This window comes from Lactuca serriola, chromosome 5, assembly GCF_051521515.1.
Source record: "Lactuca serriola cultivar US96UC23 chromosome 5, Lser_US96UC23_V15, whole genome shotgun sequence".
Classification (NCBI taxonomy): domain Eukaryota; kingdom Viridiplantae; phylum Streptophyta; class Magnoliopsida; order Asterales; family Asteraceae; genus Lactuca; species Lactuca serriola.
The window spans coordinates 236,164,392-236,236,480 of record NC_136412.1 but is presented as its reverse complement, the minus strand read 5'-3'; the positions used below and the strand labels follow the sequence as shown (position 1 = coordinate 236,236,480).

Below are 72,089 nucleotides of genomic sequence, written 5' to 3'. Positions count from 1 at the left end.
TCTAACAAAGCAGGTAACCCTTTTCGTTATTTTCTTTATCAATTTATGTAATACACGATGTACATTAAATTCAAAGAAGTGGAAAAAAGGTCAATACGAAGTCAAAGTTAATCACGTCCTTTTCAACCTCCTTCAAAATAGAATCAAATATCCAATTTCTTTGCATTTATTTTTAATTATTACTCCCAAATTTCTATAAATACCCAATCAACAACCTTCCTTTCCAATACCCCGCTTTCATCTCTCTCTCTCTCTCTCTCTCTCTCTCTCTCTCTCTCTCTCTCTCTCATGGCGCCGGTAGTAGGAGGAGGAGCCGCCGGAGAAACATTCCACAAAGTGAACTTCGCCGCCCCAAGAAGCTTCGCGGCGGCGTTCAAGTCTGATTTGAAGGAAACCCTATTCCCAGACGATCCATTCCATGACTTCAAAGGGAAGCCATTGCCGATAAAAGCCAAGAAAGCTTTACAGTATTTCGTTCCGATCTTCGAATGGCTCCCTAAATACACCCGTAAACTTTTCATGTATGATCTTTTAGCCGGAATCACCATTGCCAGCCTCGCCATTCCTCAAGGCATCAGTTACGCTAAACTCGCTAACATTCCCCCCATCATCGGCTTATGTTAGTTTCTTCCCCATTCTTCTTGCTTCTACTTTTTTTTGTAACGATTCATGCAACCATAATTTCATGGATTAATTTTGTATCCGTTTTCTTTTAACAGATTCGAGTTTCGTTCCTCCTCTAATCTACTCGGTGTTTGGAAGCTCGAAGCATCTTGCTGTTGGAACAGTAGCTGCTAGTTCATTGATCATAGCTGCAACCATTGAAGCAAAAGTGAACCCTATTGAAAACCCACAACTCTATCTTAATCTAGTCTTTACTGCTACACTCATCTCCGGTGTAACTCAGTTGATTCTTGGTGTTTTCCGGTGAGTTTATGGACTCATACAGATTCCAATTAATTTCTTGTTCTAAGTATAACTAATTCATCTAAATTATATATTAGTTAACTAATGTACTATGATGTAATTAATTAAATATAGGCTTGGAATTTTGGTCGATTTCTTGTCACATTCTACGATCACTGGCTTCATGGGAGGGACAGCAACCCTTATTTGCCTTCAACAATTGAAAGGCATTTTTGGTTTGAAGCATTTTACTACACATACTGATATGGTATCCGTTATTCGTGTCATCTTGAAGAATAGAAAAGAGGTATAGATATAGTAATATTAATATATATATACAAAACAGAATTATTTTAAGCGAAAGATTTATAAACAATATAATTATACGGGTCTTACGAAAGCCCCATATATTGTTGATTTTTTTGTCAACTGATATATACTTATGTGTCCCGCTTCTTTGGATTTACATGTTTGATTTGATAAGAATACGTGACTCGTTTTCTTACTATGTTTGTTGTTACAAACACATGTTATCTTGTGTTATAGATGTTTGTGGTTATTCTTGAGTAACACATGCATGTTATGTCAATTTAAGGCTCTTTATTAAAACGATGATAACAATTGAAGTGACAATATAACAATAATTGCAGTAATAATTCACATGTCGTGTTTCGAGTACAAACAATACTCTACGTAACTATCTGAAAACAATTTTCTACTTTTTTTGGAAGAGTTAACTCAAACACCTACTAATTCTATTCCTAAATATACATATATACACCTTTTCAACATATTTGATACTCCTACGTCATATGCCCTTTGGTATTTTTCTAATTTTCTGTAATTATTATGTTTTTCCAGATAAGATGGGAAAGCACTGTAGTGGGTGTAGTTTTCCTCGTCTTTCTTCAATTCACAAGATTCGTGGTAAGTAATTTTCTAATACCAACGATTTTAATTATAAATTTGAGCCTCCCTAAATTTTGGTTTGCATCATTTTGGTCATTAATCATGCGAATGGATGTATTGACAACATACATTCATAGTAAAGAAACAAAAGAGAAGTTATTGCTTCTCTTTTTAGTGCTACAATTTCTTATCACTAAATATGACGTACGCTTGTAATATTAATGACGTGGAATTTTTCTTAATAAAGTTGTTAATACACGATCGCAAAAATGGATTTTCAGAAGCAAAAGAAACCCAAGCTATTTTGGGTGTCAGCAATAGCTCCCATGGTGGTCGTGGTAACAGGATGCGTCTTTGCTTATGTAGCACATGTTGAGAAACATGGAATTGCAATTGTAAGTTTCTTACTCTTATAATCTCCAAAATTTAACAATATTTATATTGAATATATAATTTAATTACAATATAGTAATATCTTATTAGAAAGAAATTATTATTTTTTGACTTTTCTGGATGAAAGTAAATATCAAATTAAATTGAAGTTATGGAGTTTTTATGACGGAATTCACGTTTAATGTGGTTAACATATGTATTTTTCTATTAATTATCATCATGGTAAAGAGACTATTTACAATAGAATTTTCCTTTTATCAATGAATTTTAACTAAATAAATTGTTTTTTCTTAAAGCTGTATGATTAAAATATATTTAATGTTGTGATTTTGTCAATAAGTCGGATTTGGCAAGAGTTGTCCAATTTTGAAGCGTTACATTTAATTGCTTTACTGTGAACACTTTTACTAGGAAGTCCACATCCACTGATAATTGTTCCCACCAAATTATTATATATTTTCTTAATTTGTATGCCACCTTTTAGTTAGTTGTCAACCATAGAATTTATTGTGGTATTAATATTACCACTTTTTACACGGATGATATCCATATTTTTAGAAAAAAAAAAAACTTTAATTTATTCTGTTTGTATATTTGTGATGATGATTTTAAGTTATGGATATAATTAGTCAAATACTTGAATATATACCAGAATTTTAAAAAACATCTGTTATTAATCACTAAGATTCAAGATAATCTCATTATATATTTTAACTAGGTGTGAAACCCGTGTATTACACGGGTTTATAAAAAATCTTTAATATAAAACTATAAGCATTACATATTTTTTAAAGTAATAATTTTACATAAATATAAAGAATATAAAAAAATTAAGTAAGTAATAAAGGTTGTAGAGCATTTATTATGAAATTTAATAGAATGATCTACTTTACATATATAAATCTCATTAAAATGTGGATTTTAAATTTAAAAAAAATAAAAAATTTAAGAAAATGACAAGTGGAAATGAAATAATTCAAAAACTCTTAGCAAATGACATGTGTCAAATTCAATGAGAACATGACATTTGGCAAAATTGATTTTCATTTATTAGGTTAGATATTTTTCCAATGTCTTATTATTTTTATTTTTAATTAAGCAATAATCATTTATAAGAAAACTCTTTTAAACTAGTTGATTAGTGTATTAGATTCCCACTCTTTTAGCATATTAACTTTTGACAAATAGACCATCTGTCGACATTCTGATTTTGTATGTTAGATTTGGATATGCAACCTATAGGTATTATATAATCAAAAGCAATTTTTTAAATCCTACAAAAGGTATATTTTAATCTTGACATGCATCCTATTACAAGACCACAACATACCTTTCACTTCTTTATGTAAAACCTTTCTTTTTCAATACTTATAGACAACTAAGTTCCGATTTCCTACTAACGAAGTAACAAACCAAAAGTCTATTAGAAAATAAGAGTTCTTTATTAAACAAAAAAATCTGATATTTTTTTCATGATTCATGGGGATTAATTAAAAAGGTTTTATTTTTTTTAATGAAAAATAAAACGTATGATTGATTATATATGGTGAATTAAACAAATTTCGAAAATTGCAGGTGGGTGACTTGAAAAAGGGAATTAATCCTTCCTCCCTCAAAAATTTGGATTTTGATCCCAAATATCTATCAGCACCTATACAAGCAGGACTCGTAACAGCCATGATTGCTCTTGCTGTAAGCACACATATTTATTTTCATAAAAATAACATTAATTATCTAATATAAGTAAATATAATAACAAATTTATAACTGTTGTTTTTAGTTTACTAATTCCTCATGAACATTATTATACTTCTATTATTTAAAAGTTAAGAGAAAAATTATTTATTATTTATAATTTATAAATTATAATAAAATTTTGGGTGCATGTTGCAGGAAGGAATAGCAATCGGAAGAAGCTTTGCCATAATGGAAAATCAACAAATTGATGGAAACAAAGAGATGATAGCTTTTGGTCTCATGAACATTATTGGATCTTTCACTTCATGCTACTTAACTACAGGTTAATTTTTTCTTCTTCAATTCTTTTTTCCAATTATTTTAAAAAATAATTACTTTCTCTTAATTATCCTAAACAATACTTTAAAACATCTTTTCTTTACTGCAGGACCATTTTCAAAAACAGCAGTGAATTACAACGCAGGGTGTAAAACACAAATGGCAAATGTAGTTATGTCAATATGCATGATGCTTACATTATTCTTCTTAGCACCCCTCTTTAGTTACACTCCTCTTGTTGCCCTTTCTGCCATTATCATGTCTGCAATGCTTGGTCTTATTGAATATGATAAAGCTTATCATCTTTACAAAACCGATAAATTTGATTTCATCATTTGCATGGCTGCTTTCTTTGGTGTTGCCTTCATTAGCATGGACGTTGGCCTCATGTTATCGGTATATATATATATATATATTAATTTCTTCTAATAATTCTTGAAACATTTTCTTATTGTTATGTGTAATATGTAACTTATTACGTGAATGAAAAATGGTAATTATTTTTATATATGTTACAGGTGGGTTTAGCGTTATTGAGAGCACTTCTATATGTGGCTAGACCAGCAAGTTCAAAGCTTGGGAACATACCTGATACTAGTGTATATCGAGATATGGAACAATATCCAGGAGCCATTGACATTCCTAAGACTCTAATTTTGCAACTTGGTTCTCCAATTTACTTTGCGAATTCAGGTTACTTGAGGGAAAGGTATAAATTCTGTTTTCCATTTTGATAATGTGATTAATTAATATTATCAAAATCTGACCTTTTTTTGACATGATTTGGAATCGTTTGAAGGATTTTGAGATGGGTTAGAGATGAACAGGTCAAGAAAGCTTCTGAAGGAGATGATGTTGAGCATGTTATACTAGATTTTGGAGGTAAGATGCATAAGGTTTTGATCAATTTCTATGAACTTAAGTAAATGTTATAAAATATAGAATCGTCGATGACCAAAATATATATTAAGCAAGACTCTCAACCCGATGTTTAATACAATAATTAATACTTGTTATGCCAATTTATCCAGGTGTCACATCTATTGATATCACGGGAGTTGAAACTCTTGTTGAAATTCGTAGAAGTTTAGAAGTCAGAGATATTAAGGTAATTCGCATATATTAAGTTTATAATATTCTCCAGAATGAAACAAAAGTAATATTTGCTGGTAATAATTCTAAATATATGTTTATATTTGCAGGTTGTCATAGTGAATCCAAGACTCGAGGTCATGGAGAAGTTGATTGTTACGAATTTCATAGACAAAATTGGGAAAGAACGTGTGTTTCTATCTATCGAAGATGCAATTGAAGGGTGCAATTTTTCACTCACACCCCAAAAGGATTGTGGTAGTGAAGAAAGTTGACAATATAAGAAAGCATTTTACTCATTTGTATTGCGAGAATAGGTGAAAAGATGTATTGTATTTATCATCTATGTGGTTAATTGTAAATGCATGAACCGTTGTTGCGATACAAAGTTTGTATGGAAACAAATACTTAGTAAATAATGAGTGCAATGTGTAGTAAATAACAAACAAGAAGATAAACACTATAAAGCAACCAAATATTGGGTGGAAACCTTACAAGAAAAACCACAAGACACTAGACTTTTATTATTAAATAATCGATAGAAGGAAGAAAAGAGAACTGTACACAATTCTTGATGGAGAGGGAGAAGAATTTAAAATGGTTAGAATGATTAAAATAAGTCTATAATTTTAAGCTAAGAAACTAAAATCTTAAAATTATGCAAAAACTTCTAACAAATGGTAATATTCCAAATCCTAATGACTTGGAAACCAAGCAAACAAATAACTTCCAAAAAGCGATAATTCTACTCACAATTCAACAAACTCCACCTTCACATGCACAAATTCCATCTTCAACAAGAAAACTTCAATCCCCTAAAAAACATTATACAAGTCTCGTGCCATAATTAGTTAATCACCAAGGACTAATTAATCTTGAATATCAAACCTGGACACTACAAAATGGCATCGTCAATTATATTAACAGCACTATCAACTACACTATTAGAAAATAGTCCGTTAATAAAATACGAATTACGACATGAGAGGATTTATGATAGACAAAAGAGCATGTGATAAAATAAATGTCATCTTTTGTTAAAACTGAGATATTTATGACACACAAATATGAATGTCGTGACGTTATGTCATCTTTTGATTATATTTAGGACATAAAGCATGCCATGTTTTAAGGTTATAAAGAAAATTTAAAAATAAAGATACTCTTCTTTTTATATGTCACTCATTTTGAAACGTCGTCTTTTAATGTTCTCAAGTATATATTGCATTCATCAGAACCCTAACTAAATCCTTTTTTTGTTTCAAACTTCTCTCCATTTCTCTCTCACGATCGAAGGAACAAACCATAAAATATGTATTAGGGTTTTAATGGTGAAAAGATGTAACTCGATCCTCTCCATTGACCCGCTTCACCAACGTTGCTGAAACTAGTCTTCTTCATCTTTCAAGATCCATCAATTCTCATAAACCATCACTAGAGGATCTTCTCTCAAAAAGCATTTCTCGTCTCCTATGAGGCTTCCATGTTGACTTATCTTTCGATTTAACGACGTCATTAAAGTAACGTCCTCCCTCCTATGGATTACATATAGGTGGTGGCGCACTCAAGGTGTAAGTTTTCTCCTGATTTTACACCACCAACAAGGCTCAAGAATGTCAACATATTACTTTCTATCATGAAATGGATTACGTATGATGCATCCTTATCTTCTCTCGATTTTGATTTTTAATTTTGATTTTATGAAAGAACTTGACCTACTTAAACATGTTGCAGAGTTTCCTTCCAAATTATATATGTTTTGTTAAGTAGAACCCTGAGAAGCTCTTAGAAGGATGCATACTACAACTTCATCATGAATGAAAGTTTAGGAACCTTAATTGTTTGTTCTCTCTCCCATTTCTATCGAGGGAGAAGCACAAAAATTGTGTATGTATGTGTATATATATATATATATATATATATATATATATATATATATATAGACACACACATACACACACACACTTGCAATGTTCATAGATTTAACACATAGATATGGAGAATTAGTGGGAGGGAATTGAAAATTTTCTTTACTTATTAATTTAATTTGTGTAAATTATATTGTTGATCAGGACCTTAAGCAAGCTAAACGTCCTAATAATTTGTTCTAGGGCTAGGCTGAGTGTCTTGGTTTCGAGAAAAAGAAACACAAAAATGTATAAACTTGTAATTTTTTACAGGCTCGATTTATGTTGTAGTACACTATAGGTGAAAGAAGTGGAGGAGTTGAACAGGAGGAGGATAACGACGAGTCCAAATCTGCACAATGGCCAGTTTGTGGTGGCAAAGAAGTAATATTTGGTGGTGTTGATGGGTTTGTGAATAACGTTAAAAAGCTTCAGATGAGAGAGATTTTTTCAAAGCGGGATTGTTTTTTTATTATGTATGATGCACATGAGATGTTTAGAAATATCCTCTTACATGTTTTGGTTTATCCTTCTGTTATTTCGCATGGTTTCAACTTATTTGATTCTTGATTTAGTTATCGTACAACGCAGTTGAATTAATTGCAAAAGAAGATTTATTTGTGTTTTGACACTTTACACTAAATTGATTTCATGTTTCTTTCACAAACGATTGTAAATTTAGGTGTTTTTTTCCCTATGTCGTTTCTCTTTTTCAAGTTTTGTAACGACCCAATTTTCACGTCCAAAAATTTCGTTTTAAAACATTACTTTAGGAGACATTAATAATTAAAACATTGTTTGATCAGACCATGATACAACGTAAACCGTGTCTAAAAGTCAAATCATACAACCAATCAAAATATCAGAGTATAAATCCCAGAGAATATCGTAAATGCGGAAACCAGAGAGTGTGTGTGTGACATGCTGCTACCGCGCCGGCTCCTTTCCCCTAGCTGAGGAGGTACCTGAAACCAAAACTGAAAACTGTAAGCACAAAGCTTAGTGAGTTCCCCCACCGTACCACATACCAAATAATCTCATAACATACATATATCGTCAGGCATATCTGGGTGCCCGACCTTCCCCTTCGGTCCTACCGACCGGATACTTCGGGGACTATCTCCCCTCTACTGTCACTAGCACATAGCATCATAACATACTAGCACATAACACAACGCAGGCAATACCTAGATGAATATCACAGAGACAAACATCTACGAATAACTCCTACTGGTGGGCCGGCATTGTGGTCGTAGACCCACCGCTACTAGAAGGTAACTCACCTCGAAGTAGCTGCTGATCTGATCGGGAACTGACTGCCTACTGCTGCTACTGCTGCTCCGGAAATCCTCCAACTGCAATTCCCACAACATACTCAATCAAACACTGCTCACTGACCTTTGGGTAAAATGACCATTTTACCCCTGACCACGCCCTAAGTCAAAGTCAGAGTCAACTTTCAGTTGACCCGACTCGCCAAGTTGGCTTTCCAACTCGCCGAGTCCCTACCCAAACGACTGCCCTGAATCCCGATCCTACCCGTCGAGTTAGGCGACGACTCGACGAGTTCACCTTCTTAGCCAATATTCAAGTCCTTCATCCTACTTGCCGAGTTGTATGAACAACTCGTCGAGTTCATCTTCATCCGACGGACACTCATGCTAAGACTCGCCGAGTTGTATGAACAAATCGCTGAGTCCATCTTCATCCGAAGAACACTTATGCTGAGACTCGCCAAGTTGTATGAACAACTCGCCGAGTCTGTTCTTGATCTAAGGAGATTGCCTTGAACTCGCCGAGTCAGGGCATTGACTCGCCGAGTACCTCCATAGATGAGTTTAGCTTCCGACTCACTGAGTCACACCCCGTGACTCACTGCTCACTCGACACTACGAAAAGGGGACAAACTCGGAGACTCGCGAACAGACTCGCCGAGTCATATGAACGACTCGCCGAGTCGTTGCCATGCACCCACTAAATACACAGATTTGCTCGATTCCAGTCCATGCCATTCATAGATCTGGACTTCTAGGACACGAATCACACGTAAAGTTTCCAACTTTACGTGTGGATATTCACCAATATGGATTTTAGGGCTCAAAATGTCTCAAAAGGGTAGATCTAGGGTGAACAAGCAACATGGGGCTATAAAGCTAACAGATCTGAGCTCCTGGAGCTCAATCTTGCCTAGATCTAGAGGCCAAACATCTTATTACGACATATAATGCACATACAAGCTTGGGGATATGTCCAAGAAAGACCTAAATGAAGTACTAAGCAAAGAATCATGGGGAAAACGGGTTATACCTCAAAGGAACTGCTGGAAGAACACAATAATGCTTGGATGGCTTCCCTTCTTCTGGATCTACTTCCTTCCTCCTTCAAAACCTTCCAAAAGCACACAACAAAGCTTCAATACTTCAAAGAACAAGCATAAACGAGGGTTGGGAGCTCTGGGGAGAGAATGGGGGCTGGCCTGGGGCGAATAAGTCGCTTAAATAGGGTGCAAACCCCTGAAACTTAGGGTTTCATCCAACAGCTGTGACTCGCCGAGTCCAGGATATGGACTCGTCGAGTCGCCAACTTAAACGTGTCCCGGGTCCCGCATCCACTCGGCGAGTCGGACCTATGACTCGCCGAGTCCAAGGCTAAAAGAAAGGAAATACTCAAATAACATTTACGTACCAGGAACCGGGTGCTACAAATCTCCCCCACTTATTTTAGACTTCGCCCTCGAAGTCTGCTGCTCGATCCTGAAACAGCTCGGGATAATGCTCCATCATCTCGTCCACCGGCTCCCAAGTCCATTCCGAACCCTTGTGGTGCTGTCATTGCACCTTCACTAGCTCCACCCTCTTGTTCCTCAAATCCTTCGACTTCCTGTCGAGGATTGCGACTGGGCGCTCAATGTAATTCAGGCTGTCATCAACCTGAATATCCTCCAAAGGTACTACTGCAGGATCGTCCACTAAGCACTTCTGCAACTGAGAAACATGGAAAGTGTTGTGGATCTGGCTGAGCTCGGCTGGCAGATCCAACCTATACGCTACCTTGCCCACCCGGGCTACGACCCTGAATAATCCGATGAATCGCGGGCCCAACTTGCCCCGCTTCCTGAATCGAATGACGCCTTTCCAGGGCGACACCTTTAGGAGAACCATATCCCCGACTTGGAACTCCAAATCGGATCGACGCTTGTCGGCATAACTTTTCTGCCGACTCTGAGCAGTCTGAAGCCTGCTCCGGACCTGCTGGATCCTCTCGGTCGTCTTGAGCACCACTTCGGTGCTCCCCATGACCCTTTGGCCAACTTCACCCCAGCATATCGGGGTCCTACACCTCCGTCCGTACAACATCTCGAAGGGAGGGCGGTCGATACTCGCGTGATAGCTGTTGTTGTAGGAGAACTCGGCCAGGGGAAGATAGGTATCCCAGCTACCACCGAAGTCTAGCACGCACGCCCGCAGCATATCCTCTAGAGTCTGGATGGTCCGCTCGCTCTGCCCATCCGTCTGCGGGTGAAAGGCAGTGCTAAAATGCAGACGAGTGCCCAACTCGTCATGGAATCTCTTCCAAAATCTGGAAGTAAAACGCACATCCCTGTCCGAGATCACCGATACTGACACCCCATGCCGTGCCACAATCTCCCTGATATAGATGTCGGCCAATTTCTCGGCCGATATCCTCTCCTGAATCGGAATAAAGTGAGCACTCTTGGTCAATCTATCCACGATGACCCAAATCGAATCCACTCCACGTGCGGTCCTGGGAAGCTTCGTGATAAAATCCATCGTGATATCTTCCCATTTCCACAGTGGAATATCCAACGGCTGCATCTTGCCATGCGGCCTCTGATGTTCGGCCTTGACCTTCCTGCAGGTCAAACATCGCTCGACATACCATGCCACATCCCGCTTCATGCAGGGCCACCAATAGTCTAGACGAAGATCTCTATACATCTTCGTCGCCCCGGGATGAATAGAGAATCGGGACTTGTGTGCCTCCTCCATCAAAATCTGGCACACGCCTCCGTGATATGGCACCCACACCCTACGGTGTAGTGTCAATAGTCCTCGGCTATCATAATCAAAAGAGGAAACCTGACCCACCACACGCTCGCTCTTCCGATGCTCCTCCTTGATAGCCTCCTGTTGAGCCTCCCGAATCTGCTCCAACAGGGGAGTCACCACGGTCATCCTCATACAAACGTCCCTGATCGGCGTCGCCTTGCGGCTAAGCGCATCGGCCACCACATTGGCCTTCCCCGGGTGGTAAAGGATCTCACAATCATAATCCTTCACCACGTCCAACCATCGACGCTGCCTCATGTTCAGATTCGGCTGATCCATGAGGTACCTCAAACTCTTGTGGTCCGTGTAGATGGTACATCGAACCCCGTAGAGGTAATGCCGCCAAATCTTGAGGGCAAAGACCACCGCCCCCAACTCCAAATCGTGCGTCGGGTAGTTTGCCTCGTGAGGCTTGAGCTGCCTCGAAGCGTAGGCAATGACATGCCCCCTCTGCATCAGTACCGCGCCCAACCCAGAAATGGACACATCACAATAAACCACAAAATCCTCTATGCCCTCTGGCAAGGCTAAGATCGGCGCCTCACACAATCTCTGTCTCAGCGTCTCAAATGCAGCCTGCTGCTCGGGTCCCCACCGAAAGACCACGGCTTTCTTCGTCAGCCGCGTCAGGGGTACGACTATCTTGGAGAAATCCTGGATAAATCTCCGATAGTATCCTGCCAATCCCAGGAAACTCCGAATCTCAGATGGAGACTTCGGAACCTCCCATCTCATCACGGCCTCGACCTTGTCCGGATCGACCAGAATCTCGTTCTGGTTGACGAGGTGTCCAAGAAATTGCACCTCGCGCAACCAAAACTCACACTTGGAGAACTTGGCATACAAGCTCTCCCTCCTCAGGGTCTCTAACACCTCTCTCAGATGCTCCTCATGTTCCTCCCGAGTCTTGGAATAAACCAAGATATCATCGATAAAGACTATCACAGACCGATCCAGCATCGGTCTGCATACGCGGTTCATGAGGTCCATGAACGCGGCAGGAGCATTGGTGAGCCCAAACGGCATCACCACGAACTCATAATGGCCATAGCGCGTCCGAAACGCGGTCTTCTGCATATCGTCCTCCCTGACCCTCATCTGATGATAACCCGAACGCAAATCAATCTTGGAGAACCAAGATGCTCCCTGAAGCTGGTCAAAGAGGTCATCAATCCTCGGAAGCGGGTAATGGTTCTTCACCGTTACCTTGTTCAGCTCCCGATAATCTATACACATCCGATGCGACCCGTCCTTCTTCTTCACAAACAGAATCGGGGATCCCCATGGCGAACTGCTCGGACGAATAAATCCCTTGTCTAGCAGCTCCTGCAGCTGCGTAGACAATTCCTGCATCTCGGGAGGAGCCAACCGATACGGTGCCTTGGCTATCGGAGCCGCACCAGGAACAAGGTCAATCCTAAACTCAACCTGTCGCTCCGGAGGTATCCTAGGAAGCTCCTCTGGAAAAACATCTGCGAAATCTCGGACCACTGGAACCCCGCTCACTGTCGTCTTACCCGCCTCCTAGGTATCCATCACATACGCGACATATCCTGTGCATCCCTGCTGAAGGTAGCGCCTAGCCCTCGCTGCTGAACATACAGCGGGTCCATACTGGGGCCTCTCACCATGAATCACTAACTCTCCCCCGCCTGGGGTCCTGACCCGCACTAGCTGTTGCGCGCAATCTATCACCGCCCCATTAGGGCTCATCCAATCCATGCCTATAATCACCTTGTTCCCACGCAACGGTATGGGAACCAAATCTACCAAATAGCGCTCCTCGAACAAACGCAGCATGCAATCTCAAAATACCATCGATGCTCACACCGATCGATCATCAGCAATCTCCACCTCCAAAGGGAAATCTAACTCGCCTGATGGCTCATGAAACTTCTTGCTAAGCGCAAGGGAAACGAATGATCGGGATGCACCCGAATCAAATAACACCTGAACTGGGAGGCCGTTCACATGGAACGATCCTAATGCATACATATACATACAGAGCACATATCAATAACATAACATCATAAAAATAAGATAGAGGGAAAGAATCATACCCGTCACCACATCGGGTGCGGCGCGTGCTTCCTCGGTAGTCAGCTGAAATGCTCGGCTCCTCACCACTGGAGCCTCTGCCTTGCCCTGTTGGCCATCCGTGATCCGCAGGGTCGCTGGAGCTAGCGCCTTCACCGGCGCTGAGACTGACAACTGGGGGCAATTGGCCTTCTTGTGGCCCCTCTGGTTGCAGTGAAAACACAGGAACTCTGATGTCTGAATAACTGCTGTCGGAGCAGTGCAATCCCTGCTGATGTGCCCAGACTTGCCGCACTTGTAGCAGCCTGATGATCCCATCCTACATGCCCCCTCGTGCGCCTTGCCGCATTTCCTGCAGCGTCCCCGTCCCTGTTGGCCTTTCGGCCCCGCATCAAATCCCTTGGGCTTCTTCCCCGAAGCCCCTCCTGACTGACCCTCTTCTGCCTTCCGTTTCCGGATGTGCTCCAAATCTATCTCCCTTTCCCTCGCCCTGGCAATCATGGAGTCCAGGGTAGGGCAAGCCGAAAAGCTAACATGCTCCCGGATGTCAGCTCGTAGCATATCATGATAACGAGTCCTCCTCATGTCCTCATCACTAGCATACTGGGGCACCAACAAAGCCCTCTCCCGGAACTTGGCGGTGATCTCCGCCACAGTCTCCGTCGTCTGCCTCATGTCTAGAAACTCCCTGGCCAGCTGCTGAAGCTCGACAGCCGGCGCAAACTCTGCCCTGAACTTGGTCACAAAGTCCGACCAGGTCATAGCCTCGATAGCTGAGGCTCCCAACGAGTCACCCACTGACTCCCACCAATCCCGGGCTCGGTCCCGTAAACACCCTGCTGCATACCTCACCTTCGACCCCTCGGGGTAGAAGCTAGTCAACTGGGCAGACTCGATGTCTACAATCCATCGCCTGGCAGCAATGGGGTCTTTCACCCCATGGAAATCCGGCGCACCACTGCCCCTGAAGTCCTTGAAGGACAGCGTGCGAGATCCTGACTGGCTAGATGCCATATCACTCCTGAATGTCCGAAGGCGATCCTCCATCAACTCCATGATCCCTTCCTTGATCGACCCAAAGAGAATGGGGGTCGACTCAAGGATGCCTCTGGTAATCTCTGACGAGATGAACTCGCGTAGTCCCTCATCAACCGGCTCGGAACCTGATCCCGAACCTGACCCCTCTCCTGAACCGCCATCTACCGGCCTCGATCGAAGTACCACCATTCTGCAATACATCACAATAATCATTAGTGATACTGATACTTCCTGGGGGATCACAACTACTTACAAGTTCCCTGGTCTTATCTTGGCCTTCCTTGGTTCGGGTACAGATCCTCTGCTTTTAGTAGTACGGGCCCATACTACCTTCCACATCTATCCGTACCTTCTTCAAGGAATGCCTCGACTCCACCAGATCCCTTTCACTACTGCTGATCACTGCTATACTCATCCTAGGCTTGCCCTAGGGAAATCTCTAATTCCACTCTAACCAGTCCTCAGCTGCTGTAGGCCTCCTTGTAATGCCAATTAGCCATTACCCGAATACCATCACATGTGACGAGGCTCAGATAATCCTTCGAGTACCTGACTCGTCCCTACAACGGTTGGACTCAAACAAGAGTTGCGCAGTAGGATCACATCCGGCACTCTAAGATTATTCAACCCTGATCACATGTGACGTGACGCATTCGCCTAATGGCTAACACCCATTATTCAGAGTCCCACGTAGCACGAAGCAAGCAGCATTCAGATAAGGGTAACATTCTCAATTAACTCTATCTACTTTCAGGAACTGAGCTAGCATTTAGTGCTAAGCTCATACTACCAGGCATAACCTAATCAGGCTATCCTATTTACTGTCCACTCAATATCTAGCATGCAATTCTCACACAACTGAAACACATAAAGCAGGCACATAAGGCATCACTCCTAGATCCTTAGTCCTATTCTAGCATGATGTTCTACAAAAGCTGATAAACATAACATAAACTTGTATGGATACTTTGGGGAATACTTACTTGAGCTCGGCCGGTCGCGCACATCACACAATTCGTTCTTTCTCAAAACTCTTTTCTCAATTTTAGAAAACATTTTCTTTTAGAAAATCTTTTAATCCCTCGATTTGAGTTTAGACACTCCCGAGGGTGTGTCCGAATCCCTCAAACCAGGGCTCTGATACCAACTTGTAACGACCCAATTTTCACGTCCAAAAATTCCGTTTTAAAACATTACTTTAGGAGACATTAATAATTAAAACATTGTTTGATCAAACCATGATACAACGTAAACCGTGTCTAAAAGTCAAATCATACAACCAATCAAAATATCAGAGTATAAATCCCAGAGAATCTCGTAAATGTGGAAACCAGAGAGTGTGTGTGTGACATGCTGCTACCGCGCTGGCTCCTTTCCCCTAACTGAGGAGGTACCTGAAACCAAAACTGAAAACTGTAAGCACAAAGCTTAGTGAGTTCCCCCACCGTACCACATACCAAATAATCTCATAACATACATATATCGTCAGGCATATCTGGGTGCCCGACCTTCCCCTTCGGCCCTCTCAACCGGACATTGCCTAGCATATCTGGGTGCTGGCCTCCCCTTCGGTCCTTTCGACCGGATACTGCCTAGCATATCTGGGTGCTGGCCTCCCCTTCGGTCCTACCGACCGAATACTGCCTAGCATATATGGGTGCTGGTCTCCCCTTCGGTCCTACCGACCGGATACTGCCTAGCATATCTGGGTGCTGGCCTCCCCTTCGGTCCTACCGACCGGATACTTCGGGGACTATCTCCCCTCTACTGTCACTAACACATAGCATCATAACATACTAGCACATAACACAACGCAGGCAATACCTAGATGAATATCACAGAGACAAACATCTACGAATAACTCCTACTGGTGGGCCGGCATTGTGGTCGTAGACCCACCGCTACTAGAAGGTAACTCACCTCGAAGTAGCTGCTGATCTGATCGGGAACTGACTGCCTACTGCTGCTACTGCTGCTCCGGAAATCCTCCAGCTGCAATTCCAACAACATACTCAATCAAACACTGCTCACTGACCTTTGGGTAAAATGACCATTTTACCCCTGACCACGCCCTAAGTCAAAGTCAGAGTCAACTTTCAGTTGACCCGACTCGCCAAGTTGGCTTTCCAACTCGCCGAGTCCCTACCCAAACGACTGCCCTGAATCCCGATCCTACCCGTCGAGTTAGGCGACGACTCGACGAGTTCACCTTCTTAACCAATATTCAAGTCCTTCATCCTACTCGCCGAGTTGTATGAACAACTCGTCGAGTTCATCTTCATCCGACGGACACTCATGCTAAGACTCGCCGAGTTGTATGAACAACTCGCTGAGTCCATCTTCATCCGAAGAACACTTATGCTGAGACTCGCCGAGTTGTATGAACAACTCGCCGAGTCTGTTCTTGATCTAAGGAGATTGCCTTAAACTCGCCAAGTCAGGGCATTGACTCGCCGAGTACCTCCATAGATGAGTTTAGCTTCCGACTCACTGAGTCACACCCCGTGACTCATTGCTCACTCGACACTACGAAAAGGGGACAAACTCGGAGACTCGCGAACAGACTCGCCGAGTCGTTTCCATGCACCCACTAAATACACAGATTTGCTCGATTCCAGTCCATGCCATTCACAGATCTGGACTTCTAGGACACGAATCACACGTAAAGTTTCCAACTTTACGTGTGGATATTCACCAATATGGATTTTAGGGCTCAAAATGTCTCAAAAGGATTGATCTAGGGTGAACAAGCAACATGGGGCTATAAAGCTAACAGATCTGAGCTCCTGGAGCTCAGTCTTGCCTAGATCCAGAGGCCAAACATCTTATTACGACATATAATGCACATACAAGCTTGGGGATTTGTCCAAGAAAGACCTAAATGAAGTACTAAGCAAAGAATCATGGGGAAAACGGGTTATACCTCAAAGGAACTGCTGGAAGAACACAATAATGCTTGGATGGCTTCCCTTCTTCTGGATCTACTTCCTTCCTCCTTCAAAACCTTCCAAAAGCACACAACAAAGCTTCAATACTTCAAAGAACAAGCATAAACGAGGGTTGGGAGCTCTGGGGAGAGAATGGGGGTTGGCCTGGGGCGAATAAGTCGCTTAAATAGGGTGCAAACCCCTGAAACTTAGGGTTTCATCCAACAGCTGTGACTCGCCGAGTCCAGGATATGGACTCGCCGAGTCGCCAACTTAAACGTGTCCCGGGTCCCGCATCCACTCGGCGAGTCGGACCTATGACTCGCCGAGTCCAAGGCTAAAAGAAAGGAAATACTCAAATAACATTTACGTACCAGGAACCGGGTGCTACAAGTTTCCTTATTAAATCCTTGTCTTATTAAGTATGTGTAGCATTGTAGCATGATATGTTAGCCCAATTAGAAGGACATCATATGTATTCATATTTCCTCTCCCTATTCTAATCTTCCCTAATAAATAAAGATTTGTTGTGATATGTCACATTCTCATTTATTTTGTCATATGGTTATTTTAAATTAATTATATTCCACATGTCATTTTATGAGTTTTTCATTTTATTCAATTCTAGATAGTATTTAAATGTAATAATAAATGCATATCAATTTTATTAATGAACTTTCCTTCTAATTTCAAAATGATTAAATTAAAGATTCATTAATTTTTTTTTATCTAAATTATTTGTTTAAATTTAAAAGGAAAAAAAAAACATTTTAATTTTTATAATTCAATATTTTCTCATTTTTCTGATAAATTCATACTTCTCAAATGTCTAGAATTTTGTATTTAGTTTTTCTTTTAAATAAACTCATGGAATACATGGGTCTCACACCTAGTAAAAGAATATGTTTATTCTCCTTTTGTCATGTGTCACCCTATAACATATCGTAATTAATGTCATATCACTTGTCAACCTATTGATTCTCCATTTCAATTTTTAAATTTTAAATTTCCCTCTCTAATTACATTTAAAATTAATAATATTTGAATAAAAATTAAAATACAGTTAATATAGATTATAATCTATTGGTAGTATTGCACTTATACGAAGTTGATGACCATTTTTATGAAACAATTGTGTTTAGATATTTTTATTTACAGAACATATTATTCAACTTTTTCCATTATTACTTGCATTTATACGAAGTTCACCATTTTTAGTTAAGTAGAAACCCATATAAAATTTATTTTGATAAATCACATTGGATCATTGATCTAAAATCAGTCCCTCAACAGCTAAAGTAACTGCTTAATCTGTCACCCTCTGTGACTCAAGCCTGAAGCCAAAAGTTATCTTTTCATGCAACCCTTTTAGTTTAGGGCACCAAGGGAATCAAAGCAAGTATTTACACAAATTGTAACGAAAGTTGATTTGAACTTATATTATAGCTGAAGAGTATTAATATTATTATGACATATATTGAAGTGCTTATATAGTTAATTATATGCATATTTAGATGTAACTGGTCTAGTAGAAGATTGATAAACATTTTCAGGACAAACAATCCTCCCCTATTTTAGTGTAACCCTTGAACAAAAATAACCTTATCATAATAAACCAAACGAGTACATGTGAAAATATCGAAACGGTTGAATTTCCATTTAGTATCATACACTTTCAAATACTCGAGAATCAGGGTGTTCTAAGAATTGAACCCATCAACCCATTTGAATACCAGAAAATAAAATACATACTAGATTATTGAATTTCTAGCAATATATAACTTGACATTATTATAAAGTTGTGTGTCCCAATCCTTTCATGATCGTATCAAGATCAAGTCCACAACCTATTGAAATGTGGCTACACTTCACAATCATGTAGGCAACTCCTTTCCATGTATTTGCACATACATTTATCAAAAGAATTATTAAGAAGTTAAACTTCAACCTGGATAACTTGTAGAACCGAACACATACGTGGGATTAATACTTCATGTGTTCCAATCTATAAGTATGAGTTCTCCACATTAAATCAACTCCTAAAATTATATTAGGAGGGAATTGGGTGTCTCATCGTTATAGAATTAAACGGACTTTAATCTCATCCCGATTAAAGACTTGTGCACTAAGTCTCTTGTCAGACCTTCAGTCAAGTGATCTTCAAAAAAAATTTGCGATTTTACAAACTCAACTGAAATCACACCATTAATGATTAGTTCTCTAATTATACTATGTCTAATACCTAGGTGTCTACACTTGCCATTATAAACCTGGCTATATACCTTAGCCAAAGCGACTGCACTATCAGAAAGGATAGAAATAGGTTTTATCGGTTTAGACCACAAAGGAATCTCACAGACTAAATTCTATAGCAACTCTGCTTCTTTACTAGCAGCTGCTAACGCAACAAACTCATATTCCATTGCTGAGTTTGTAATGTAAGATTGCTTCTTGGAAGCCCAAGAAATGGCATCTCTCCTAAGCAAGAATACTCAACCAGAAGTTGAGGAATGATCATCCATGTTGGTTATCCAACTTGCATCCGAATCACCTTCTAAAACTGAATTACTCCCCAAGTAACTCAAATCATAATCCATGGTTCCCATGAGATACTTAAATACTCTATTTATTGCTTGTCAATGTTGAGCAGTAGGATTACTAGTGTACCTGCTCAACTTACCCACAACAAAAGCAATATTAGGTATGGTACTTGTCATGACATACATCAAGCTACCAATAGCCTTAGATTATTCCAACTGTGAAATGGAAACACCATTATTTGGCATTAATTTCACACTTGGATCCATAGGAGTACTCATAGGAGAACAATCGGTAAAATTAAACTACTTGAGAATTTTCTCAATATAAGGATTTTGAGTCATCACCAAATATTTGTTCATCCTTTTTAATTCTTATTCCAAGAATTACAGCAGACTCTCCTAAATCTTTCATGGAAAACTTAGATGATAATAATTTCTTTGTTTCATCTACTTGATTTTGGTCGGTACCAAAGATCAACATGTCATCTACATATAAGCAAATCATCACTCCAGCTCTAGCAGCATAATCAAATCTACTATAAACACATTTTTCACATTAGTTTGTCTTGAAACCAAAAGACAAAATAACCTCATCAAATTTTTGATGCCATTGTTTAGGTTCTTGTTTCAGCCCATACAAAGATTTGACAAGTTTACAAACCATATGCTCTTTAGCGGGCATAATGAAACCTTCTGGTTGTTTCATGTAAACTTCCTCGTCAAGATCACCATTTAAAAAGGATGTTTTTACATCCATTTGGTGAATACCAGATTGTGGATACTTGCCAAGGCAATCAACAATCTAATAGTAGAAATACGTGCAACAGGAGCATACGTATCAAAATAGTCAACATAGAGTTTTTGTCTAAAACCTTAAATGACTAACCGGGCTTTGAACTTTTCAATAGTCCCATTAACATTCATTTTATTTTTGAAAATCCATTTGCAACCATGTGGTTTAGAACCTGGAGGCAAATCAGACAACACCCATGTGTTGTTCTCAAGAATTGATATTTCATCATCAATTGCTTCCTTCCAAAAGGTACTATCGCGAGACTCCATGGCCTTTTGATATGTCTTAGGATCATCTTCAATACTATAGCAATAAGAGTATTCAAGATTAATTTCATCCCTTGAACTTTCCACCAAATACAGTTGGAAGTTGGATCCAAATTTTTTCGCAATTTGGCCTCTTTTGCTACTGCGAAGCTAGTGTGGTTCTTCTACATTACCACCATCTCAACTTTCTAAATTTTGAACTTTATTAGTACCAAAATTCAGATCCTTAGGCCTTTGAATTGACAAAAAACGCATTTTATCAAAAATTGCATCCCGTGATTCAATAACGGTGTTAATCGAAACCCAAATCATTAGGTTCTATTACATAAAACCTATATGCCTTGGAATGTTTAGCATATCCAATGAATATATAATCAATTCCACGTTTTCCCAAATTTTGCTTTTTGGGCTCGGTGAGTTTTACAACTGCCCGACATCCCCAAACCCGAAAATAACTCAGATTCGGTATTTTCTTGAACCAAAGTTCAAATGGGACTGTTTTTTTCCTTTTATTTTGAACCATAATTAATAGACACAAGGTTGTTAACATGGCCTCTCCCCATAATCCTTCACTCAATCCCAAGAATGACAACATCAAGTTTACCATTTCCTTAAAACTCGATTTTTGCGTTCAACAATATATTATGTTGGGGTGTGTAAGGTGTTGTGGTCTCATGAATGATACCCACTGATTGGAACTATATGGGATCCATATATTCACCTCCCCTATTAGTCCTGAGACATTTAACCAGAATGCCCAATTACAATTCCACCTCAGTTATGTATATTTTGAATTTATCTAAGGCTTCATCCTTAGAATGTAACAAATAAACATAGCAAAACCGAGTATAGTCATCAATAAAAATGACTACATACTTTTTATTTCCCAAAGAAGGAGTGGAGTGAAAATCATGCAGGTCACAATGTACAAGTTCCAAAACAGTTGTATTTCTAGTGACACTAAGAAAGGGTTGTTCTGTTACTTTTGTAAGCATGCATGTTTTACATTTATCAGATGTCATATCAAAAGCTGGAATTAATCCATCTTTTGACATCTTATGCTTCCTTTTAAATTTGACATGACCTAATCTTACATGGTAAAGCATAGATTTATCATCATTAGAAGCAGAAGTTACAACTGCATAATTTTGAACCGGTAATAATTTGTCAACGATATTCAAACGAAATATTCTATTATTTAAATATCCAAACCCAACAAACATTCCACCCTTAGACAAAATAAACTTATCCGACTCAATAACTTGTTTAAAACCATCATAATTCAAACAACTAGAACTAACAAGATTCTTGTGAATCTTGGGAACAAACAAAACATCAAAAAGCCTAATTGTCTTTCCAGAAGTAAATTCAAGACAAACGCCACCAACACTACAAAATAGGAATAAATGAATCATGTCTCTTTTTCAGCACCAACACATCTTCAAGAGAAGTTAACGTTTCAAACATCCGTTTATCCTTTAATACACGGTTCGTTGCCCCATAGTCGATCCACCAAGCAACATCATAATCCTGTACATAGAATGATTCAGGAATGAATGAAACATAGTAAACATAATTCTAATTAGAATGATCAAAGTTAGTAAAAGACTGACCTCCTTTAACTTGAGCAGAAGACTCGATCTGTCACACCCCCGAACCAGATGGCGGAAACGTCCGGGCGCCTGTGCGTGACTTCATCCTTGTAGTGTCATCACATAGTATATAATTGAAACATAATATCATAATCACCACACATGTAATATAACAACATACATTGTTTACATCTAGTATTGTGTTTAAATATTACATGCCAAATTTATTAAAGTATGATGAAACAAAATATAACAAAACATCCATTAGATTGTTCAGCCCAACCTACTTCACCGGTTTCCTGAGAATACGAGTTAATTTAAAAAGGTCAACATAAAAATATTGGCGAGTTCATATGCATGTTTGAGAAAAGGATTTGTATAACTTTGTAATCACAAGAAAATCCTATATTTTCTTAAAATAGTTTAGTACGTTTGTTTTCGGTCTTGTATTAATGCATGTGTGTTTTTGTTTAATAGAATTCCAAAAGTAAATGAAGAGAATGTGAATAGAATGCCTCCAGACAACCCTATGTTGCCTGTAAAATAGAATGCTGGTATATCAACCCCCGAGATTGACTACCGGTATGAGTATGTTCCCGAGTAATCCAAAGAGAAAAGAGAATGGTCTCCCATAAATTTCGTAATGTTACTTCCTCTAAGTGAGTCGTTATAACCATGCTAGATAATGACAAGTTCGCCTGTCTTGGCGTTTATGAATGCCGACGGAAAATAGAATAAGGTTTTTTTCAACCTAGACTGGTTTAGTGTAACTGTAGCGAACAGCTCAGGTGTGGGGTGTCATCCGCGTATAGATTTATACACAAACCCCCGCTCTCCCTCGAAGAGACTCTGGTTATAACTACAGGCTACGATCGTACATTTAATAGGTGTCAATCGACATGTCTCACTAGATCCTTAATCGAATTTACGCAAAGAGAAACATATAAAACTCATTCAAGGCCCAATGAACCATGTAAGCGAACAACTGAGGCTCACTAAACATGTAAGCCATTTTCAGGCCCGAAAGGAATGAAATTATATAACATGAGCCCAAAATATATGTAAAATGACAACTAAGACCCATTTCACATGTAAGGTATTTACAGGTCCAAATAGCACGCAAATAGTATCCAAGGTCCGTCGTGCATGTTAATGGGTCAATGAGGCCCAATAAACATATAAAGAGTATTTAGGACCTATCAAGTATATAAATGGGCCACTAAGGCCCAATAATCTAATAATGGTAAAATTAGCCCGTTTGTTATTATTTTGCTAGTATTAGCTCAATTATTTACTAAAATAGCATAAAAGGTCCACTTTTTGTAAAAAGGACATTCTTGGCCAATTAAGCCAAAAATTTACAATTTATGCCCAATTTTAGTAAAAATAACATTTTAGGCCCCCTTTTGGATAAAACTTGTATTTAAGGCTAGTTTTTGTAAAAATAACATTCTTAACTGACTTTTGTCAAAAATATCATTTTTTGCTTGATTTTTGTGAAAATATACATTTTCAGCCCATTATAGAAAATTTTATCTTTTTAGCCAATATTATTATATTTTCGCAACTTTAACCCTTGTTATAAAAAATTTACATTTTGGCACAACTTTCTTGAAAATGACAATTAAGCCCACAAAAGATCAAAAATTAGCATTTGTGGGCTCGAAACCTTGAAAAGCCCAAATAAGGCCCATTTATGAAAATATTTACATTTTTGGTCCCTATAAGGTCTCAATTGTTGAGTTTAGCCATGTTTAGCAAAAATTTCCTTTTAAACCCCTTGCTAGCCGTGAGGTAAATAAATAACCCATACTTTGTCATTTTGTCAATTTTAGACCCTTTCATGAAGTTTTTCTTAGATCCAAGTAACCTAAATGTATTTTAAACATTTTTCTTGTAAGATAAGTTGAAATAAGTGTTATGTTATACCAATATCAGCATCTTTTAGTAGATCTTTTAGTTCATGAATCTTACAACACATAAACACATATGTAACTAAAGAAAACACACAAAATCATGCCTTCACATATAGATCTACACAAACAACTTGTATTCTCCCCCAAAACAAAGTAAAAATCGAAAATAGGGGGTATGAACTCACATTGCTTTGAAGTTCTTAGTTTTTGGTAAGGATATGAGGAGATCTCGGGCCTAGATGTGTTCTTAAGGAGCTTGTCGAAGTTAGAGGGTTCACAATGTGAAGCTTGAAGTGATCTTCTTGAAAACCCACCTAATACTTACCATTTTTAGTAGGAAAAAGGAGGAAATTTCTTTGGAGAGTTAAGAGAATATTGTGCTTGAAAATGAAGAAAGATGTTGGTGGTGTGGCCCTTATGCCCAAGAGTTAAAATGAAGAGAGAAGAGAGAGGGAAATGTTGAAGTGATGTTGCATGGGTGTATGTGATTCTCTTTTTATTTGATGTGTTTAAGCATAGAAGTCCACCATGCAAAGATTAGGTGGCACATGCATGTTTAATCATTTTTTTATTTGTTTGTAGGTCGAGAATAGGGTAAGGAAAAAGAAAATGAAATAGTTTGGGCCCTTTCTAGACTTAGTTCGAATTTATGAGGCCCCATATGAAGATTTTTTGGCCTATTGGGCCCTTATGAGGGTTCACAACCCAATTAAGCCCAAGAATATAATTTACAGCCCATTAGGGCTTATGAAACCATTTATGGCCCATTAGAGATAAGATGAATCATTCTAGGCCCACATGACCCAAAATACTTTAGTTTCATGGATGTGGGTCCAATTAGAGCCCAAATATGGTTCCTTAGCCCAAAATAATCAAATTAAAAGTTTACTGGTCCATTAGGCCCAATAAGATGATCCTAGTCCATAATAAACTTGAACCCGAATTTTTAGGGTTTTCAACCCATAGTTGGATATATGAGATGTATTGTATTAGATTTTGAACTTTACTTAGGGGTTTTGATTCAAATAGATGATTTCATTTTAGCATATAGCATGATATTCATTTATAGTACAAGCCTTGCAATAGCTGATGTTTACATGAAAATAGAATCTCCTTGCTAAAATGCTTGTTGTGACATCATCCCCCCGTTAGAGGGAATTTCGTCCCCAAATTCTTTCGATAGGTAGGATTATGAATGGGAGAATAAGTGAGGGTAATTTTGCTTCATCTGGTCTTCGCGTTCCCATGTGAATTACGGTCCACGCTTGGCGTTCCATCGAACCTTCACAATTGGAATGCGGCTCTATTTCGTACGCTTCACCTCCCTATCCGTTATCTCGACTAGTTCTTCGATGAACAGGAGATTCCCATTTATTTTGATCTCTTCTAGAGGAATGAAAAGAGTTTCATCTGATAAGCACTTTTTCAAACTCGAGACATGGAACATGGGGTGCACGTTGTTGAGCTCTGAAGGTAGATGTAGCTTATAAGCAACCGGACTAATTCGGGCAAGAGTCTCGAACGGTCCGATGTATCGTGGGTTTAGTTTTCCCTGTTTCCCAAAATGGGTCATCCCTTTCCAGGGAGAAACCTTTAATAGCACTCGATGTCCGACTTGGAATTCCAGAGGTTTTCGTTATTTGTCAGCGTAACTCTTTTGTCGGTCACGTGACACTTGGAGTCGGTCTTTGATTTGGATTATCTTCTCTGTAGTCTCTTGAATGATTTCTGGTCCTTTAAGGGTGTTGTCCTATGATTGACCTTTTACTAGCTGGGTGTCACCCACCTCAGCCCAGCAGAGAGGCGATCTGCATTTATGACCATATAAGGCCTTAAAAGGAGCAACCTTTATGCTTGTGTGATAGTTGTTGTTGTACGAGAATTCAATTAAGGTCAAGTGGGTATCCCATGACCTGCTGAAATCAATCACACAGGCTCAGAGAATGTCTTCGAGTGTTTAGAAGGTCCGCTCGCTTTGGCCATCAGTTTTAGGGTGGTAAGCAATGCTCATGTCTAGCTGTGTTCACATAGCCTTCTGGAGTGACTGCCAAAACCTTAAGGTAAACCTACTATACCGATCCGAGACTATAGATACCAGCACTCTGTGGAGTCTCATGATCTCTTTGATATAGATTCGTGTTAATCTCATCTTGCACGATTCTTTTATTGGCAGGAAATGAGCGGATTTAGTTAACCTATCGAAAATTACCCAAATACCATCCAATTTGTCTTCCATATTAGGTAATTTGGTCACGAAGTACATAGTAATCCTTTCCCATTTCCACTCGGGTATTATTGGTTGTTGTAATAGTTCCGAGGGCTTTTGGTACTCCACTTCCACCTTGGCGTAAGAGAGACACTTTCCCACGTAAGTGGCGATCTCTGCCTTTATATTTGGCCACCAATAATGTTGCTTAACGTCCATATACATCTTATTCGAACCCGGATGAACGGAATATCGTGTCTTGTGGACTTCGTTCATGATCATTTATCTAAATCCCCCAAGTTTAGGGACCCAGATTCTATTCATGAAGTAGTAAGTCCCATCCTTCTTGGCTTCAAAGTTCTTGTCTATCCCACGCAGTGTTCCGTTCATGACGTTCTCTGCCTTCAATACTTCCGATTGGGCTTCCTTGATTAGCGAGGTTAGGTAGGATTGGATGGTTATTGATAGGGTTTTCACCCGGTGACCTGAGTATTCTTTTCTGCTCAGGGCATCGACTACCATGTTAGCCTTGCCTGGGTGGTACTTGATCTCACATTCATACTCATTTAGCAGCTCAACCCACCTTCGCTGCCTCATGTATAGCTCCTTTTGGTTTAGAATGTGCTGGAGGCTTTTGTGATCGGTGAAGATGGTGCACTTTGTACCGTAGAGGTAGTGCCTCCAAATTTTTAGAGCGAAAACTACAACTCCCATCTCGAGATCAAGGGCGGTGTAATTTACTTCATGCGTCTTTAATTGTTTGGATGCGTAAGCTATCATCTTTCCACACTGCATAAGGACACAACCTAACCCTTGATTCGAAGCATCGCAGTAGACTACGAAGTCTTCGGTTCCCTCTGGTAAGGATAGCACCGGTGCACTATAGAGGGCTCGCTTCAAGGTTTGGAAGGCAGCTTCTTGCTTTTCCGTCCAGTTGAAAGACACATCTTTTTGCGTAAATGCGGTGAGGGGTTTGGGTATCTTGGAAAAATTCTAGATAAACCTTCGGTAGTATCCTGCAAGACCCAACAATTGTCGGATTTCTGTTGGTCTTTTTAGGATCGCCCAACCTTCAATGGCGTTTATCTTAGAAGGATCTACGTGGATCCCCTCCTTGCTGACTACGTGACCCAAACATTTTACACTACAGATCCAGAAGTCACACTTGGAGAGCTTCACATATAATCTTTCAGCTCTTAGGGTTTCTAAGATCTAACGAGGGCGTTGACCATGCTCTTCTTGTCTTCGAGAGTATATAAGAATATCGTCGATGAAGATGATCACGAAATTATCAAGGAATGGGCGGCAGACTCGTTTCATGAGGTCCATAAATGCAGTGGGGGCATTTGTTAGACCGAATGGCATCACAACAAATTTGTAATGACCATATCGAGTTCGAAAGGCAGTTTTTGGAATGTCCTCTTCTCGGACTCGAAGTTGATGATAACCGGATGTTAGGTCTATTTTGGAGAAGTAACTAGCTCCTTGAAGCTGGTCAAATAGATCGTCAATCCGAGGAAGTGGGTATCGGTTTTTGACAGTGAGCTTGTTTAATTCCCAATAATCGATGCATATTCTGAAGGATCCATCCTTTTTCTTGACAAACAAGACCAGAGCTCCCCAGAGTGAGAAGCTTGGTCGGATGAATCCTTTGCTCAACAATTCGCTTAGTTGGCTGGATAACTCTTGCATTTCGGCGGGAGCTAACATGTAGGGTGATTTGGAAATTGATGTGGCTCCTGGTATTAGGTCGATTCGGAATTCGACTTGCCTTTCTGGGGGTATCCCCAGAAGGTCTTCTGGAAATACATCCGGGAAGTTACATGCCACTGGGATGTCTTTAATGTTTACTTCTTCTCTGGTTTTATCCACAACATGAGCAAGGAAAGCATAGTTTTTCTTGTGCAGACACTTTTGTGCCTTGCTTCACGAGATAAGACAAAGATTGGCTCCATGTTTATCACCATAGATTATTAGGGTTTCGCGGTTAGGAAGGTGAAGTTGAACGGACTTCTCACGACATAAAATATTAGCATGATCGGGGATTAACCAATCCATGTTGATTTTCACATCAAAACTCCTAATATTTACTGGCATCAAATATATTTGAAAGGAGTGATTGTTTAGTGTTAATGTGAACCCTACATAGACATCTTTGGTTGTTTCGGTTTTCCTATTAGCCATTTCCACCGTGAAGGATTTGTTTAGCTTCTGGGGTTGTTGATTTAGTAAATGTTTGAACTTGTTACTAATGAAGATTCACTCAGATCCGCTATCAAATAAAATGCATGCATAAGTGTTGTTAAATAGAAACGTACCAATAACAACCGTTGGGTCCTGAATTGCTTCACCTCAACCCAATGTCAATACCTTCCCTGATGCTCCTGCCCCCTGGTTGTCTGCTTTGGGGCAGTCGCACTTGAAATGACCAGTTTATCCACACCCATAACAAGTGTAACTGGCCCCATCATTGTTATTGTTGTTATTTTTGTTGCGATTGTTGTTGTTGTTTGACTGTTGGTTCTGTTGAGGCTGAGTTCTACAGTATGTTGCAGTATGACCCCTTCGATTGCAACTCGTGCAATGCATCTCCCGGCATTCTCCATGATGGTGAAAATTGCATTTACTACACTTGGGTAGGGTCCCTGAGTAATGTTTGTTAGCAGTTGGGGTGGATGAGGCTGGAGCATGTGGTGTACAGGTGACCTGAGCAGTAACAGCATGGAATGCTACTGTTTGTTGCTTCTTTGATGACTCTGAGTTTTGTCGCCCTTTTCGCTTATTGTTCTTTCCTTTCTTGTTATCACCTTCCTTTTTAACTTCATATTCCCCTGATTTGGCACCCTTCTTGTTTCCATGGTCGTATAACTTCTTGGCTAGCCTTTTAGCGTTGTCATACGTTCCCGGTTTTGCTGCGATTTCATTTCCTTGAATTGGAGAGGTCAATCCCCAAATGAATCTTTCAATCTTTTCCCCTTGGACGTGATCATTCTTGGACATAAGAGTGACAAGTCACCATACCTTGAGATGTATGCATCAATGTCAGAGTTTTGGACTGTGAGATTCCGCAGTTCTTGCTCCAACTTCTGGATTTCTCCCCTTGGATAATACTTAGCCATCAACATTTCCTTGAGCTCCTCCCAGGGCATAGCATTCTCCATAGGGAGTGTCATGGCCTCCACGTGACCACTCCACCAAGAGAGAGCTTGATCCACGAATGTACAAATCGTAAACTTCACCTTGTACTCCTCGGGACATCCGCAGATCTCGAATACCGATTCCACTTTTTTCTAACCACCTTTTCAGAGTTATTACGCATCCCTTCCCGTTGAAGGTCCGAGGCTTGGCGTTAGCGAAGTCCTTGTAGGTACAGGTTCGGGTGGGTCCCTGGTTCATCCCATGGTTTGAGCTTCCGACACCCTATTTCCTCCACCGTTGTTCCCGTTGTGGATATGAACCAGCGCTGCTATAACTGCAGCTGAAACTGTTGCTTGAAATGTCGCTGAGTTCATCTCTGATGGAGGCGGTGGTGTTGGTGGTGTTGCGTTGTGGTTTCCGCGTGTCTGTCTTTGAGGCATCTTTTTGTCATGGAACGGAAAGATGTTGAGTATCCATTGTATTTTTGTTTCACGATTTCTTGGTTATAGCACAATGTCGGTGATTCGGTTGTGTGTAAGTGAGTGAATGCATACAATCAACATGTAGTAAAAGTAATAGAACACATAGCAAATAACAACATCATGAGAAAATATGTAGCCATTTTCATTAATGATAATCTTTTGAGTACATGAAAATTTGCCTACATAAGGCATACGATACATGAAGTGAAATAATATCCGACAGAGTAACGACTCTATGAGTAGTGTAATCACTTAATCATGTAGTCGATAATACATAGGGTAATGCATAAGTAAAATCCTAGAAGTAGTGAGTGAACAAGTACTAGCTGCGAAGAGAAGGGTTTGGTGGTGAAATCACATGCCAAAATGGCGTGCCACAAGATCAGCCATCTACGTTATCTCTCTGACGACCTCGTCCCTCTTGTGCTCCACCTGTACAGCTCGGGCCTCTTCTGCTAATAGTCGTTGCCTAAGATTGGCAACCTCCTCCTCTAGGGAGCGAGTCCCATTAATGGGGTCCCTCGGTGGTGCGGGGTGGTCTTGCCTCACCTCTGAGGTAGGAGGCTCGTTGGGGACTTCATTAGTGTCCCCATCTTCCTCCATGACCTCGACGGTTTCTCCAAACTCGTAGTCCGTCTCCATGTACTCCTCAGGCCCAACACCGGGGGCTGCCTCCTGACCCATCACATCGTCTTCCTCGGTCACTCTGTAGGAAACTAGGGCCTGGTAGTAAAGGATGCCTTGATGTGCCTCGTCCTTGGCGACTGCGCGAGAAAATTGGGGGTGAGAAGTGTGTAAAGGGAGTATCTGTAAATATGTTTTCCAAAATACTCCCATAGTATTTTAATTGTTTAAGTTTGAGTTCCTTAGAGTTCATGGATACGAGGTAAGCTTCTAGATCCATTTCCCGCCATGATTACTCCCAAACACAGGTTGGTCATATTTTGAATAAATACAGTTGATTAGGCTATATTTATCCCCAATACGACTACATAACTGTCCGAGTTTAATCACGGTGTTCAATTTCCTCCAGAGACTTTTAGTGTTATAATTTTATGCATGCTTAGGTATTATCTTATTCAGAGTGTTTTAGTCCCATTTTATTTATAGTTACATATCCTATATGATTAGATATGCCAGTTCACTATAAACAATGCTCTGATACCAATCTGTCACACCCCCGAACCAGACAGCAGAAACTTCCAGGGGCCTGTGCGTGACTTCATCCTTGTAGTATCATCACATAGTATATAATTGAAACATAACATCATCATCATCACACATGTAATATAACAACATACATTGTTTACATCTAGTATTGTGTTTAAATATTACATGCCAAAATAATTAAAGTATGATGAAACAAAATATAACAAAACATCCATTAGATTGTTCAGCCCAACCTACTTCACCGGTTTCCTAAGAATACAAGTTAATTTAATAAGGTCAACATAAAAATATTGGTGAGTTCATAAGCATGTTTGAGAAAAGGATTTGTATAACTTTGTAATCACAAGAAAATCCTGTATTTTCTTAAAATAGTTTAGTACGTTTGTGTCCGGTCTTGTATTAATGCATGTGTGTTTTTGTTTAATAGAATTCCAAAAGTAAATGAAGAGAATGTGAATAGAATGCCCCCAGATAACCCTATGTTGCCTGTAAAAGAGAATGCTGGTATATCAACCCCCGAGATTGAGTATCGGCACGAGTATGTTCCCGAGTAATCTAAAGAGAAAAGAGAATGGTCTCCCGTAAATTTCATAATGTTACTTCCTCTAAGTGAGTCGTTATAACCATGCTAGATAATGACAAGTTCGCCTGTCTTGGCGTTTATGAATGCCGACGGAAAATAGAATAAGGTTTTTGTCACCCTAGACTGTTTTAGTCTAACTATAGCGAACAGCTCAGATGTAGGGTGTCATCCCCGTATAGATTTATACACAAACCCCCGCTCTCCCTCGAAGAGACTCTGGTTATAACTACAAGCTACGATCGTACATTCAATAGGTGTCAATCGACATGTCTCACTAGGTCCTTAATCGAATTTACGCGACGAGAAACATATAAAACTCATCCCAGGCCCAATGAACCATGTAAGCGAACAACTGAGGCTCACTAAACATGTAAGCCATTCTCAGGTCCGAAAGGAATGAAATTATATAACATGAGCCAAAAATATATGTAAAAAGACAACTAAGGCCCATTTCACTTGTAAGATATTTACAGGTCCAAATAGCACGCAAATAGTATCCAAGGTCCGTCGTGCATGTTAATGGGTCAATGAGGCCCAATAAACATATAAAGAGTATTCAGGACCTATCAAGTATATAAATGGGCCACTAAGGCCCAATAACCTAAGAATGGTAAAAATTAGCCCGTTTGTTATTATTTTGCTAGTATTAGCTCAGTTATTTACTAAAATAGCATAAAATGTCCACTTTTTGTAAAAATGACATTCTTGGCCAATTAAGCCAAAAATTTACAATTTAGGCCCAATTTTAGTAAAAATAACATTTTAGACCCCTTTTTCGACAAAACTTGTATTTAAGGCTAGTTTTTGTAAAAATAACATTATTAACTCACTTTTGTCAAAAATATCATTTTTTGCTTGATTTTTGTGAAAATTTACATTTTCGGCCATTATAGAAAATTTTATCTTCTTGGCCCAAATTATTATATTTTCCTAACTTTTACCCTTCTTATCAAAAATTTACATTTTTGGCACAAATTTCTTGAAAATGACAATTAAGCCCACAAAAGATCAAAAATTACAATTTTTGGGCTCAAAACCATGAAAAGCCCAAATAAGGCCCATTTATGAAAATATTTACAATTTTGGTCCTTATAAGGTCTCAATTGTCGAGATTAGCCATGTTTACCAAAAATTTCCTTTTGAACCCCTTACTAGCCGTGAGTTAGATAAATAACCCATACATTGTCATTTTGTTGATTTTAGCCCCTTTCATGAAGTTTTTCTTAGATCCAAGTAACCTAAATGTATTTTAAACCTTTTTCTTGTAAGATAAGTTGAAATAAGTGTTATTTTATACCAATATCATCATCTTTTAGTAGATCTTTTAGTTCATGAAGTTTACAACACATAAACACATATGTAACTAAAGAAAACACACAAAATCATGCATACATACATAGATCTACACAAACAACTTGTATTCTCCCCCAAAACAAAGTAAAATCGAAAATAGGGGGTATGAAGTCACTTTGATTTGAAGTTCTTGTTTTTTTGGTGAGGAAATGAGGGGATCTCGGCCCTAGATGTGTTCTTGAGGAACTTTTCGAACTTAGAGAGTTCACAATGTGAAGCTTGAAGTGATCTTCTTGAAAACCCACCTAATACTCACGATTTTAGGAGGAAAAATGAGAGACTTTCTTTGGAGAGTTGAGAGAATATTATGCTTGAAAATGAAGAAAGATGTTGGTGGTGTGGCCCTTATGCCCGAGAGTTAAAATGAAGAGACAAGAGAGAGGGAAATGTTTAAGTGATGTTGCATGGGTGTATGTGATTTTTTTGTTATTTGATGTGTTTAAGCATGGAAGGGCACCATGCAAATATTAGGTGGCACATGCATGTTTAATCTTTTTTTTATTTGTTTGTGGGCCGAGAATGGGGTAAGGAAAATGGAAATGAAATAGTTTGGGCCTTTTCTTGACTTAGTTCGAATTTATGAGGCCCAATATGAAGATTTTTCGGCCTATTGTGCCCTTATGAGGGTTCACGGCCCAATTAAGCCCAAGAATATAGTTTACGGCCCATTAGCGCTTATGAAACCATTTATGGCCCATCATGGCCCATTAGAGATAAGATGGATCATTCTAGGCCCACATGACCCAAAATACTTTAGTTTCATGAATATGGGTCCAATTAGAGCCCAAATAGGGTTCCTTGGCCCAAAATAGTCAAATTGAAAGTTTATTGGTCCATTAGGCCCAATAACAGGATCTTAGTCCATAATAAACTTGAACCGGGATTTTTAGGGTTTTCAACCCGTAGTTGGATATATGAGATGTATTGTATTAGATTTTGAACTTTACTCAGGGGTTATGATTCAAATAGATGATTTCATTTTAGCATATAGCATGATATTCACTTAGAGTACAAGCCTTGTAATAGCTGATGTTTACATGAAAATAGAATCTCCTAGGTAAAATGCTAGTTGTGACACATTCAACTTCCTATTGGCTCCATTGTTTCCAGCACCATTGTTGCCTAAATTCACATGACAATCACGCTTGCAATACCCAACTTGATTGCACCTCCAACAAACCAAATCGTTTCTCTTTTTATTGGAGTTGCTTGGGAAAGGTTCCTGCTTACGTTTTCCATGTCCTTTGTGGTTATGATACCTTGGTTTGTTTTAAACCGTATGAGCCGTGGGCTGTCCAGATTCAACTTTTCCTTTGGGTTTATCAGATTTGTCACTTTCCTTCGCACGAAAAGATTCTTCAATACGAATGTAACTAGCGAGTTGAACCAAAGACACCTCCTTTTGATGTTTTATGTTATGTTTGAAGTCTTTCCAGGATGGAGGCAGTTATCAATGATGGTTGATACAACAATGGATTAATCTATATTGATACGGTGCAGTTTAAACTTATCATACATGCCAATGAGTTCAGTGTATTGTTCAGTAACATGCCCTGAATCGTCTGTCTTATAATTATTACAGTCACTAACAAGAAACTTCTTGCTAGATGCATCCTCGGTGATATATTTCAATTCAAGGGTGTCCCATAACTCCTTGGCGCACAAGACTTCACTATGGATATCAAATAAAGCATCAGAGATACCGTTCAGGATGTGACCTTTGCAGATGTAGTAATCGTTGTCCTACTTATGTCTCCTCCTTATCTCTTCAATTGTGTCAACAACGCCTTCCTCAGCCTCCGCTGGTCTTGGAGTAGTCATCACGTATGCTTCTTTCAGAGTAGTCAGCATGAAGTGCATCGTCTTCTTCCAACGCCTGAAGTCGACGACTTCGAACTTCTCCAGCTTTGCAAACTTTGTGGTCATCTTGTAGATTCAGTCTCCCATCTCCAGGAACAGGAAATATCAGTTCGGTTGTTGGAAAAATAGGTTTTGTAGTGGAGATCTAGATACCACTTTGATCATGAGACACTTTTCGAACTGATATTTCTACCCTATGTCTGGGTTGCAAGAAATTCAGCCTAGGATAATCCAAGAGGAAACTTATGATACTAGGAACAGAAGTCGTAAGCCAAATTACTTGAAGGTTTCTATGTTTATTTGATGAAAACGAGAGCTTAAGAATTTTTTGTTTCTCTTCTCAAAGAGAAGATTCGTTTATTTAATAAATGAGATTAGGGTTTTTCTTAGGGTGGGCCATCATGGGTTGCTTTTGAAGCAAGCCAGCGAGACCCTAACCAGGGGCTTTATCCTTTGAATCCCACTAGGGGCGTTGACCCTAGATCTCGCCAAAGGGACGCCGCCCCTTTGGAAACCCCAGACCCAGGGGCGCTGCCCCCGGACCCCCGACTTGTCATCGAACCCGCTTTTAATTCGATCTTATATATGCGTGCACTCCACACAAACTCGTGCATATATTAGAGCACCGAAGCCCCTTAGCTCACATGTTAGTTCCATTTACATAAAATGACATGGTGACACTAAAATCACCAACACGCTAATGACCGGCAATCGATCGTTGATTAGCTCAGGAAACCCATGGATTATGTCAATGATTTTGCATTAGCGAAATAATGTTTTGTTGTCAGGTATGGCCGTTATCGTCATTTATAGAGTGTCTGTTGACTACCAACTATTTTATGTTAAATCTTTGATACTCTATAAATAAATTCACATATGAAATTGAAATAATATATTACAAAATCAAAATTCTTAGAATTATATGTCCCATTAGTGTACAAAAACTACCAAAATTAAATATTCAAAATATCAAAATCAAATGACATATGTAAAAGTATCAAAATGGATAGATTGTTAAAAATATTAAGGTCTCTCGTGGATGGATTGCTTTTTAGGAAAACTTCTATATTTTTATTATATATCTTCTTGACTTCTTGCCTTTTGGCCTTCATTTCTTCACGATAAACTACGGATATGAAAACAAAAATATAATTAAACAATAAATATAAAATTTTATAATGGGGTAGGATGATATGATAAACAAAGTAAAGCACTTGCATTTGTGGATTTGGAATAATCATATCAGTGTAATGGAAAATGGAAAATGGAAAACGGAAAATAGTGTTGGGATGTATTTTCTAGGTTTTGCAATAATCATAAGCTTATTAAACCTACAACAAAACCAAAAAGTAAAAAACAAAATATGAAATACTAACCAAAATATATTATACCTTTAAGACGTTATTAAGTAAATTATATGTGTCTTACGTGTTTCGGGTGCACTAGTACATTTGCTCATTTACTATCCCTAAAAAAAATATAATACATTGTTTATCATATAACACTCACTATGAAAAATGATAATTTTATTACTACAACAACAACAAACAAGTTATAAGGCCTTCTGTAATACATACCACGAAAGGCTTTGATGGTCACGATTCTGGTTCATGCACACCAACCCAGACCCTCGTGGGTTGTTGTGGTCGTGGTCAAAGGTGATGCCAACCACAAATTATAACAACCAATGAAAACCAATTAAGTATTGACTCTTCCTTTGACCATGTGTAACGGCTATTTGGGCATTTATTTTTATTTTTTACATATATAAATATCACTATAAACCTTACCACTACAAACCTTCTTATATTTCACACAATTATTCTCTTCTGTTATTCAAGTTCACATATTTGTGTTGCTTTGCTCTTTAAAAAACCATGGCTCCCAAAAAGATGAAGTGGTCAGAAAAGGAAAGAAGAGAACTTAGCACAAGGATGAGTATTGGTTTCAGAAGATGGAGATAGTCAAATTTCTAGAGATTTTTTGGGAAAAGTTCAACGCGTTTTCTATGGCTTAGTGGGTTGTCCAAGTCGAAATCTTTATGAAATATGTTCAAAAGTAGCGCGATATGAGGGTTAAATGTTGCGAGATCGATGGAATTTACAACTTTGTTATAAAATATATATAAGAAGATGATATCGATGTCGTTAATGTATCCATTGATCAATACGAAAACACTAACCACATACGTTTTGCATATCCTAAAGCTTGACAAAAGTTGAAGAATTCATCGATATAGATAAACATTGTTTAAAATAACGTAGGGTTAAGGGTGGTTGTTTGTGTTTGAATTTTTTTTATGTTTTTTTCTATTTTATTTTAAGTTGTCGTCTTTAAATTAATGTAATGTATTTTTTTTAAATAAAAAACTAGTATAAAAAATATATGTTTTTACTATATTTTCATTCTATCTTTTTTAATTAAATTCAAATAAAAAAATGATGTGGAGTGGTGTTAGTGGTAGGTATCCAATGGTTTTAGTGATAAGATGTGATGATGAGCTAGAACCCACCACTATAACGGTTAGTGGTGGGTATCGCAGATGACTCAATAGCCAATGGGTAGGGGTCAGTTTTTTGGTAGGATTCTGACTTTTTGGAAAAGTCATGATTGTTTATCGACAGTTCCTCGCGGGGTGCTTAGTGGATCCTTATTCGTAATTGCAAGATCGGTTTCAAGTGAGTTGAGTTGACGGTGGTAGAGTTAGTTGTAGGAACCTTAGATGAATTCTTAGTTAAATTGTACCCCCTGAGTGCATGTGAGTATGTATGTTGCCTAAGATTTTCTTATGGATTAACCACTGATACGCTCGTGGGAGTGGTGGGATGGTGATGACTTAGCAGGAAGTCAAGTGTGTATCTGGGAATTTTTAGGCGGTTTTTGAGCTTGGGTTGGGTTGCAATTCTTGATCGAAATATTTTGAGTATTGTTATACTCGGCCGGGTGGTGTTCCTAGTTAGAGACTTGGGATAAGTATGAAGAGTGGATGATCATCAGCTAGTATGTTTGTCCTCGGAAATTTAGGTTGATGGATTCCCGCTTCTTTGAAGTATAAGTCAGTTAAGTCACAACTACGAGATTTCCCCCATTTAAGTAGTTTGCTATGAGTGGGTTCATACAGTTGGGGAAGGGGAGATGGTTATTGCAGTATAATACTTTCAAGTGTTTGGATTGTTGCAGACATCAACTGGGATCTACATGGTCTCTCGAGTTTTTCAAATTGGATGTGTTGATGTTATGAAGCGATGGGGAAAACGCATGTGAATATAGTGTTAGTATAGTTTTTCGAAATTCCAACCAACTCAGATTTCAAGGATGAAATTGAGTTTAAGTGGAGGAGAATTGTAACACCAGGTTTTAGTAATGTTCTAATTACAAGATGTTGGGCCGAGATTTGCTCAAGTGAAGGTGTTGGACTTCAAAGGAATAGGGTTTAGGCCTTTTCGGATGTTGGTAGTGTTGGATTAAGTAATTAAAGCCCTCAATCTGTGCCTAGAAGCAAACGGGTAAAATTAGAAAGGTGATATTTTTGGTTTCTTGCATGAATTAAGGATTTTAGTTTGATATGTTTTTAGTCCAAAGTAACTAAATAAGATTGTGGGGCTTGTCAATACCTTTTCGTGCATATAAAGAACGTCGAAAACGAAGTTGAAATGAAGAAGTTATGGTTGTTTGAAGTTGAGTTGGAAATGGAAGCATTGCACTACATAGGGCGTACTCTAAGTACGTAGGGCGTAATGGTTGAATGGTGGGACGCGTTTTAGTGGGCTATGCATGGCGTAGCCTATGTTATGTAGGGTGTAATTGCACTTAAAAACCCTAGTTTCAGGGTTTTGATCCCTATTTAAGGACTCTAACCCCTTGGATTCTTCTTATCATTAGCATCCACTCTCTTGAGCCTAAAAATCAAAACCTTAGCCATCTTGTGAGGATTTTGGAGAATTTAAGTGATTCCTTGTGTATTTTGTGAAGAAGAAAGTCAATGAAGGTGTGCTTGGGGAGTCTAATGCTTGTGGCTCCGGACTCTACTCTTCTTCAACATCCTCCAGGAGGTATAAAGCTTGAACCTTGATGATTCATTTGATAGATCTATCTTTTTATAGGTTTTATGAGCTTTTAGTCCCTTGATCTTGGGTCTAGTGAGTATGAGCTACTCCAGACCTCATGAGTGGCATTTTCTACCATTTCTGAGCTTGTAGAGTGATAAAAATGGGAGCTTGGTCACTCCACATCCTTCTATGCATGAGTATTTGGGCATTTGAGTGTGATTTGGACTTGAGATTTGGTATTGTTCTCTTTTAAGCCATGAAAAGGTATAAAGTTAGGAAATTTATCACTCTTGACATTTATTAGGACCAAATCTGAGCAATAAATGGTCGGTCTTTATAGATTAAGAGCTAAAAATGGAAATGGCTTATCAGCATAGTACGCAGGGCGTACTCTAAGTACAAAGCGCATAAGTCAAATGCATTGACCGTTGAATTTTTGATCAGTTTGACATTTGGTCAACTATGAGGGGGTGAGGAATTGGAAGGGCAAAATGGTCTTTTGCCCTTAGAGAAATTAGTCTTAGTCTAAGGACTTGTCAGTTTGAGGTTTTTACCTTGGTTTTGATTTAAGTCTTTTAGTAAATTGATAGTGTGAGGAGTTCGGGTATCAGCAGCTCTAGTTCGTGTTTTCCCTGACAGCTGATTGAGGTGTGTTTTCCTCACTGTACTCGTGGGTCGAAAGCACAAATGTCGGCCCACTAGGTTGTGTTATGTATCCTAGTATATAGGATGTTGCTATGTTGTACTAACCTGTTAAATTGGTAGATTTGTGTGATTACATGTACTTGCTGGTTATTGTTTATCTGTTGCATATGTCGACATATTGGTGGTTGGGTTGAGGTGGGAGGCCAACAAACCTAGGATAGATGGGTTAAGGTGGTATTGCTTCGTGCGGTAAGCCAACAAACTCTGGATGGTTGGGTTGATGCGATATGCCAACAAACCCTAAGTGGTTAGGTTGAGGCCACGGGCTAACAAACCGTATATGCATGTATTGTAATTGTTATTGTATTATTGTGTGGAGTAATTTGGGGGAACTCACTAAGCTTTGGCTTACAGTTTGATTTTATGGTTTCAGGCACATCAGATGACTGGGCTAGGCGAAGACGTAATTGTGCACATCATCCTTGGATATTATGTTGATAAATGATTTTGGGAGATTCTAACTTATAACTATGTCTTTTTGGAAACAATGAATTGAATGAATTATGAATTATTAAATGATTTTAAAAATGAAAATTTTGTCATGTTTTTGGGATGTTGCAGGCTTACTAGCGATTGGGCTGACTTTTTTTTTCTTATACATATAGTAATTTACGTTTAATATATATAAGTTGTATTTTAAAACTTTTTAAAATACAAGGTTTAAAATTAATTATTAAATTTTAAATTAAAACAAATTATGATTTAATCTTTATCTTTTAATTAAATTAATTTAAATCATTTGGGGTTTAAATAATTATTTTCAATCAAACTACTAATTAAATCATTCAAGTTTAATCCTATAACCTTCTAATTTTCAAAAATTAAGTGATAGGGCTACCAGGTTTTAATTATTCAAAATTTTAAGGCATTCAAAATAATAATTAAGGAAACTAGAAACCCTAGGAAACCCTAAGGCAATTTTGAAAATAAGGGGCAGAGGCTAGGGTTTCAAGAAACCATAGCCAAGTCGAAATCTTCAAAGGGATAGGGTTTATTTTCGTTAAACCCTAATTTTTGATCCATTCATATTACACACAATTAATAGAAAATAATGGCTCTGATACCAATGAATGAATTTATAGGTTATTAAAATACATATGAAGCGAAAATCTTAACCCTTAAGTACACATGCAACCTATAAATGGTCTATGTTTTCTCTAATTGATAGCAATAAGCTATGAACATCAAGAACCCTAAAGGAAACCTATTATAATCTAAATATGCATAGGATTAGGGTTACATACCTTTAATTTGTTGTAGTAAATAAATCAATTCAATCTCCTGTGTTTGTTGGTCTTGGAAAGCTAGCATCTAAAGGATGATGCCTTTAATGGCTCACACCGAAAACCAGGAACCCTAGAATGAGGAGGATAGAGAGGAGATATGAGGGAAATTTCATTGTGATGCTTATAGGTATTGTGGTGAACGAAAACTGCAAGCCAATGGGTCATATTTATAGTTTAGTTAACTTCCAAGCAAAGCAAGATTTGAATTAATTAAATAATATATTTAATCCTAATTCAAATCATTTCTTTTTATGCAACCAGGAGGCTTCCAGAAACCTTAGGAAACCCTTCAAAATCTTCCATACCATGGAGGGTTCTAGAAGTGCTTCTGTTGTTCAACTATTGAACAATTACAATTTACCCTTTGCAACTTTTATTAATTCTAATTAATCCCCAATTAATTTCAGATTTATTCTGATTAATAATTAATCAATTCTAATTGATTTCACATTAATTTATTATCATATAAATAAACAAATTAATTATTTAACAATTGATCTCATATTAATTTATTAATCATATAAAAAATCAACAATTCAACTATCTATTTCCAATTAATATATCACATAATATATTAACAGATCATTTTTCTATAATTTCCAATTAGTTTATTAATTATATAATAATCTAATAAGTTATACTTCTCTCTCCTAATATCATTTCTAGCTATTGCTAGTTATGAGGATAACCCAAAAAGGAATTTGTTTTTAACTACAATAATATACCAATTTAGTGATGAACTTAGACACCTTAATCCAACATTACTACTATCCCCTTTAACTTCGTGTCTGCTTCTCCATATCTTTTTAACCCTAACCAAACCTTCATAACTAAGACACTTGACTTGAAGTCATGAATCAACAATGATGGGTGTAGAGGTAGTAGAATTGACGATAATTGGGGCAGGTATGGCTGAAATCATCAATGTACGGGGTTGGGGCGCCAAGAGCCGATGTTGCGGTGTAGGAGGTTAAGAAAATAGAGATTTGGGAGAGAGGCATATGGGGGATGAAAAATGGGATGAAATTGAAGATCATCGAAAAAAATGAGAGGGAGATGAAACCAGTGACCAATTTCACTGACCATTTAACGATGAATCTTTTCGTTGCTAATCCCTCTCTAGTCCCTTGGTAAATGGCTAGTAAATACTTATGTCACTGATTTTGTCGGTGTACCTTTTATTCTTGTAGTGGTACACTCATGATTTGGAATCTATAATTAAATGTTAATCACTAAGATTTAAGGTGTTTACTGAACAATTACAGATGATTACAAAAATCATACCCTTATCAATCACACTCGTTCAATGAATCTCATCAAAAATTAAAATTGAATTTGTTGGTTTGTTTGTATAACTTAAAGTAAATTGCACCAATTGTCCATGTGTTTTGGGGTAATATTCATGTTTTTTTGCCTAACTTTTCTTTTTAATTCAGACGGTCTCTATAGTATGTTTTTGTTGCATCTTTAGTCCCTACCACACAGAAAAAAGCTATTTTGCCTTTACTAACTTTTTTAATAAATTATTAATTATTAATTATTTATATTATTAAAAAATATTATGGTCCCCCCCCCCCCCCTTTCATTTCCTTCCAGACTTACCTATTGGCTATTATCGCTAATGCCCAAGTCTCACTCATCAAAAAAAAACCAACACCTCCAGCAATAACCTCTTAAGTTCTTAAGTACTGCCTCTGCGGCAGAATGATCATAATAAATTACCAGCATTTACATAATAGGAAAAATATAACCACCTCTATCATCATTAAAAAGACCAATCGATGTTCAAATCCAAAAAAAAAACCCATATATCCATTAAACTAAGGAATCAAGACCAATTAAAACCTAAAATTCAAATAAACAAATCAATTCATGTACCCGTGAATCAAAAATCGGATTCAACATGGATCCAAACAACAATGGATAAGATACCAAAGAAGTATTACTGAATAAAAATTTTGAGGTGGGAAAAGTGAAGATCTAAATAAAGAAAGAGAGTGAAAGTGAAGACCTAAACAAGAAAAGCAAAGATCTATAATGGATACTAGACCAAAGAAGTACCAACGAACTACATTAGATTATAGATCCACTATACCGACGACCACCATTATAACTGAAATTTCATAACCTTATAGTTAAAATTCGAAAATCGAAGTAGGGATAGGGGTGTTCTAGTCTTGTGGAACAGGAAAAGTGAAGATTGATGTTCTTATAAGTCAGAGTGGATCGAGCAAAGGCGGTCGCAGGGGCGAAGTATATAAAGAGCCAGGAGGGGTTGTGGCCCCCCTGATTTTTTTATTAGAATTGCTAATAGTCCATATATTTTTTTTTTATCCATATTAGGCTTAGAAATTAAAAAATTGGGCTTTGGCCTCTCCTGTGCTTTCCAATTGTCCAAATCAAACAAAAAACTGATCTCATTCATTCGTCCCTTTTGAAGCCTGAACCCTGCATTCGCTGTTGCTTCTTGCTGTCACGCTGACACTGTTGTTGTCTTGCTGATAAGAAGATCAGTGATCATTAAATAAAACTTATCACAACTGTCTTATTCAGTTATTCTCCAAGTCTGAAGTTCTAAAATGTTTCTGGAAGCCTGCAATCAATTGACGATCAGATTTTTTTTTTTTTTAGAATCCAGAAATCAAAATCTCAGTTATTTATTTATTTTAGAAATCAGAATCAAAAACTCATTAAGTGCAGACAATGCTTAACTATTTAAAATTGTTATTTGTTATTTTGTTAGTTAATTGATTTATATTTTTTTATTGTTAGGAGTATTGTTAGAATGTTAGTTGAATAATTTCTTACAAATAAGATTTGTAGAATTTGGAGCATTGTTAATTAACTGATTTTAGAATTTTGCAAAATTTATAGAAATAAGATTTTTTTTTTTGCAGAATTTGGGTTGTTGGTTTATGAGCTTATGATTTCAATTTTGATTATTACAGATACACTCATAAAAATCTTACAATTTCATGGGAAAGATGAAAACTATTGATTATTTTTTTAAAAGAAAGAATGATGATGAAGAAACTCATAATGAAAATCAACAGAGTAAACGCCACAAAGCTTCAACAAGTGAGCCGCAACCGCGAGAACATGAAAATCAACAAGAGAATGATATTGCTGAAGCTACATAATCAAATCCTAATGAAGTGGATCTTAAGCATCTAGAAAGAGATCCCGCTAAGTGAAAACAAATGTGGGAATATCCAGTTAATTTAAGGGAACAAGTAAGACGAGCTTATATGACTTTAGGGACTTTGCAAATACATCTTTAAGAATATCAAGCTAAAGGTTCAAAGAAACATCTTCGTAGATTTCAATATTCTTGGTTCAACATTTTCCCTAATTGGTTAGAGTATTCTCCAACAACACATGCTTCTTATTGTTTTATTTGTTATATATTTAATGATAAACCAAGTGTGTGCCATGGTTATGATGTGTTTATTGTTAAAGGATTTGACAATTAGAAAAAAGTTAATGGTGGGAAAAATGTGCATTCTTGAAGCACATTGGTTGTTCACAACATAAGAATGTTGTTACATTTGCTGAAAACTTGATGAACCAAGCAACACACATTGAAAATATCACAGTGAAGCAAAATGAAGCACAAATATTGAAGAACTGTTTACGATTAAAAGCTTCAATTGACACGGTTCGTTGGTTGACATTCCAAGCTTGTGCTTTAAGAGGACATGATGAAACGCCAAATTCCAAAAATCGAGGTAATTTTCTTCAACTACTAAAACTTCTAGCATCTTATAATGATGAAGTTGCAAATGTTATTAAAGAATGCTCCTTATAATTCAAAGTATACTTCTGGAGATATTCAAAATGAAATTCTTAGTATTATTGCAAATAAAGTTAGGAAGCATATTCATAGTGAAGTCGGGGATTCATACTTTTGTGTCATGGTTGATGAGTTACGAGATGAGTCTAAAAAAGAGCAAATTGCCATAGTTTTGAGTTTTGTTGATGCAGAAGGGATCATACGGGAAAGGTTCTTGGATTTGGTTCATGTTAGGGATACCTTATCATTAACCTTGAAAACAAATATGTGGAGACAACTTTTGCACTATCAGTTTGATGTTAGCAAAATCCGTGGCCAAGGTTATGATGGTGCTAGTAATATGAGAGGGGAATGGAATGGAATACATGAACTTGTTATTAAGGATTGTCCTTATGCATATTATGTTCATTGCTTCGCTCACAGATTGCAACTAGAACTGGTGGCTGCTTCAAGGGAAATTATTCCTATACACCAATTTTTTACAAACTTGATTTTTATAATTAATGTAGTTTGTGCTTCCAGTAAGCGTCATGATGAGTTACAAAAGGCAAATGCAACTAAGATTGAACATTTATTGGAACTTAGTGAAATCGAATCAGGTAAAGGATTGAATCAAGTTGGGACATTAAGAAGAGCTGGTGATACACGTTGGGGTTCTCATTTTCGTCCCATTTGCAGTTTGCTTAACATGTTTGATTGTACTTGTGTTGTTCTCCAAAGAATAATTAATGATGTATCTACTACTTATTCTCAACGCGGAGATGCTGATGCAGCTTACTGTTACCTGAAATCATTTGAGTTTGTGTTTATTCTTCACTTGATGAAAGAAGTAATGGGAAAAACCGATATACTTTCTCAAGCTCTACAAAAGAAATCCCAAGATATTCTTAATGCCATGGAGTTAGTTTCAACAACAAATGAGAGTCTAAATGATTTCAAGAACAACAGATGGGATTCTTTACTTGAACAGGTAAAAAAATTTGTGATAAACATCAAGTAGATATGCCGGATATGAAACCTCCATATACTTCTACTCGATACCGGCCTCGAAAAAATGATAATCAGTTTACTTTTGAACATTTTTATCGAGTTGATTTGTTTACATCCACATTGGACAAACAGTTACATGAGTTGAATAGTAGATTCAATGATCAGGCGATGAAGTTGTTAAGTCTTAGTTCTACTTTACTTTCAAAAGAACACCCTAAAATGATAAGTGTTGATCAGATTTGTCTTCTTGTTGAGAAGTATTATCCTGAAGATTTTATGGAGCAAGAGAGAATTCGATTACGATATCAGTTAGATATTTTTAATATCGATATGACAAAGAATCCCAAGCTAAGTCGTGTATCAACTATTGCTGACCTATGCAAGGGTCTTGTGGAAACTCAGAAACATGAGACGTATTATTTGCTTGATAGAGTGGTTCGGTTAATCTTGACACTTCCAGTTTCTACTTCAACAACAGAGAGAGGAATTTTGTAACAGCCCGAATTTTCGATAATATTTTTTTCATTTTTTAATTAATAAACATACTTGCATTAACCATAAATTTCATCACAATTGTTTTCAAATCCACCTTTATTACATTTTGTTTAAAACATCAGAGTGTCCCAAAAGGTAGTAATGAAAGAAGAGATAGAGTGCACGCCGTGCCATCACGCCTTGCCCTTGCCCTTGGGCTCAAGTGTACCTAAAACACATCCACAAACGGTAAGCTTGAAAGCTTAGTGAGTTCCCTAGGACACACCCACACATAAGCACAAAGTATCTCATACATGCTAATCGGCCATAAAAACATATAAACCATGCAAACAAACACATAGGGAAGCCCTGGAAACCCTCCAGGGTCTTACTCCGGGTGCCATAGGAACCCCCTCATGGTCTTAGCCCAACGCCTCGGGAACCCCCCGAGGTCTTCAACCTAGGACGCTAAGGAAACCCTCCCAAGTCTTATACCTAAGTGCCCCGGGAACCCCCAAGGTCTTCCATACCAACATAATCACAAAACACATAGTTTCACAGAATGGCTAACACGTAACACATCTCATATAATGGGTCGGCCTTGGTGCCTTAGACCCATGGGTATGGTGAGGAGACTCACCTCCGTTTGCTGAAACCAAAGTTGCTCTCCTAATAATTTGGAATCTCACGGGCTGGATAATAGTATTAATTAATATTAGATCCTTAAATTAATCAAGAGGGAAAGACCCAAGCCCCAACCCTATTCATGCGAACCAATTAATATTTCTTTGAAAATGGGCCCAAAGTCCAAGTCCAAAATCACTAATGGGCCTCTTGGCCCAATAAGGCCCTCCCAAAAGTCCATGACCCAAATCCAAAGATACAACCCATATTTCACATAATGCAGTCAGCCCAAATACCAAGTTGAGGCCCAAAAGTCGCCAGCCCCAAAACAGGAACGACCCAATCTGTCTTGCGTACGCTTAGTGTACCTCTTTGGTACGCGCCGCGTACTGGGCTCCCAAAGGCTACACGTAGTGTACACTGAGTACACCCGACGTTCGCCCGAGTAAGCACTTTCCCCATTAAGTGCTTAATATCCCATTCTTTTACGTCTAAAAGCTAGATCTGAGTTCTTTAACACGTCCTAAGGCATAAAGTTGCTAACTTTATGTATTTGCATGTTCCTTATACCTCCAAAACGATCATCAAGACCTTCCCAAGGTCTTTAACTCATGCTCAAGGTCAAGACTACCACCAAGATCCTATTTTTATGCTTCTAGATGGCTTAAGGACCCCATATCTGACTTTTTAATCAAAAGGGGATGACCAAGCCAACAAATGAGGTCCAAGGCTCATCAAAGGGACCAACTACAAAAACCCTAGCAAGATCTAAAGAAATAAGAGGAAAGATGCAAGCTTTTTACCTCCAAAAGTTTTGAAAGATGATTATGATGCAAGATCCAGAAGCACCTACTTGATCCAAGCTTTCTTCACCAACTCCTCCTCTTTAAATGGGCACTAAAGACGACACATACACACTTATAAGGCTCAAAGATGCTCTCTCAAGGTTTCCAGAGGGGTAATAACGTTTAAGGGCAGTGGAGGCTCTCTAGGGTTCACTCCAAGGAGCTTAAAGTCGTTTATATAGGCCTCAAGTTCAAGAATTAGGGTTTTGCTTCTCTGGCGCGTACGCCCCGCGTAGCTCATGGTATACCCAGCGTACCCCCAAACACCCGCGACCAGAAAGGGACGTAGTACGCTAAGCGTACACTTAAGTACGCCCAGCGTACTAAGGGACCATTTATGCCAAAAATTCTTATTTAAAGGTTCCAAGACATACCTTTATTTTTCTCGGATGTAACAATTTTCAGCAATGAAAATATTCAAGAACCGCATTCGCAATAAGATGTCAGATGACTTTCTCGCAAACAACTTGGTGGTTTACATAGATAGAGAAATTGCTGAAAACATTGATACGAAGTTGGTAATTGATGAATTTAAAGACCTTAAAGGTCGTCGGGATGAGTTGTAATTCTTCTTCCAGTTATTTTTGGTGTTTAATTGTTGAAAAAAAATGGTTTCTTTTTTTGTGTAAGAACAGTAATGTATTTTTTGGAAGTAATTTTTAGGTCTTTTTGGTGTTTAATTGCTAATTTTTCTTTTGGTTTTTTCATGTATAAAAACGTTAATTTTAGTTTCTAATACTCCCCCCCCCCCCCCCCCCAAGTCAATCGTTCAAGCTCCCAGGGTCGACAGTGGTCTAAAGGTCTCTGGGGGTCGCATCGGCTTTGGGGTTTTATGGATGAGTTTGGAGAGAGAGAGAGAGAGAGAGAGAGAGAGAGAGAGAGAGAGAGAGAGAGAGAGAGAATGTTTTTTTGGTTCTCAATGGTTTGCTTCAAAAACCAAGGGTAATAGTTCATGAGTTCTGAGGCGAAATCTACACATGTGTTTCGTGTTTCTCTTTTCTCTTGATAGAGAGAAGAGGAGGCATAGCGTCTCAATGGTTGTTGAAGGTGGTCGTCGGTGGTGGAAGGTAAGAGGTGCTCGTCGACATTGTGGAGGATTCTGGGGTAAGTTTGTAGGGACCAAATAAATTAAATTTTATGTTTCATATGGACCAAAAATGCATTAAAAACATAGAGTGATCTATATTTATTTTTTCAAAATAATAATAATAATAATAATAATAATAATAAGTTGGCGAGAAAAGTCACTAAATGATAAAACCACGTAAACCATTGGTGTAATTGTCGATGAAATTACAATTTCTCCACATAAGAATTGTGTTTTGTAATTGAGACACGAATAGTTATATAATGTAGTGGTAGGCTACTAATATTACTGAATTGATCAACACTATTTTCGCTCTTATGGATAAACATTTTCGTTTCCATCCTACTATTTTGCTGTTGAATCTGTCAACAATCTTCACCCACGAGTTCATTCAGTTTGGATTAGAATCTATATATAGACATTCTTCAATTTTCTCTGGATCTGTCAAAATTCATCGCTTTATCCAACATTTGCACGTATAATTAATACCCAATTCGAACCACTTTCCACTTCTATCACCTCTCTCGATCGATCAATCCATTGAAAATACATAAACAAATATTCAATGATGCCGGTGAGAGGAGGATACGCCGGAGATACAGCTCGCAAAGTGAGCTTCGAGGCACCGCGAAAGTTCACGACGGTGTTCAAATCCCATTTGAAGGAAACGTTCTTCCCAGACGATCCGTTCTACGACTTCAAGGGGAAGTCATTGCCGGTGAAGGCTAAGAAAGCTATGCAATATTTCGTTCCGATCTTCCAATGGCTTCCTAATTACAAGGCGAAGCTGTTCTTGTATGACCTTTTAGCCGGAATCACCATCGCTAGCCTCGCCATTCCTCAAGGCATCAGCTACGCTAAGCTCGCTAACATTCCCCCTGTCATCGGTTTATGTAAGTTTCTTCCGCATTGTTAATTACATGCACCGAAGGTGTTCTACCAAATGCCTCAAAGGATAAATAAATTAATTACAACGTTGATCTTCCTCGAATACGTAGTGTGATTAAACATATACAACGATGATTTCCACTATCAGATCATGATTTCAATTATTATGTGCAGATTCGAGTTTTGTTCCTCCTCTAATCTACGCTGTGTTTGGGAGCTCAAAATATCTAGCTGTTGGAACAGTAGCTTCAAGCTCATTGATCATAGCTGCAACCATATCAACAAAAGTCAACCCAACGGAAAATCCACAACTCTATCTTAATCTCGTATTCACTGCTACACTCATCTCCGGTCTAATTGAATTAGTTCTTGGTGTTTTCCGGTGAGTATTCATGTTCATTGACATTTCACACACACAAACTTCAAATTCATGCTTCATATATAACTAATCATTTGATTTGATGTCAAACATTGTTAATTAAATTTAATTACAGGTTAGGAATTCTGGTAGATTTCTTGTCACATTCTACAATCACTGGTTTCATGGGAGGAACAGCATTAATCATCTGCCTTCATCAATTAAAAGGCATTTTTGGTTTGAAGCATTTTACTCCACATACTGATGTTATATCTGTTATTCGTGCAATCTTCCAGAACAGAAAAGAGGTATTAATTAATTAATTAAAAATGATAATCACAAAAGAAATAACAAAAACAATAATTTAACATTATGGTTTTGTAATTTTTATTTATTTATTTTTCGTTTATCAGATAATATGGGAAAGCACGCTTATAGGTGCAATCTTCCTAATCTTTCTTCAGCTAGCAAGATTTGTAGTAAGTGTCGAACATATTTTTATCGATTGATTTATAAAAGAGTGATTAATTATTGCTTTAATATTATTTTATATTTATTAATATTTTCAGAAACAAAAGAAACCGAAGCTATTTTGGGTTTCAGCAATAGCTCCAATGTTTGTTGTCATAATTGGATGCGTCTTGGCATATGTATGGCATGCAGAGAAACATGGCATTGCAATCGTATGTCGAATTATTATTTATATTTAATTTAATTAATGAATTTAAAAATAATAATAATAAAGAAAATCTTAAATATAATTTTACAGGTGGGAGAGTTGAAAAGGGGAATTAATCCTCCCTCTCTGAAAAATATAGATTTTGATCGGAAATATATAGCAGCACCTCTTCAAGCAGGATTTATAACAGCCTTGGTTGCTCTTGCTGTAAGTATACATTTAAAATAATAATAATAATAATTGGATAATATATTTTTATTTATAATATAATTTCGGAATTTAAAGGAAGGAATAGCAATTGGAAGAAGCTTTGCCATATTGCAAAACGAACAAATCGATGGTAATAAAGAAATGATAGCTTTTGGCCTTATGAACATTGTCGGATCCCTCACTTCTTGCTATTTAACTACAGGTTACTCACCAAAATATAATTTTTTTTTTTAATTTCTCAATTAATTTATTCAAAATGGAGGAAAGTTTTATTAAACTAATTTTCCATTTTTTTTTTATTGTAGGGCCATTTTCGAAAACCGCAGTGAATTACAATGCGGGGTGTAAAACACAAATGGCAAATGTAGTTATGTCACTATGCATGATGCTAACATTATTATTCTTAGCACCACTGTTTAGTTACACTCCTCTTGTTGCACTTTCGGCTATTATAATGTCTGCAATGCTTGGTCTTATTGAATATGATAAAGCTTACCATCTTTATAAAACCGATAAATTTGATTTCATCATTTGCATGGCTGCTTTCCTTGGTGTCGCCTTCGTTAGCATGGACGTTGGCCTAATGTTATCGGTACTGTTTTTTTTTTTTTTTTTCTAATAATTTTTTATCTACTTGATTGTCATGTTGACAGAATTGGACTCGACATGACAAAATATGATAAAATTTGATTGGACTGAACTATACAGGACTATACAGTATCCAGAATATGATAGACTTTTTATGGTTGTTTTAACGATAGCCGAGACATTTACAACTTTTCCTCATTTGAGATTTCATAAGCACTTATTCTAGAAAACTATAAATCTTGTCTTTTACTAAATATGGATAAAAAAGCTTTATGGGTTAAGCCAAAGAAAATCAAAGTGTATTAAGACACTAACACTTACCTATTTATCTTTATTCTTTTTTTTTTCTCCCAAATCCTTGAATGTTAAATATGATAAATATTGTTAAAATCAATGAACATTGTTAAAATTGTCTTTCTGTAAACATAACATAGTCATCTAGTTTTGGTTAGACAGTTTATAATGTATAGAAAATCAACAGGCTTTGTGTATACAACACTTTATCCACAAAAATTATTACTCGTTAAAACTTAAGTTATTTTTCCCATTCATGTCTTAGTAGAGAAAAAAAAAGATATAAACCACAGGTTTGAGCCCAAATGCAATATAACTTGTTCTATCATGAGTAACAAACATACCGTAAATAAATGTTTTTTAAATTTTTTTTAGGTGGGATTGGCATTGGTGAGAGCACTTTTGTATATAGCTAGACCGACAAGTTCGAAGCTTTGTAACATACCAGATACCAGTTTATATCGTGATGTAGAACAATATCCTGATGCCACTGACGTTTCTAAGACTGTAATTGTACAAATTGGTTCTCCAATTTACTTTGCGAATGCGGGTTACATGAGGGAAAGGTATAAATTCTTAATTCTCATTTTAATGCGTATCATAAAATTTTAGAAACTTAATGTTAAAATATTACTATTTTCTTAATGATTTTGGACTATTTTGAAGGGTTTTGAGATGTGTTAGAGATGAAAAGGCTAACCGACTTCAAGGAGATGATGTTGAGTATGTTTTATTAGACTTAGGAGGTAAGATCCAAAGCCCATAGGATTTTTCTTCTATTAAATTTAAGGAATTATTTATATTCATTTATTAGAATATTGTTAATCATTATTCTGGTTTATTTAGGAGTTTCATCGATTGACATGACGGGGGTTGAAACCCTAGTTGAAATTCGCAAAACTCTAGAAGCCAAATATATCAAGGTGATTAACAACCCTCAATTTTAAAGATTAATTTCTTTTTGAACAAAATTTAAATATTTTACGACTAATTTGTAATTATTTATTTTTGTTTTTTAATATACAGGTTGTCTTAGTAAATCCGAGACTTGAAGTGATGGAAAAGTTAATTGTGACAAATTTTATAGAAAAAATCGGGAAAGAACGTGTGTTTTTATCAATCGAAGATGCTATCGAAGGATGCAAATTTTCATTATCACATGAAAGATATTTGTAGCAAAGAAGTTGATGATGAAAAAGAAAGTCTTTGATTTATTTGTAGTGCAGGAATTAGCTGAAAAGAACAAGTTATATTTGTTATATGCGTGATTAATTGTAAATGCACGAGTCATTCATTATTTGTTGCAATATAAAGTTTGTTTGAAAACAAATAATCACTTATTAGTAAATTGGAAGATTTTTTTTTTTTTTTTTTTTGATAAAAAATAAATAGTGAATGGATTAGATCGAAGATGTGAGTTTTCATTTCTATATTTGTGTAATGTTCTAAAGATTAGCTAAAAGACTAGCACGTAAACAAAAATGTAGGAGCAAATTTATAATTGGTTTATAAAAACCATGTTTGATAAAATTAACCCACAAACTAGCAGAAATATATAAACTAATATAAAACCATGGCATGTAGAAAATTAAGATTTTTATAACTAATTAATGATAATTAATGATATATTTGGAAGAAATTTTAAAAAGTTCGAGTAGTTCATTGAAACGTTATTTTGAATAATTTTTTTTAAAAACTAGTTTATAAATAGTTTTTGGTTTGATAAAAATAACAACACCAAAAAAATATTAAAATACAAATTAAGAATATTAGTTAATCTTAATAACATTTAAGATCTTTTTTTACGTGTCTTTAAATTTAAAAACTAATTGTATAATTTGTTTATGTTATAAACTATTTTATAATCCGGGTGAACCATGATTACAAAATTAATTAAACTTTCATAGTAAAAACTAAAAATTATTAATCACTTATTTTAAATCAATTGTTAATTAATAGATATTTATTTAGTTATATAAAATTATAATCGTTGATATAAATGAATACGTGAAATTATATCATCATATAATATGTATTAATGTTATTTTAATTTTTGTTTTAATGTTATTAATTTAATTTAACGGAAATTTGAAATGAAAAATCAATAGGTTGAAAAATGACATCACATTAATTAAGAGGACTAATAGGATTAATTTGACAAAAGAAAAAAAAAAACTATTTTTTTTTATTGAAATAGGAAGAAGAAAATATTTAATGCAAATATGATTTATATGATTTATATGCGTTAAATTTTTTTTTATAAAACCGCAATTATTAAAAGATTTTATTTATGAAGCCAATATATTTAATTATTTTTTCTGTTTAAACTAACCTTTTTATTTAAAAAAAAATATTAGATTTTACATTTTTTTTTTGTAAGAACCTGAAATTTGGAGAAAGTTAACTTTTAGTCGAATATTGACTAAAATGACAAAATGGTCAATTATAAGAAAAATATGAGAAAATGAAGTTGTGACTTCATGGGAATGGCCAAAATAAGTTTAAGTAACTTAGAGGAGATTAGATGAGTATGTTCAAGAGAAAGAATGCATGAGAAGATGCATTATTTGTCAAAAGGGGTAAAATGGGAATTTTATGCTTTTTGGACAAGTTTGTGACTTAATAGATTAAGACATGTATTAAGTTAATGAAATACGACTTAATATAAGTGTAGACTATGTCCCCACGTTCACGTGGATATAAAGATCATAGAAAACATGTTTAAGACGAAGAAAATATGAAGCTTTGAAGATAGAATCAGCCAAGGAGCTACTGTTAAGTAGTTACCACAGTGCGGTGTATAGATCACTACAGGACGGCGGTACTCCGTCGTAATAAAAATGGAAATGTACTTTACCCCGTAGTGGTATATATGTGCCATAGTGCGGTGGTCAAAGAAGGATGCTAGTGGAGGAAGAGCACCACGACGCGAAAATCAAGTGGCGATCATTAACCGAGGTCAACTGGTAACCGCAACGCGATAAACAGATGATTATGGCACGGTTACGTATCAGATTTAAAGGCTCTTAAGCGTTCATTCTTGAAAAAACATCCCCAAAACTCTTTCGAGCTAAGCTCCGACGATTCTGAGTATGGGAGACAATCAAGAGTCGATTAAGGGTGTTTAAGGCTTCGATTACAGATGAAAAGCTAATGAGGTAATCCTCTCCTCCATTTTTATGCTAGTAGCGCTTCAATGGTGTTCTTGATGATTTGAGTTAATAAAGTTAGATTATATTAAGAAGGTTTTTTAGTAATGTTAATGAAGGTGTTTAGATGCATTAAACAAGCTTAGTATGTAATCCTCATGAGTGAGATTAATCCAATGAGAGTCAGGGTTTGAAACCCTAACTAGTGATTATATTTACTTGATGTATTAGATGTTAGATTATAATGAATTAGGTATTATGGGGTTCTTAATTCATTAATTGATTAGGATTAAGAGACAGAGAATGAAAATATAGAATTATGATCCATTAAGTGGTTATTTTGACTTAAAGAGTCAATAAGTTATTAATAAGTTAAAACAAGTATTAAGATACTTGTATGCATGTATGAATAGGCCTAAGAGCAAAGAGGATGGATCAAGATGCATCACTTGAAGAAAGGAGCTAAAGTGGGACAATTAGTCTTCACTAAATGATAATGTGAGTTATAGTTCTCACTCTTTCTCTTTAAATTATATTATACATTTTATGTATCTATATATGTATGTTTGTATGTAAAGATTCATGTACCTGGTACATAAAGGAATAAGACTAGCATTATATTGATTATAAACCTATGCAAGGTTATGTAAATGTGGTTATACATGTAAGACATGTATATTAGCATGTATGTAGATGTATAAGGAGAAGATATGAGATTATGAGTTATACCCATAAGAGTAAATAAAGAAAGGGTAGGATTATATATAATATAATCCTATGTATGGTTAGAGATAGATAAGGTATTTTTTAAAATACCTAAGAGAAAGTAGAAAGAGTTAAAAGATGATTAAATGTAGTATAATCATAAGAGTGTGTATGTAAGTCTAGACACTATTGGTATTATGTAGAATACTTATATTTTATTAAACATAGATAAAGATTAAGTACTTAATGAGTTGAGTAATAGATGAGTAGAAAATATATGTAACACCCCGAAAAGAATGACATAAAATTTCATTTTTAAATTAATAAATCGTTAATACATATCATTCCATAAAACCATGATTATCAAGATTTAGTAAAGTATTATCGAATCAGAGTAAATCACAGAATGCAGAAACATGTGGTGTGTGCCTTGCAATCATCCCGAACTCCTCCAATTTAAAAAAAGGAAGCACCTGAAACATAAACTGAAAACCGTAAGCATAAAGCTTAGTGAGTTCCCCAAAATACCACATAATATACATAAATAAATAAACACATAATGGGCCCCGCCGTGTCATCGGACCCCGTCTAGCATCGGGCCCCGCCCGACAGCGAACCCCGCTCGATATACAGATTAGTCAGTCATCAGGCCCCACATGGCATCGGGCCCCGCCCGGTATAAACACATAAACATATAACATATAAACATATAAACACACAACACATGCCATAATCACAAAGATAAATAGAATATAGACTAGCCTTTGAGCCCCGTCCGGCATCAAGTCGTACCCGGTAATGATAAAACACATACAAATATCTAACATACAATGTACTCATCAGGCCCCGACTAGCATCGGGCCCCGCACGGTAAACATAAAACACATAACACATGCAAGAGTCACGCAAACAACAAGCATACTAAGCATAACAATTCGAGGGCCGGCATTGGTGCCTTCGACCCACTAAACATAATGAGGAGACTCACCCTCGCACTGCCAAATCACACAGACGATCCCTGATAGCTAGCTGACAGATCCCTGAACTAGCAATATCAAGACAACACCAAATCAACATTTGGGTCCCAATCCATATCGATAAATCCATACTTAGGGTAAAAAGACCATTTTAACCTTAACCTAGCTTGGTCTAAGACTAAGTCCCAAACTCACAATCTAAAAGGGCCAAAAGCCAATTAATCAACCAAGGCCCAACTATGGCCCAATTTACTAAATTGGGCCCAAACCCCTTACATGGGCCTTAGCCTAAAGCCTAACCATTCTTCCCAGTCTAGAACACTTATACTCAAATGATCAACTAACAACTCAAACACCCAAGCCCAAAAGAAATCCCAAAATGCAAAGTTTCCTCTGACTGAGTACGCCCCGCGTACTCAATGGGTACACTAAGCGTATACACAAGAAGCTCAGTACGCTCCGCGTACTGACCCAATCCATGCCTAACCTAGAAAATGTCTTAATCCCTTAAGCCAAGACGTCCAATTCTCAAATCTAGACCCAAAACACACCTTAATCCATAAAGTTGATAAATTTGAGCTTTTGCATGGCTCAATGGGTCCCAAATCTAAGTTCTTACTTTCCAAGTTCTTACTTTCCAACTTCATCAAAATGGTTAAACCACATGCAAGAGATGATATCAACAATCAAGATCACATTTTTATGCATTTAGGAAACCTAAAACGTCCAAATCTAGTGTCCAACTCTTAGGGCAAACTCAAACTCATAAATGTAAACCAAAGGGACTCCAATAGATGGAAAATGATGAGAAACTTTTGGATCTACAAGCCCTACTCAAAAAGATGATCCTTTAATAATCTTTAACCTCCTCAAATGCTCAAGGACACTCCAAAATCACACATAAAAGCTCGCAAACTCCAAAATGGTGGCCAAAGGTCGCATATTAGGGTTTAGGAGGCTTAGAGGTTGATAAAGGTCAAGACTCACAAATAAGGGTTTTTGGCTGGAGGGAGTACGCCCTGCGTACCCTTTAGTACACTTGGCGTACTCGAAGAAGACCTGCAATCATTTAACCCATTACGCCCTATGTACTTGGTGAGTACACCCCGCATACTCGACCAAGCTCCAATCCTTGCTATCTTCAAGTGGCCATAAGTCCTTCATCTCAAGTCCGTTTCCAACAAGCTTTATATCCATGGAAAGGTGACAATAAGCCCTACACTTCTATCAACTCGCCTTCTCCTAAGAACTTCAAACAGAAACCAAAAATTCATAAAGGGCCGAATTATCAAATTACAAATATACCCTTGGGCTCCGCAAGACAAACGAACACCTTGATTACTTAGACTATAACACCTACAATCAAAAAGGACCAAATCTTTTTTTTCCACAAGGCCCTAAACCTTATGATAACTGATGAGCGGGCCACGACCCCAAATAATGAAGCGATTCGAAACCGAGTGTTACAACTCTCCCCCACTTAAATTCGAATTCGTCCTCGAAATCATTCCTTACCATCCTCAGCAAGCTCGACGACCGGAGGGACACAATCACCATCTTGAGCATATACTAGCCTTCCCAAGGCAAAAAAACCCAACCCAAGCAGAACTTTCCGACCCGAAGAAGAAGAATCCATAGTCCCATGCTGAAAACCAATCCTACTTTACCTTAAATCTGAGATCTCGAATTGGTTTGAATCTCCGGCGAACCGCCTATACAGTACGACTACCAGGCCAAAACCCCATTAAAGTCCAGACTTCAACAGAACGCCTCCAACCCCTGATTGACTTGATGCTTCTAATGGAACGAAATCATTGACAATTATTGTTGCGGAACACTCATACTTGACAGAAGGCTCATATAATCCTTCGAGTAGAGGACTCATCCCAGCAGTGGTTAGACTCAAACGAGAGCTGAGCAACAGGGTCAAATCTTTTACTCTGAGATTATTTAAGCTAAACTGCAAGTGACCTAACATATTCTCCGAATAACATACGACTCCACACATGAGATCCAAATCAATATTATCGCCTTGGCTTATCTTGATGCCTTTCACAAGTAGAACTAATCTAAGACACAATCACAAGGTTTGATCTATCATCAAAATTGAATCCATTCCTTACCCTTAAACCCTTCGATTGAGGCCCTCAGCCTATAGATACCTCAATTCTTACCCTACTAAAAAGAAAATCTTGCATATAAACACTTACAACTCCCAACTCGAGATCTCACCCAAAAACCAACCCGATACCCAACTCATAACCCGAGATCCACGGATATGTGCTTGAATTTTACCCAAAACCTTCTGATTTACAACAACCCCTCACTAGACTAAGATATTAAGGTTCTCAACCATCTCTTAGACTCGCAACCTCACACCTGGTCCAACCACCAGGTTCCCAAGAGTCCAAATAACAAGGCTACCGAGCCTATAAACCCCTCTGTGTGACACACTGACCACCTACTTAATCCTGTAACTCAAGGTCCAAAACATTAACCTAACAGTCTCTACCAGGTCCCACCTACCTTGCCATAATCATACGGGCCTTGCCCATAGGTTCCACCCATCTATATCACGGAGCAACCTCGCCCACGGGTCCCACCCATCTAGAGCTACACAGGCCCGACTCCGCCTCGGCCCCCCATGGTCCTCAATCTAACACAGAGAAATACTCCTTGACAATCCTGAGCGGTGTACCCAAGGAACGAACTGATTCCCCTATACGCTCATGAAAACTTCCAACGATAGTCTACCTCAAACTGGATAATGCGACGATCCCATCAGAGTCTGACAACACTACTAACCAACCATGGTTACCACCTATGGCCTTACCACACCCAAACTATTATGACCCCACGCATCCTGAGCCGAAACCTGCATGCAACTGCATCTAGTCAGGTGTTCAGGTCATAACTCGAATTCAAAAGCCCTCAACCTGGACTCAATCACAAGCCTGTTATGCATAATAAATGACACGCCGACTAGTGGTTGGAAGTTTCCTGAACTCCCACTTACAAAACCGCAGTCTCAACGACCACTTGGGTAGTCTCTCCTCTTGGCCAGAATGTGAAACTTTCCCTAGTTCCACACCCTTCCTAACTTCCTAAAATCCTGATCGGTTTTCCCCCCACTTGGATTCGACAAAGCTTTCTCACCCTTTAAATCTGATGGATTCCCAACCCATCAACCTCATATAGCATGAACAGTCTATGACTTGTGCTAAACAACACTAGCGTTCCATTACTAGCCAAACCCAATGATCGCCCAACTTCTGAAATCCTGATGAATCCTCTCGAGATCTTAACCAGTATGACAATCCAATTCAAATCCCACGATACCATATAAATTCCTTGAGTTCTTATGTTGGAGACTAAAACCACAACCCCTGTCAGTACCTCGTATTTTTCCCTCCGCCTCGGGCTGAATCTGTCTATTCAGCAAATAAATAGCAGTTATGTCTATCAATATGTATGGTCTTGGATTATCAATAATGATTTTTCGTTAGAATCATGCATTGAGGAAACTTCACTCCAATTTCCATTCTCAAAGAATCACAGAACTCTAGTTGTCAACAATCCATTCGAAAAATACAATTCCCTTGACACATCTAATGACCAAACAACTCACACAACTGACACCACCAAACAACAGCGGTAGGGTTTGAACCCAAAAGTTCTTCCATAGGCAACCGCCGATTATACCAGAACAGATGATAAAACCATTGAAACCTGACCCAAGTTCTTCTAAACAACACCCCTGAATTGATTCTGACGAGGACCCAGATCCACCACTGAACACACTGAAACCCACTCAACAAGATACGACTCTCTGAAGATTCATCGAAGACTCTCGGGATGCAGAATGACATATCAGAGATATTTCTTACACAAACCCCAACAAATTCCAACACAGTAAAAATTCCCGACAACAACCCTACAGAAACAGTAGATAGAATACCCGCAAAAAAATCTGAAGGAAATCCTGACCTCCTCCTCCTGAGAACATGGTGCAAAGCTCACTCCCGGTCCCAACTGACAAGAACTAGCAATAGGATCCTCCTTCCTGAAGGATTCTAGTTCTAGGGATCCACAAGCTTTGGGCTTCAGATGAGCCCCCAACTGCCCTACTACAACTTCGGCTCGAAAGGTCCCGAGATGACCATCAAAGAATTCCAAATTCCCTTCCTTGACGGAACCGAAGACCACCAGGTTCTATTCCAAAACACCGCGAGCAATATCTGCTGAGATAAAATCCTGCGACCGCGCATCGATCGACTCAGTACCTACTCCTAAGCCAGAACCAGAATCTGAACCCCATTCCTGAGTGCTCAACACCATACCGAAAATAACACGCAAGGATCCGAATATACCCAATAATCCTCATCCCATAGGTTTTCTAGATTCTCCAATACTCTCCCCGATTCGAATATGGATCCTGTGCTTTCAGTAGTACGGGACCAATACTACCTTCCACACCTATCCATACTTTCCTCAAGAATTCTCCCGAATCCTCTAAGTCACCTTGTCAAATCCATACACCAAACACTCACTACCCAACACAACAAAACCCACCAAAGCAATCCCTAGGCTTTCCTAGGTTCCCGACCTCACCCTGCCATCAGCTGTTGAAGAAATCCTCATAATGCCAGTCACCCACCTCATGAATATAATTACATGCAACAAAGCTTAGATAATCCTTCGAGTAACAGACTCATCCCTACAACAGTTGGATTCAGAAAAGAGTTGCATAATAGAGTCAAATCCATTACTCTGAGATTATTCAACCCTTGTCACATGTGACTAGACATATTCACTTAGTAGTTAACCCCCATCACCTAATAGTTCCACAAAGCAAAAAGCAAGCAACATTCGTGAAATAACACTCAAATCCATAAAAAAATCACAAGCATCCAATCTCACATACTACGACCCATACTAGGAGCTCCCACTCCCTCTACTGATTGCCTTACACATCCAAATCATACCCAATCCAGCATCCCATGCTTCCTAGGCTACCAGGCATCATATATCATGCCATCCTATCACTAGCTAATCAGAAGTAACATGGAAGTCTACAAGCTCATATAATAGGCATACAAAGGAACCTCTCCTGGAATTCTATCATGCAAAAACTGAGCAGATCCTTAGCCCTAATTAGCATGCGATTCACATATTCATAAATCAAATCAAATTGGATAACATGTATGGGTATTTTGGGAGAAACATACTTGAGTTTGGCTGATTGCATACACCACGCCCTTTCTTCTTTTAGAAAATTCCCTTTCTAAAAATATATTTTTTTTTGAAAAACTTACCAAATCCTTAGTTTGAGTCCAGACACACCCGAGAGTGTGCCCGAATCCCTCAAGCCAAGGCTCTGATACCAACTTGTAACGTCCTGAAAAGAATGACATAAAATTTCATTTTTAAATTAATAAATCATTAATACATATCATTCCATAAAACCACGATTATCAATATTTAGTAAAACATTATCGAATCAGAGTGAATCACAGAATGCAGAAACATGTGGTGTGTGGCCTGCAATCATTCCGGGCTCCTCCAATTTAGAAAAACGAAGCACCTGAAACATAAACTGAAAATTGTAAGCACAAAGCTTAGTGAGTTCCCCAAAATACCACATACCATACATAAATAAATAAACACATAATCTGCCCCGCCCTGTCATCGGACCCCTTCCGGCATCAGGCCCCACCCGGCATTGAGCCCGCTCTGTATATAAATTTGTCCGTCATCAGGCGCCGCCCGGTATAAACATACAAATATATAACATATAAACATGTAAACATATAAACACACAACGCATGTCATAATCACAAAGATAAATAGCATACAGACTAGCCTTCACCCCCCCCCCCCCCCTGCGACATCGGGTCGTACCCGGTAATGATAAAACACATACAAATATTTAACATACAATGTACTCATCAGTCCCCACCCAGTAAACTTAAAACACATAACACAAGTAAGAGTCATACAGACAATAAACATACTAAGCATAACAAATCATTGGCCGACATTAGTGCCTTCAACCCACTAAACATAGTAAGGAGACTCACCTCACACTACCGAATCACACAAATGATATCTGGTTGCTGGCTGACAGATCCCCGGACTATCAGTATCAAGACAACAACAAATCAACGTTTGGGTCCTAATCCATATCCATAAATCTATACTTAGGGTAAAAAGACCATTTTACTTATAACCTAGCTTGGTCTAAGACTAACGCCCAAACTCACAATCTAAAAGGCCCAAAAGCCAATTAATCAACCAAGGCCCAATTTACCAAATTGGGCCAAAAACCCTTACATGGGCCTTACCCTAAAGCCCAACCATTCTTCCTAGTCCAGAACACTTATACTCAAATGGCCTGGCCACTACCAACTCAAACACCCAAGTACAAAAGAAAGCCCAAACTCGATGACCAAAATGCAAAGTTTCATCTGACTGAGTATGCCCTGCATACTCAATAGGTATGCTAATCGTACATACACGAAGCTCAATACTCCCCGCATAAGAGAAGGTACGCCCCACATACTGACTTAGTCCATGCCCAGCCTAGAAAACATCTTAATCCCTTAAGCCAAGATATCCAATGCTTAGATCTCGACCCAAAACACACCTTAATACAAAAAGTTGATAACTTTGAGCTTTTCCATGGCTCAATGGGTCCCAAATCAAAGTTCTTACTTTCCAACATCATCAAAATGGATAAACCACATGCAAGAGATGATATCAACAATCAAGATCACATTTTTATGCATTTGGGACACCTAAAATGTCCAGATCTAGTGTCCCACTCTTGGGGCAAGCTTAAACTCATAAATACAAACCAAAGGGACCAAAAAATGCCCAACACAAAATCTATCGAAAGAGACACCAATATGGAAGCTTTTTACATTCAATAGATGGCAAATTATGAGAAACTTGTGGATCTACAAGCCCCACTCCAAAAGATGATCCTTTAACAATCTTCAACCTCATCAAATGCTCAAGAACACTCCAAAATCACACACAAAAGCTTGAGAACTCCAAAATGGTGGCTAAAGGTCGAACATTAGGATTTAGGAGGCTTAGAGGCTGAAAAGGGTCAAGACTCACAAAGATAAGTTGCTTAAATAGGCGTAAAACCCGAAAAATAAGGGTTTTTGGCTGGAGGGAGTATGCCCGCATACCGCTTAGTACGCTTGGTGCACTCAAAGAAGACTCGTGATCATTTAACCCTTTACGCCCCAAGTAGTTGGTGAGTACACCCCGCGTACACGACGAAGCTCCAATCCTTGCTATCTTCAAGTGGTCATAACTCCTTCGTCTCAAGTCTGTTTCCAACGAACTTTATATCCACGAAAAGGTGACAAGAAGTCCTACACTTCTATCAACTCGCCTTTACCTAAGAAATTTCCGGACAAAAACCCAAAATTCATAAAGAGCCAAATTATCAAATTACAATTATACCCTTGGGCTCCAAAACACAAATGAACAACCAGATTACTTATACTATAATACCCACAACTAAAAAGGGCCAAATATATTTTCCCCAAGGCCTAAACCTTATGATAACTGATGATCGAGTCACAACCCCGAATAATGATGCGATTTGAAACTGAGTGTTACAATATATGTGTAACATCCTAAAATTTTAGGACTAGGTTCATAAATTAATAAAGTACATAAATGAAATATGATTTATCTAGTTGAATAGTATCAGCTTAATCATATAATTAATTGATATGAAGTTTAGATAGTCAAAAGTGGGAAATAATAACATTTTAAACGTTAAAGGGGCAAAAAGTATCAAGTTGGCTAAGTGAGTTGACCAAAGGGTTGACTTAATTAATGAAAGTGACTAACAAAGTTATAAAATGGATGGAGAAGGACTTCTTATGTCAAAAACTTAAGTTAAAGTCACAAATATTATGGCCTAGTGGGGTTTGGCCAAATAATGTAAACTAGAGGGACCAATTGTGAAAATATTAGGAAATAAGATGCAAGCCTCCTTCATTCTTCTTCTTCAGATCGTGTTTTTCAAGGGAATAACTCCCTAATTGCGATTTTGATCTAAAGAGCTCCTAGGGTTTGAATCAAGCAAGTTTAGAAGCATTCAAACAAGAAGGGAAATAATTAAAGGCTAATGAGGTATAATCTTTTCTCCATTACTCATAAATTTTGAGTTCAATGCTTGGAGAAAACACCAATGTCAAATTTAGCTTCTTCAAAGGGTTAGGGTTTTGGTTTCTAGCCTGCCTTGAGTAGTTTTGGTGATTCCAATCACTATATTGGTAGATTTGATGACTTGGGTAAAAATCTCCATGAACCCCAGAAATCTAAATTTGGGATTTCATGTTTATATGTTAAATTGGAATGTATTATATGACCTAGATGATGTTTGATGACAATAAATCCAACTGGAATGATCAAACACATCAATGATGGTAGAATCATGTATATGCTAGAATTGGAATGGAATTGAGAGAAATGTGATGAAAACAATGGAATGTTTTGTTTGAGAGCATTTGATGAGTATATAATACTCATAAACATGAGTTGATACAAACAATATGATTTGAATGCAATAACATGAAGAGTTGAATCATTCCTAGGTTAAAATATGGAGTTATTGGGAAAAAGGGCAAAATAGGAAAGTTAGAATGGAATTGGACATTCCATAACTCCATTAAGGAACATGAGATTTGTGTAATGTTAATCACTTACAACACCCAATGTTGTATTAAATGATTTGGGAATAAGTTATATTGGTTCAACATTGTTTTTAAGCAACTTAAGCTTTTGACTTTTTTATTTGAGTGATAGTAACCATTAAGGTCTTAATGATTAAGTCATCATGTGGGTAAGGGTTAATTGAGTATTTGAGAATTTTATAACCTTTATTTAGTCCTTAATAATTGTTTAGTAGCTATTGGAGGTATAGGGAACAAGTTACAAAGCTTTTAGCAAAATTCTGCTCAAAATAGTGAACTGCAGTTTTGACACAGGGGCGTATCAAAATGACACGGGCCATGTCAAAGGTTCTATGAAATGTATGTTTTTCCTGGAAAACCTACTAAATGACCTCTGATTGCCCTCAAACTTTATATATATAAGCTAATAGGAAGTAAATAAGCTTATGGGGGATATCTAAACGATATAAAAAATGAGGGGTATTTTGGTTATTTTAATGACTTATGTTCATTAATGTTATATAGGAGGTGATTAAGAGTGTTGCTTTAAGGAAAGGAACTAGAAGAGGACTAGCAATCCTTCTTGTGATTTAGGTGAGTACGTGTTGGCATTTTTATCCACTTTGGGGTACATGTAAAAATGAGTTTTATAATAATGAAATACTAATGTTTTTATATATGAAACGTTTTGAAGTGAAAGTATTAAATGCTTTTGAAAAGAATGTTGTGAAAGAATGCGTTGAAGGCAAGAATTTTTTTGAAAGTAAAGAATGTTTTGGAAGATAGAATGTTTTGAAAAAGTGTTTGAAATGTTTTGAAATATATATCCTTTACTTTTGAAACGAGTTTATGATAATAATGTATGAAATGTGTAAAGCATGGAAAGTAATGACAAGAAATGTAAGGTAATGAAAAGGAATGGAAAGTAATGAAAGGAACAGAAAGTAATGAAATGAAAAGTGCCCGTGCCATGATACCTCGTAAGAGGCACTAGAGGAATCTATCGGGGTGGAGCTTCCCCTTTGCGAGATAGATGTCCTAATGGAAATGATGTCTTGGTGGATTGATTTGTTCTTTCCGCCTTGGTCTAGACTTGGGAGTGCTTCCTTTATTGGACGTAGACCCTAAGTATATAAATGGCAATGGTTTAATATTGGAACTAGCCCTTAATGATAAAAGAAAATGAAATATGGAAATATGGCTTTTGAAATGAAATGAAATGATAAGATATGAAATGATATTTATGACATGTATGAAATGAGTTTTCCTTGAAAATCCTTGAAAATGTTTTATGGTCTACAACTATGTTTTGAAAAGATGAAATGTTTTTGTTAAAAATGTGATAAATGCTTTGGGTCACAAACCCAAGTAGTTCACGAGACATTATTGTCTTACGTATCTCTTTTTAATGCCACACATCTCAGGTTACCTTTAAGGAGAGCTACCGATAGATGGAAGTTAGAAGTCAAGTGATAGAGTATAGAGTGGAACTTGTTAAGCTCATTGTTAATTATATTGATGTAATTATTATTGGCTTGCTATGATTGTATTGATGCTTAATGGTAACACCCATTGTTTTAAATTTGTAAATGTTTTCTTGTGGGATCGGTTTTCATTAAATGTGGGTTAAGACCCGAATGTTTTTAAAACCATGGCATGAAAAAGTTTTGAAAAATTTGGGGTGTTACAATATGTTAATGAGATAAAGAGATAGATTGTACATGGGAAAAGTGTTATATCATGAGTCACCAAACAAAGATAGAGATGTAGAGAAAGATGGTTCCTCTGGGGATGTGAGATAGATATTCCTTCGTGAGTAAGAGTATGGTTCCTATGGGGACAAGAGTATGATCCCTTCAAGACTAAGAGTATGGTTCCTCCGGGAATGAGATTATGTTCCTATAGGGAAAGAGAGGATGATTCCATTTGGGAATGTAGATAGATGATTCCTTGGGGAATCTGTATTGTGTATGTTTCATAAAGACAGAGAAATGTTCATTGAGAGGAACAGATAAGAGTGTTCTTTGTAAAAACATAAATGTAATCCAAGAGGGATTAAGAGTAAGGAATCCCTGAGGGATTCGAGAGAATAAGAAAGATTAAGGATCACTACGAATAAACGACATTTAGTGGTATAAAAAATGCCACTAAAAACCAACATAAGTGCCACTAAAGGCGACCTGGGCATTTAGCGGCACAAAAATTAGTTACATTGAAAGCACTGCCATTAAAGGCCTTTAGTGAAACTTTTTGGTTGTGTCGCTACAACCTTATTGGGTTTTGTTGACACTTTTCTATTATGCCACTAAAGTACTTGTAGGTTTTAGTGGCATTATTTTTATGTCATTATTTAACTTGTAAAATAAATATAATTTTATTCTTTTACGAAACTTTTTGAACACAAAAAATCATATTAACAAATTCGGTCTGATTTTTTAAAAATTTAAAATGGAATATATAATTACATATAATAACACAATAATATAATAATGGAAATACAATATCATTATGTCAATTTAAACTTTGTCTAACAAGAATATTTTAAATATATTTAAAACACAAAGGTCTTCAAAATTCTATATACAAATAATTTTTTATTAATTCTTGCTAAGCTCCAACCCTATTTCTATAAATCAAAGAAAACATACAACTTTCTTAATTCACAATATTCCATGAAACGTACAACAAGCTTTTTAATGGCCTCCACTTAGAGGATTCGCCAGCAACATCCTTGAGTTTCACAAATAATGAAATATAAATCAGAGAAGATAGCAATCCAACATCTACCTATAGAATTCCAATATCTCTATTGTCATGCATGAATTCAAAGCATATGATCTTCTAATATTAGAAAACAAAAGCAGGCCGTAAAGCTACATACTTGGGTTTGCAACAAGTGTCTCAAGGTGTTACCATATTTTATAAACGCTATTTAAAATAATCAACAAGGTGAAAGTCAAACCTTTAGTGTTTTCCAAGTGGTTGAGTTGAGACCTGAAAAGATTTGAATATATGAATAATATGTTTTCAACTACATAAACATTATAGAAAAAGGAATTAACAACAGAAGAGAAGTTATGGACATTTGATTTGGTTTTAAACCTACTACTTAACATGGCTCCACTACTTAACATGGTTGCATGTGCCATCACATACACTTGATCTTTTATATCTTTGAAAGGTGAGTTTACAACTAAATTAATGAAGCATTTCTACTATATCCTGTTAAGTTTTGAAAGAAGGGTGCTTAAATCAAGAAACATATCTCCATTATGCAAAATGTAGAAAGAAGATATACTAGCTAAACCTCATAGGCACTAATCAGTGAAATGTGGAAAAATAGACGTTGAACCAATAACTATAGTGTGTAGAGGGTGAGAATTCCTTTCAAGTTATCAAGTGTTGTTAGTTTATGATTTTGATTCAGTTTAGGTCATTTTTTTTATCTTGTATGAGTGTGCTTTGTAACATTTACTGCCTTAGAAGCTCTTGGCCAAACAGTAAACATCTTTGGTCCGCAACTGCATTATACTCATATTCATCATTAGACGTCTCTCAACTAAGGTGTACCTTTTCAATCCATTGATTCAAGAAGTAATTATACATCAATGAGTAATGAGTAATGACATAAGAGAAAGGAAAAGGGAGTACAAACCATAATTTTAGGATAATCGGACAATTTTTCTTCGATACCAATTCTAACATCGAGCTCAAACTCCTTCATCTTTTCCTTCTTCCTAACTGATGGACGACCCCACGCCTTCTTGAAACCTTACAATTGTTTTCTTCGATCTTTTATGTCTTTTATGTCTTTGACACGGGAGTTCATAATGGAGTTCACAACTACTTAACATGATTGCATGTGCCATCACATATGCTTGATCTTATGTCTTTAACATGGTTGCATATGCCATCACTTCCTATGAAGTTTATCTAGTAGATCTTTCTACATTTGGCATAATGGTGGATATGCTACTTGATTTAAACACTATTCTTTCCAAACTTAACAGGATAATTAAAAAATTGTTAAAGGTTCATATAAGAGGGAAGGTAGAAAGATGCAATTTTAACAAGATGTGATGCAAACCTCTTCTGGAGTTAGAAAAATCATCCCTAAGCATTAACAACTTCGCAATTTCTTCTTGTTATTTAAGTGTTCCAATAGCAAGAGACTCCCCATTTGTTCCAGGGTCAAAAAAGACTGATATTGCAACCTCAACAACATACTTAAGAGCATGAGTAATCACATTTGCAGGAAACTCATCAAAGCCATAGCCAATACAGAAAAGGACTTTTGACTTTTGAATACCCATTTTTACTTCATCATATATTTTTTTCATTCAAGTAAATGCAGGCTCCTTGCGAAAATCTGCTCAAATAATAAACAAATATAGGTAAAATATTGACGAATTATGACCCATAAAGTTGGTACCCTGAATATAAGTTAGCTAAAACTTGAACGAACCTATAGTAATAACATGTACCTACAAAACTTGTGTCTGTGTTAACAATCCACCAAGACCCGAAATAAAAGTGTCTCGTATGCACTACAAAACTATATATAACATTATCCTCTTCTCTCATGCCTATCAGATTAATCGCATCACCATAAGGTGTGACATCCCCATTTTTCTCAGGCAGAGCATTGCCTAACATATTGAATTTTCCCCCCCTAACATGACCTAGTTATGATTATCACTAAGTCTTAGTCTAATATTCATTATGAATAATGATAGCCTAGATTCCTCAACAACCCCAATGTCTACATCAAGATCTGTCAAGTAAGGAACAACCAGGTAGGATCATATCGGAGGTAGGGTCCGTGTAACATCCCCAAAAATACGACTTGAAAATTTCATTTTTAAGTTTACCAAATCACAAACATAAAACATCATTCATTCCAAGATCACGAAAACATAAAATAGTTATAATGTATAATTAAGACAATTCTTGGAACAATATTATCAGAGCATAAGTCCCAAAATCCATACTACGGAAAATCGTAGTGTGATGCGTTGCGATCAAGCCGGCCATTTCCCCTTTGAGCTGGAACTACGTAAAACACGAACTAAAACAGTAAGCACAAAGCTTAGTAAGTTTCTTCCACCATACCACATATAACATAAACATACTGTCAGGCATATCTGGGTGCCCGACCTACCCTGCGGAGCATATCTGGGTGCTCGACCTACCCTGGCAAGCATATCTGGATGACCGAGCTACCCTGCCAGGCATATCTGGGTGCCCGACCTACCCTCTGATTTATTTCAACCAGTTACAGGGTCTATTTCGCCCCCACCACTACCACATAATAACATACATAAATCACATAATCATCGAGCAATATGTGAACCATGATAATTATCACACAGACAATCATCATACAATACAATAAATAATGGGCCGGCCTTGGTGACTTCGACTCGTAACATTCACGAAGGGAGACTTACCTCAACTGCGAATGTCAAATCGTACTCCTTGGATGACTCAAAACTCCTCTCCCTAGAGCACAACAAACCTCCTAATTTAGAAATTGGATCCAAACCTTTCCCCAAGGCCCAAACCCTAATTCATGACATAAGGAAAAGGTTCCCTAATCCTTGCCCTATTGGGCCTCTTCCTTCAAAGGACCAACTTTCAAATTAAAATGTCTAAGTCCATCCAACTTAGCTTTAAGTCCTAATAAGGCCCAATACCATAAATACTAAGCCTAAGCCTAGAGGCCTTAATTCATAGGTGGGCTTGAGGCCCAACAAATCTAGACCCAAAGTCCTAAGACCCAAAAACCACATTTGACTCACTGCATGCGTACACGCGGCGTACTTGGCACGTACACCCAACTTATGCTGGCCTTGACCAGTTACGAGAAGTTGACCCAGTACGTGCAACGTATCAGGGGTACGCCTAGCGTACTGGCCAACCACCTTAGAAACTTCATTGTGACTTAATCAGTTAAGCCATCATGTCTAGAACATAGATCCAGGCCCTAAAAGACATCCAATGCCATAAATTTATAAACTTTATGATGTTGCATGCATGGATAGGGATTATGACATGATTTAAGTCCATAAACACACTTTTGTGGCCATATAACACTTGCATGGTTGAGGCTAAACCATCAAGGCCTGATTTTTATGGCTCCAAACACTTCCAGGAGCCTAAAAGGACAACTTATATGGACTGGAACTTCAAAAACTCAATAAACCCTAACTATGGAGCCAAAATGCAACATAAAACACCCCAAAACTAGATCTAAGCATGAAATGGTCAAGGTTAAAGCTTTATACCTCAAATGAGTCAGAAATGACGCCAATCTTCTAGATCTACAAGTCCTCTTCATGTTTTTACTCATTCTTCTTCAAAAATGACCAAATATCACCAAAAATGCCCAAGATTAGCTCAAGATGCATGCAAGAGGCTTAGGGTTCGATTTTAGCACTTTAAGGACAGTGGAGGCTAAGGGATTGAAGGTTGAGATGAACTTAAGGTGTT

At 37.5% G+C, this 72,089-nt stretch overlaps 3 protein-coding genes across 3 annotated transcripts; all 3 read left to right on the top strand.

Annotated features, from left to right (window-relative positions):
- Window positions 1-240: 240 nt before the first annotated feature.
- LOC145053761 (putative sulfate transporter 3.5) lies at window positions 241-5,735 on the top strand. The gene is made up of 12 exons (XM_079001858.1): window positions 241-619; window positions 720-927; window positions 1,042-1,213; window positions 1,768-1,833; window positions 2,097-2,210; window positions 3,784-3,900; window positions 4,102-4,228; window positions 4,334-4,620; window positions 4,743-4,933; window positions 5,024-5,106; window positions 5,256-5,332; window positions 5,427-5,735. Exons 1-12 carry the CDS (start codon window positions 289-291, stop codon window positions 5,589-5,591), a joined length of 1,938 nt encoding a protein of 645 aa, XP_078857984.1. The 5' UTR covers window positions 241-288; the 3' UTR covers window positions 5,592-5,735.
- Window positions 5,736-45,004: 39,269 nt separating this feature from the next.
- LOC145050282 (uncharacterized) lies at window positions 45,005-46,512 on the top strand. Its single transcript, XM_078998559.1, has 2 exons — window positions 45,005-45,997; window positions 46,150-46,512. Exons 1-2 carry the CDS (start codon window positions 45,005-45,007, stop codon window positions 46,510-46,512), a joined length of 1,356 nt encoding a protein of 451 aa, XP_078854685.1.
- A 2,759-nt stretch (window positions 46,513-49,271) lies between these two features.
- Window positions 49,272-53,397, top strand: LOC145053760 (putative sulfate transporter 3.5). The gene is made up of 12 exons (XM_079001857.1): window positions 49,272-49,940; window positions 50,110-50,317; window positions 50,430-50,601; window positions 50,707-50,772; window positions 50,863-50,976; window positions 51,063-51,179; window positions 51,258-51,384; window positions 51,488-51,774; window positions 52,440-52,630; window positions 52,731-52,810; window positions 52,911-52,987; window positions 53,091-53,397. The coding sequence occupies exons 1-12, from the start codon at window positions 49,613-49,615 to the stop codon at window positions 53,238-53,240; spliced, it is 1,917 nt and encodes a 638-aa protein (XP_078857983.1). The 5' UTR covers window positions 49,272-49,612; the 3' UTR covers window positions 53,241-53,397.
- Window positions 53,398-72,089: the final 18,692 nt, after the last annotated feature.

Excerpts from the sequence above, each read along its gene's own strand:
- LOC145053761 (XM_079001858.1), top strand. The coding sequence starts at position 289 with ATGGCGCCGGTAGTAGGAGGAGGAGCCGCCGGAGAAACATTCCACAAA. Across the intron at positions 3,901-4,101 it reads CAGCCATGATTGCTCTTGCT|GAAGGAATAGCAATCGGAAG; the intron begins GTAAGCACACAT and ends TGCATGTTGCAG. Across the intron at positions 4,934-5,023 it reads TCAGGTTACTTGAGGGAAAG|GATTTTGAGATGGGTTAGAG; the intron begins GTATAAATTCTG and ends AATCGTTTGAAG.
- LOC145050282 (XM_078998559.1), top strand. The coding sequence starts at position 45,005 with ATGAAGTTGCAAATGTTATTAAAGAATGCTCCTTATAATTCAAAGTAT. Across the intron at positions 45,998-46,149 it reads GGGATTCTTTACTTGAACAG|TTACATGAGTTGAATAGTAG; the intron begins GTAAAAAAATTT and ends TTGGACAAACAG.
- LOC145053760 (XM_079001857.1), top strand. The coding sequence starts at position 49,613 with ATGATGCCGGTGAGAGGAGGATACGCCGGAGATACAGCTCGCAAAGTG. Across the intron at positions 49,941-50,109 it reads TCCCCCTGTCATCGGTTTAT|ATTCGAGTTTTGTTCCTCCT; the intron begins GTAAGTTTCTTC and ends TATTATGTGCAG. Across the intron at positions 51,775-52,439 it reads ACGTTGGCCTAATGTTATCG|GTGGGATTGGCATTGGTGAG; the intron begins GTACTGTTTTTT and ends AATTTTTTTTAG.